We start from the raw sequence: 66555 nt of genomic DNA on the forward strand, positions 1-66555 counted from the left end.
CTTCATTTTTTGTTGGTGCATTTTTCAAACTGTTAGGTGCGTAATCCTAAACAGGATGGAAACGTGGGGCCTAAATTAGCCATAGCTCTGTGAGTGAGCAAGCATAATGGTGAACAAATCAACAGGATTTGAACTTCTCTATCAATATTGTAACATTTTGAAATGTGGTTAATTTTCGCTATAATTTTACACTAAATGAGAAGTGATATTTGTGGTTAATTTTCGCTATAATTTTACACTAAATGAGAAGTGATATTTGCTGGGACAGAAAAGGTTCCCATAATATTGGAATGAACCAGCTGGCTACACGCAGGCAGACAGACCGAGGCCCGCCTCCTCCACCCAATGCTCTCACCGGTCATTATCAACACAACGTCACAGTAAACTGCACTGCGGAGAATTCCGTCTGTCTGCTGGGGGTAAAGGCGACCCCAGGTCCGCTAAAAACAACTAGGTTTTGTTTTCAAATGATTGTTAAATGAATGTTACAACTTTTTGGGGAGGATTTGATATCATCACCTCTTGAAGAACTTCACATTTCCGATTATTCCACATTTAATCGGAGTCAAGCCATCTACATATAGAATTTGATGCATATGTTTGATTTATCCAACCTATGGACCACACAGAACGCACTGCAACTACCTCTGCAATGCAATGCTGCAAGGCAAACGTAGCTTTCCATTGGAAATTAATTTACTTCTGGTGTACCAAACCACAATTGTATTTTTTACATTTTATTTTACCTTTATTTAACTAGGCAAGTCAGTTAAGAACAAATTATTATTTTCAATGATGACGTAGGAACAGTGCCTTGTTCAGGTGCAGAAAGACAGATTTTTACCTTGTCAGTTTAGTGATTCAATCTTGCAACCTTTCGTTACTAGTCCAACGCTCTAACCACTAGGCTACCTGCCTCCTCTAACCACTAGGCTACCTGCCTCTTCTAACCACTAGGCTACCTGCCTCTTCTAACCACTAGGCGACCTGCCTCCTCTAACCACTAGGCTACCTGCCTCCTCTAACCACTAGGCTACCTGCCTCTTCTAACCACTAGGCGACCTGCCTCCTCTAACCACTAGGCTACCTGCCTCCTCTAACCACTAGGCGACCTGCCTCCTCTAACCACTAGGCTACCTGCCTCCTCTAACCACTAGGCTACCTGCCTCCCCCCTCTAACCACTAGGCTACCTGCCTCCTCTAACCACTAGGCGACCTGCCTCCTCTAACCACTAGGCTACCTGCCTCCTCTAACCACTAGGCTACCTGCCTCCTCTAACCACTAGGCTACCTGCCTCCTCTAACCACTAGGCAACCTGCATCCTCTAACCACTAGGCTACCTTCCTCCCTCCTCTAACCACTAGGCTACCTGCCTCCTCTAACCACTAGGCTACCTGCCTCCTCTAACCACTAGGCTACCTGCCTCCTCTAACCACTAGGCAACCTGCATCCTCTAACCACTAGGCTACCTGCCTCCTCTAACCACTAGGCTACCTGCCGCCCCAACGCTATTGGTGTGATCAAGGCGTTACGCCTCATGTCCACTAGATGCATCAAACTCCCTAGTGGCGCAGCGGCCTAAGGCACTGCATCTCAGTGTAAGAGGCATCACTACAGTCCCTGGTTTGATTCCAGGCTGTTTCACATCCGGCCGTGATTGGGAGTCCCATAGGGCTGCGCACACCCGCCCAGCATTGTCTGGGTTTGGGCCGGGGAAGGCCGTCATTGTAAATAAGAATTTAACTGACTTGCCTGGTTAAATTAAAAATGTGCATTCTGGCGGAAGTCATTCATTGTCAACGGAGCAGTCCACAACGCTACGTTGGGGGTACCTCACTAGGCTGAGGAGCGTTGAGTGTGCCGCGTGCCTTAAATATATTCAACCGCTGCTCTACCATGCGGTGGCACAAACACACACAGATACCAACCAGCTACCTTTTAAAAAGTGTGGAAAATGTGTTATAGACATCCGGCGAAACAAAACTAATGATCAGTAACATCGATTGTGAGGGTAGCCTATCCATTTGGCATCTAGCTAGCTAACTAAGCAAACACCTTGTCATTTAGCGTGCTTCATCAGAGATTAGGGTTTTTTTTTGGCAAGAGCTTGACATCAGCAAGTTGTCATCCTGGTAAAGTGGTCAGTCAGACTGTCATCTTCACTATCAAACAATATTTGCATATAGCTATCTAGTATCCCCAGCCAGTTAGCTGGTTAACCTCAAAAAGTATAAGCTTTTAACACATTCATAAATGGCAAAAAAAAAAAAAAAAAAAATACATTTATCATAAGGAATAATGTTTTGAAGTGTCTGTCCTATATTGAGGAGACATGAGAAAGATCAGTAAATATTTTAGTTGTTTTTGGACACATATTTAACCCCTTGTTCTTATTGGCACAAAACGATCTCCATACTTCCATTGGGTTACCTTCAGATGAGTCTCGGGACAATGGTGGGGGTCCTAGAGTGAAACGGAGAACACCATCGTGTTTGTGAGAGTCTCCCGTTTCCATAGAAGGGTCAGTGGATGCTACAGGTGCTTTAGTGAGAAGAACAATTTTCAAGATGTCTCCTGGTCTGACAAACACCTCTCTAGTTCTGTCACCTTTCACCTCAGATGGGATGTCTCCTGGTCTGACCAACACCTCTCTAGTTCTGTCACCTTTCACCTCAGATGGGATGTCTCCTGGTCTGACCAACACCTCTCTAGTTCTGTCACCTTTCACCTCAGATGGGATGTCTCCTGGTCTGACCAACACCTCTCTAGTTCTGTCACCTTTCACCTCAGATGGGATGTCTCCTGGTCTGACCAACACCTCTCTAGTTCTGTCACCTTTCACCTCAGATGGGATGTCTCCTGGTCTGACCAACACCTCTCTAGTTCTGTCACCTTTCACCTCAGATGGGGAAGGCCGACATCGACGGATAGGCAGGAGAAACTGAAATCTGTAGTTTAAACTGGAAAGATTTCAACATTATGAGTCAGAAACATTGATTCTCGTGTCAAAATGGACTTCAAAGTGTAAATAGGATAAATTTGGTCATAAAGTCAGTCTCGTCTAAAAAGGTGTTTAAACCTGAGTGTGTTACAATGAGTTGAGTTTGGATTACAATTATGTCAACAAATCATGCCCCATTTTGCCAAGCTCCACATTCAAATCGACCCTCCGCCCACTTTGCTTCCCTTCATTGAATGGGGCCACGCCTTCCGCCTACCTTGCTTCCTTCATTGAATGGGGCTCAGTTGTTTCATCGCCACCAAGCGTGGTCAAAGGATCACGGGCCCCTATATGGATTGACCTCCACAGTCAAAGTTCTGCCGAAGGACCGTATTAAGCGGTTGGAATAGTTTCTTGGAGTTCGTCAGTCCCCATGTCTGCACCAGTGTAACCAGTATAACCAGGGATACTGGACGATAATGACCTCTCTGGTATAACTTAGCTAATGACGTTAGATAACGTTATTGCTGGCTATATAGGTAGCTATCGTTGGATGAAACAAGGCAGTCTAGCTAACGAGGCAGGCTAGATAACGAGGCAGTCTAGCTAACGAGGAAGGCTAGATAACGAGGCGGGCTAGATAACATTACATTTAAGTCATTTAGCAGACGCTCTTATCCAGAGCGACTTACAAATTGGTGAATTCACCTTCTGACATCCAGTGGAACAGCCGACGAGGCGGGCTAGCTAACGAGGAAGGCTAGATAACGAGGTGGGCTAGATAACAAGGCAGTCTAGCTAACGAGGCGGGCTAGCTAACGAGGAAGGCTAGATAACAAGGCAGTTTAGCTAACGAGGCGGGCTAGATAACGAGGCAGTCTAGCTAACGAGGAAGGCTAGATAACGAGGCAGGCTAGATAACGAGGCAGGTTAGATAACGTTTCAACCTCGTTTCAATTAGGTTGTAGCTGAGAACAGTGTCTAGATACTGCTGGTTATGCATCATTATCATTAAATGTCTGCTTGTTTTAGTCAATTGCAAACTACAGTACAACATTTATGCAAAGTGAAACTTGTCTAAAGACATTGCCTGTTCTCACTATTTAGAAAACGTAATATTGTTGGGCTTCCCTCGTGCTCCTTTTCATGACAGTGCAGCCACATCAAATCTAATTTTATTAGTCACATGCGCAGAATAAAACAGGTGGTTAGTTGAGGTAGTATGTAGATGTAGGTAGAGTTAATTAAAGTGACTATGCATAGATGATAACAGAGAGTGGCAGTGGTGGGGAGAGGGGGCAATGCAAATAGTCTGGGTAGCCATTTGACTAGATGTTCAGGAGTCTTATGGCTTGGGGGTAGAAGCTGTTCAGAAACCTCTTGGACCTAGACTTGGAACTCCGGTTGCCGTGCGGTAACAGAGAGAACAGTCTGACTAGGGTGGCAGGGGTCTTTGAACATTTTTATGGCCTTCCTCTGACACCACATGGTATAGAGGTCCTGGATGTTGGGGATTTTAACAAGGCTAATCTGAAAACAAGACTCCCTAAATTTTATCAGCATATCGATTGCGCAACCAGGGGCGGAAAAACCTTGGATCACTGTTACTCTAACTTCCGCGACGCATATAAGGCCCTGCCCCGCCCCCTTTCGGAAAAGCTGACCACAACTCCATTTTGCTGATACCTGCCTACAGACAAAAGCTAAAAAAGAAGCTCCCACGCTGAGGTCTGTCCAACGCTGGTCCGACCAAGCTGACTCCACACTCCAAGACTGCTTCCATCACGTGGACTGGGACATGTTTCGTATTGCGTCTAATAACAACATTGACGAATACGCTGATTCGGTGTGCGAGTTCATTAGAACGTGCGTTAAAGATGTCGTTCCCATAGCAACGATTAAAACATTCCCTAACCAGAAACCTTGGATTGATGGCAGCATTCGTGTGAAACTGAAAGCACGAACCACTGCTTTCAATCAGGGCAAGGTGTCTGGTAACATGACTGAATACAAACAATGCAGCTATTCCCTCCGTAAGGCTATCAAACAAGCTAAGCGTCAGTACAGAGACAAAGTAGAATCCCAATTCAACGGCTCAGACACAAGAGGCATGTGGCAGGGTCTACAGTCAATCACGGACTACAGGAAGAAATCCAGCCCAGTCACGGACCAGGATGTCTTGCTCCCAGGCAGACTAAATAACTTTTTTGCCCACTTTGAGGACAATACAGTGCCACTGACACTGCCTGCAACGGAAAAATGCGGTCTCTCCTTCACTGCAGCCGAGGTGAGTAAAACATTTAAACGTGTTAACCCTCGCAAGGCTGCAGGCCCAGACGGCATCCCCAGCCGCACCCTCAGAGCATGCGCAGACCAGCTGGCTGGTGTGTTTACGGACATATTCAATCAATCCCTATACCAGTCTGCTGTTCCCACATGCTTCAAGAGGGCCACCATCGTTCCTGTTCCCAAGAAAGCTAAGGTAACTGAGCTAAACGACTACCGCCCCGTAGCACTCACTTCCGTCATCATGAAGTGCTTTGAGAGACTAGTCAAGGACCATATCACCTCCACCCTACCTGACTCCGTAGACCCACTCCAATTTGCTTACCGCTCAAATAGGTCCACAGACGATGCAATCTCAACCACACTGCACACTGCCCTAACCCATCTGGACAAGAGGAATACCTATGTGAGAATGCTGTTCATCGACTACAGCTCGGCATTCAACACCATAGTACCCTCCAAGCTCGTCATCAAGCTCGAGACCCTGGGTCTCGACCCCGCACCTGTGCAACTGGGTACTTGACTTCCTGACGGGCCGCCCCCAGGTGGTGAGGGTAGGTAACAACATCTCCTCCCTGCTGATCCTCAACACTGGGGCCCCACAAGGGTGCGTTCTGAGCCCTCTCCTGTACTCCCTGTTCACCCACGACTGCGTGGCCACGCACGCCTCCAACTCAATCATCAAGTTTGCGGACGACACAACAGTGGTAGGCTTGATTACCAACAACGACGAGACGGCCTACAGGGAGGAGGTGAGGGCCCTCGGAGTGTGGTGTCAGGAAAATAACCTCACACTCAACGTCAACAAAACTAAGGAGATGATTGTGGACTTCAGGAAACAGCAGAGGGAACACCCCCTATCCACATCGATGGAACAGTAGTGGAGAGAGTAGCAAGTTTTAAGTTCCTCGGCATACACATCACAGACAAACTGAATTGGTCCACTCACACAGACAGCATTGTGAAGAAGGCGCAGCAGCGCCTCTTCAACCTCAGGAGGCTGAAGAAATTCGGCTTGTCACCAAAAGCACTCACAAACTTCTACAGAGGCACAATCGAGAGCATCCTGGCGGGCTGTATCACCGCCTGGTACGGCAACTGCTCCGCCCTCAACCGTAAGGCTCTCCAGAGGGTAGTGAGGTCTGCACAACGCATCACCGGGGCAAACTACCTGCCCTCCAGGACACCTACACCACCCGATGTTACAGGAAGGCCATAAAGATCATCAAGGACATCTACCACCCGAGCCACTGCCTGTTCACCCCGCTATCATCCAGAAGGCGAGGTCAGTACAGGTGCATCAAAGCTGGGACCGAGAGACTGAAAAACAGCTTCTATCTCAAGGCCATCAGACTGTTAAACAGCCACCACTAACATTGAGTGGCTGCTGCCTACACACTGACACTGACTCAACTCCAGCCACTTTAATAATGGGAATTGATGGGAAATGTTGTAAATATATCACTAGCCACTTTAAACAATGCTACCTTATATAATGTTACTTACCCTACATTATTCATCTCATATGCATACCTATATACTGTACTCTATATCATCGACTGCATCCTTATGTAATACATGTATCACTAGCCACTTTAACTATGCCACTTTGTTTACATACTCATCTCACATGTATATACTGTACTCGATACCATCTACTGTATCTTGCCTATGCTGCTCTGTACCATCACTCACTCATATATCCTTATGTACATATTCTTTATCCCCTTACACTGTGTATAAGACAGTAGATTAGGAATTGTTAGTTAGATTACTTGTTGGTTATTACTGCATTGTCGGAACTAGAAGCACAAGCATTTCGCTACACTCGCATTAACATCTGCTAACCATGTGTATGTGACAAATAAAATTTGATTTGATTTGATTTGGATGGCATTCTGGATGCTCTCGATGGTGCAGCTGTAGAACCATTTGAGGATCTGAGGACCCGTGCCAAATCTTTTCAGGCTCCTGAGGGGGAATAGGTTTTGTCGTGCCCTCTTCATGACTGTCGTGGTGTGTTTGGACCAAGTTAGTTTGTTGGTGATGTGGACACCAAGGAACTTGAAGCTCTCAACCTGCTCCACTGCAGCCCCGTTAATGAGAATGGGGGTGTGATCGGTCCTCTTTTTCCTGTAGTCCACAATCATCTCCTTTGTCTTGATCACATTGAGGGAGAGGTTATTGTCCTGGCACCACATGGCCAGATCTCTGACCTCCTCCCTATTGGCTGTCTCGTTGTTGTCGGTGATCAGGCCTACCACTGTTGTGTCATCGAGAAATGTAATGGTGTTGGAGTCTTGCTTAGCCGTGCAGTCCAGTTGCAGAGGGAGGTGATGTTTCTGGGATAATGTTGTTGATGTGAGCCATGACCAGCCTTTCAACGCATTTTATGGCTACAGACATGAGTGCTACAGCTCGGAAGTCATTTAGGCAGGTTACCTTGGTGTTCTTGGGCACAGGGACTATGGTGGTCTGCTTAAACATGTTGGTTTTACAGACTGGGTCTGGGAGAGGTTGAAAATGTCAGTGAAGACACTTGCTAGTTGGTCAGTGCATGCTTGCAGTACACGTCCTGGTAATCCGTCTGGCCCTGCGGCCTTGTGAATGTTGACCTGTCTAAAGGTCTTACTCACATTGGCTGCGGAGAGCGTGATCACAGAGTCTTCTGGTACAGCTGGTGCTCTCATGCATGTTTCAGTGTTATTTGCCTCTAAGCGAGCATAGAAGAAGTTTGGCTCATCTGGTAGGCTCGTGTCACTGGGCAGCTCTTGGCTGTGCTTCCCTTTGTAGTCTGTAATGGTTTGCAAACCCTGCCACATCCAACGAGCGTCAGAGCCGGTGTAGTACGACTCGATCTTAGTCCTGTTTTGATGCTTTGCCTCTTTGATGGTTTGTTGGAGGGCTTAGTGGGATTTCTCATAAGCTTCCGGGTTAGAGTCCCGCTCTTGAAAGTGGCAGCCTTTAGCCTTTAGCTCAGTGCTGATGCTGCCTGTAATCCATGGCTTCTGGTTGGGGTACGTACGATCACTGTGGGCCAAAAAAACAAGGCCAACAAAACCCACTTAAAACACTTAAAAAACAATGTTGAAAAGGAGATGCTAGCTAACTTCGCTTTGTAGGCGTACGTTGGCTGGAATAAAAAATACATTAGGTCTAATTACCACTACATTCAGCCAACTACACAAAGTTTCTACCGATAGCTAGCATAGTCAACATCATCAGCTAACAGTAGGTTGGCAAATGGGTCTTTCTGCTGCTTGTCGAGCCTGATTGGAAATGAACCTACTTCTCAGGTATAGTTCACTTTTATTTTATATTGCTCCAGTTAATGGAGGCCAATGTTGAGAGATATCGCTACCCTTCGCGTTAGCCCAAAAATGTTGCAGCCGACAGGATTTTTTAGTGACAACATGTTTCTGGCTGCTTTCTTCTGTTACACACAGGTGTTCGTCGCATGATAATTAGCACAGGTGTTTGGAGCATGATAATTAGCACAGGTGTTAGGAGCATGATAATTAGCACAGGTGTTAGGAGCATGATAATTAGCACAGGTGTTAGGAGCATGATAATTAGCACAGGTGTTAGGAGCATGATAATTAACCCACAGGTGTTAGAAGCATGATAATTAGCACAGGTGTTCGTCGCATGATAATTAGCACAGGTGTTAGGAGCATGATAATTAGCACAGGTGTTAGAAGCATGATAATTAGCACAGGTGTTCATCGCATGATAATTAGCACAGGTGTTAGGAGCATGATAATTAACCCACAGGTGTTAGAAGCATGATAATTAGCACAGGTGTTAGGAGCATGATAATTAGCACAAGTGTTAGAAGCATGATAATTAGCACAAGTGTTCGTCGCATGATAATTAGCACAGGTGTTAGGAGCATGATAATTAGCACAGGTGTTAGGAGCATGATAATTAGCACAGGTGTTAGAAGCATGATAATTAGCACAGGAGTTCATCGCATGATAATTAGCACAGGTGTTAGGAGCATGATAATTAACCCACAGGTGTTAGAAGCATGATAATTAGCACAGGTGTTAGGAGCATGATAATTAACCCACAGGTGTTAGGAGCATGATAATTAGCACAGGTGTTAGAAGCATGATAATTAGCACAGGTGTTCGTCGCATGATAATTAGCACAGGTGTTAGGAGCATGATAATTAACCCACAGGTGTTAGGAGCATGATAATTAACCCACAGGTGTTAGGAGCATGATAATTAACCCACAGGTGTTAGGAGCATGATAATTAACCCACAGGTGTTAGGAGCATGATAATTAACCCACAGGTGTTAGGAGCATGATAATTAGCACAGGTGTTAGGAGCATGATAATTAGCACAGGTGTTAGGAGCATGATAATTAACCCACAGGTGTTAGGAGCATGATAATTAACCCACAGGTGTTAGGAGCATGATAATTAGCACAGGTGTTAGGAGCATGATAATTAGCCTACAGGAGGTTCCTTCTGTCTCCGTAAACAAGTGTTGTGACGTGTAAATATGGCTGTGTGGGAACATTAACCTAAAAAAAAAAATATTTCTTGCTTATGAGTGATAAGTTCCTATTGCTTTCAATCCCCTCTTCAAACTGACAGGTCTGACCCCTCTTCAAACTGACAGGTCTGACCCCTCTTCAAACGGACAGGTCTGACCCCTCTTCAAACGGACAGGTCTGACCCCTCTTCAAACGGACAGGTCTGACCCCTCTTCAAACTTCAGCCCTGAGACCTGCCTCCTCCCTACCTCCAGTCCTGAGACCTGCCTCCTCCCTACCTCTCTACCTCCAACCCTGAGAACTGCATCCTCCCTACCTCCAGCCCTGAGACCTGCCTCCTCACTACCTCTCTACCTCCAACCCTGAGACCTGCCTCCTCCCTACCTCCAGCCATGAGACCTGCCTCCTCCCTACCTCCAGCCCTGAGACCTGCCTCCTTCCTACCTCCAGTCCTGAGACCTGCCTCCTCCCTACCTCCAGCCCTGAGTCCTCTTCTCTCTACCTCCAGCCCTGAGACCTGTCTCCTCTCTACCTCCAGCCATGAGACCTACCTCCTCCATACCTCCAGCCCTGAGACCTGCCTCCTCCCTACCTCCAGTCCTGAGACCTGCCTCCTCCCTACCTCTCTACCTCCAGCCCTGAGACCTGCCTCCTCCCTACCTCCAGCCCTGAGTCCTCTTCTCTCTACCTCCAGCCCTGAGACCTGTCTCCTCTCTACCTCCAGCCATGAGACCTACCTCCTCCATACCTCCAGCCCTGAGACATGCCTCCTCCCTACCTCCAGTCCTGAGACCTGTCTCCTCCCTACCTCCAGTCCTGAGACCTGCCTCCTCCCTACCTCCCTACCTCTCTACCTCCAACCCTGAGACCTGCCTCCTCCCTACCTCCAGCCATGAGACCTGCCTCCTCCCTACCTCCAGCCCTGAGACCTGCCTCCTCCCTACCGCTCTACCTCCAGCCCTGAGACCTGCCTCCTCCCTACCTCCAGCCCTGAGTCCTCTTCTCTCTACCTCCAGCCCTGAGACCTGTCTCCTCTCTACCTCCAGCCATGAGACCTGCCTCCTCCCTACCTCCAGCCCTGAGTCCTCTCCTCTCTACCTCCAGCCCTGAGACCTGCCTCCTCCCTACCTCTCTACCTCCAGCCCTGAGACCTGCCTCCTCTCTACCTCCAGCCCTGAGACCTGTCTCCTCTCTACCTCCAGCCATGAGACCTGTCTCCTCTCTACCTCCAGCCCTGAGACCTTCCTCCTCCCTACCTCTCTACCTCCAGCCCTGAGACCTGCCTCCTCCCTACCTCCAGTCCTGAGACCTGCCTCCTCTCTACCTCTCTACCTCCAGCCCTGAGACCTGCCTCCTCTCTACCTCTCCAGCCCTGAGACCTGTCTCCTCTCTACCTCCAGCCATGAGACCTGTCTCCTCTCTACCTCCAGCCCTGAGACCTTCCTCCTCCCTACCTCTCTACCTCCAGCCCTGAGACCTGCCTCCTCTCTACCTCCAGCCCTGAGACTTGTCTCCTCCCTACCTCCAGCCCTGAGACCTGCCTCCTCTCTGCCTCCAGCCCTGAGACCTGTCTTCTCTATACCTCCAGCCCTGAGTCCTCTCCTCTCTACCTCCAGCCCTGAGGCCTGCCTCCTCCCTACCTCTCTACCTCCAGCCCTGAGACCTGCCTCCTCCCTACCTCCAGTCCTGAGACCTGCCTCCTCTCTACCTCTCTACCTCCAGCCCTGAGACCTGCCTCCTCTCTACCTCCAGCCCTGAGTCCTCTCCTCTCTACCTCCAGCCCTGAAGCCTGCCTCCTCTCTACCTCCAGCACTGAAGCCTGCTGGTGGACCTGCGTTGACTGTCACAGTCCTGGAGGGCAGGAGGCAGAGAGATCAACTCTTCATACATGTTGGCTTAGTGTATATGGTCAAGACAAATAACCAAACATGGGGTTTCTACAGAGCTGTGTAACATTTGGTTTGTGGATTAGAAGTAACGCAAACATTTTAGGATGTTAAAGGCAGTGTGCAGTTTAATCTGTTGATCCTATTTTCTGCATATTCAATTATTATACATTTATAAAACATGAAGTATTCAGTTAAGTTCCTGTATGTCTGTCTCCAGCTGGTCTCGCTCTCTCTCTCTCCAGTGAAAGGACCCTTCGGATTCTCTCTGAGGAGCTCTTTCTCTCTCTCCAGTGAAAGGACCCTTCGGATTCTCTCTGAGGAGCTCTTCTCTCTCTCTCCAGTGAAAGGACCCTTCGGATTCTCTCTGAGGAGCTCTTCTCTCTCTCTCCAGTGAAAGGACCCTTCGGATTCTCTCTGAGGAGCTCTTCTCTCTCTCCAGTGAAAGGACCCTTCGGATTCTCTCTGAGGAGCTCTTCTCTCTCTCCAGTGAAAGGACCCTTCGGATTCTCTCTGAGGAGCTCTTCCCACAGGCAGCTGGAGAGAGAATGCACAAGACACACAAGTCAATGTCAAAATTCAAATATCATCAACAACATAGCAGCATTACCCAACCAAATAGCAGCATTACCCAACCAAATAGCAGCATTACCCAACCAAATTTTTTATTTTACCTTTATTTAACCAGGCAAGTCAGTTAAGAACAAATTCTTATTTTCAATGACGGCCTGGGAACAGTGGGTTAACTGCCTGTTCAGGGGCAGAACGACAGATTTGTACCTTGTCAGATTGGGGGTTTGAACTCACAACCTTCCGGTTACTAGTCCAACGCTCTAACCACTAGGTTACCCTGCCGCCCCAAATAGCAGCATTACCCACCAAATAGCAGCATTACCCACCCAAATAGCAGCATTACCCACCATATAGCAGCATTACCCACCAAATAGCAGCATTACCCACCAAATAGCAGCATTACCCACCATATAGCAGCATTACCCACCATATAGCAGCATTACCCACCAAATAGCAGCATTACCCACCAAATAGCAGCATTACCCACCATATAGCAGCATTACCCACCAAATAGCAGCATTACCCACCAAATAGCAGCATTACCCAACCAAATAGCAGCATTACCCACCAAATAGCAGCATTACCCAACCAAATAGCAGCATTACCCACCAAATAGCAGCATTACCCACCATATAGCAGCATTACCCAACCAAATAGCAGCATTACCCAACCAAATAGCAGCATTACCCACCATATAGCAGCATTACCCACCAAATAGCAGCATTACCCACCAAATAGCAGCATTACCCACCAAATAGCAGCATTACCCAACCAAATAGCAGCATTACCCACCATATAGCAGCATTACCCACCAAATAGCAGCATTACCCACCATATAGCAGCATTACCCACCAAATAGCAGCATTACCCACCATATAGCAGCATTACCCAACCAAATAGCATTAGCAAATTACCCACCAAATAGCAGCATTACCCACCAAATAGCAGCATTACCCACCATTACCCACCAAATAGCAGCATTACCCACCATATAGCAGCATTACCCACCAAATAGCAGCATTACCCACCATATAGCAGCATTACCCACCAAATAGCAGCATTACCCACCAAATAGCAGCATTACCCAACCAAATAGCAGCATTACCCACCAAATAGCAGCATTACCCACCAAAGAGCAGCATTACCCACCATATAGCAGCATTACCCACCAAATAGCAGCATTACCCACCAAATAGCAGCATTACCCACCAAATAGCAGCATTACCCACCAAATAGCAGCATTACCCACCAAATAGCAGCATTACCCACCAAATAGCAGCATTACCCAACCAAATAGCAGCAGCATTACCCACCAAATAGCAGCATTACCCACCAAATAGCAGCATTACCCACCAAATAGCAGCATTACCCACCAAATAGCAGCATTACCCAACCAAATAGCAGCATTACCCACCATATAGCAGCATTACCCACCAAATAGCAGCATTACCCACCAAATAGCAGCATTACCCACCATATAGCAGCATTACCCACCAAATAGCAGCATTACCCACCATATAGCAGCATTACCCACCAAATAGCAGCATTACCCACCAAATAGCAGCATTACCCACCCATTACCAAATAGCAGCATTACCCACCAAATAGCAGCATTACCCACCAAATAGCAGCATTACCCACCAAATAGCAGCATTACCCACCATATAGCAGCATTACCCACCAAATAGCAGCATTACCCACCATATAGCAGCATTACCCACCAAATAGCAGCATTACCCACCAAATAGCAGCATTACCCAACCAAATAGCAGCATTACCCACCATATAGCAGCATTACCCACCAAATAGCAGCATTACCCACCAAATAGCAGCATTACCCACCAAATAGCAGCATTACCCACCAAATAGCAGCATTACCCACCATATAGCAGCATTACCCACCATATAGCAGCATTACCCACCAAATAGCAGCATTACCCAACCAAATAGCAGCATTACCAACCAAAGAAAGGCCACTGCTCCTTTTTTCTCTCTCCTCCATCAGAGCAGTGACTTCTGTCTCCTTCTCCTCTGGTAGGGTCTCCACATCTCTCTCCTCCATCAGAGCCCACTCAAGTGATGCACCCCTCCGAGGGACGGCTGGAAGAGCCCCAGTAAGCCAGTGACTCTGTAATAGGGTTAGAGGCAGAGAATCTCACTGGAGAGAGGGGATCCGGCCAGGCAGAGACCGCAAGGGCGGTTCGTTGCTCCAGAGCCTTTCCGTTCCCCCTCACATTCCTGGGCCAGACTACACTCAATCATATGGCCCACTGAAGAGATGAGTCTTCAGGAAAGACTTAAAGGTTGAGACCGAGTCTGCGTCTCTCACATGGGTAGGCAGACCGTTCCATAAAAATGGAGCTCTGTAGGAGAAAGCCCTGCCTCCTGCTGTTTACTTAGAAATACTAGGGACAATTAGGAGGCCTGCGTCTTGTGACCGTAGCGTAGGTGTAGGTATGTACGGCAGGACCAAATCAGAGAGGTAGGTAGGAGCAAGCCCATGTAATAGTTTGTAGGTTAGCAATAGAACCTTGAAATCAGCCCTTGCCAAGACAGGAAGCCAGTGTAGGGAGGCTTGCACTGGAGTAATATGATCAAATATTTTGATTCTAGTCAGGATTCTAGCAGCCGTATTTAGCACTAACTGGAGTTTATTTAGTGCTTTATCCGGGTAGCCGGAGAGTAGAGCATTGCAGTAGTCTGACCCAGAAGTAACAAAAGCATGGATACATTTTTCTACATCATTTTTGGACAACGATTTTTTAAATGTCACGAAGATGGAAAAAAGCTGTCCTTGAAACAGTCCTAATATGTTCGTCAAAAGAAAGATCAGGGTCCAGATGAACGTCGAGGACCTTCACAGTTTTATTTGAGACGACTGAACAACCATCAAGATGAATTGTCAGATCCAACAGAAGATCTCTTTGTTTAAAAGTAAATCATTTCCCGACATTCGCTTCATTCCAGTCTAATGTCGAGACCAGTTCAGACCTGTAGTGTCTGGGCGTTAAGCTCCCTCTTGTCCTTTGCCAGGGCCAATTAAGAGCAGCCATGTTCTCCAGGGCATCACGACTCTCTGACACCCCTCTCTTTAGGAGGGTCTGACTGGACCACTGGGGTAGGACTGACTCACGGCCCGGAAGGAGGGAGAATAATTAGAGGGAGGAGACAGAGAGGGGGAACAAGGGATGTGAGTAGCACGGCCACCAGTGGGAGACACTGAGTAAAATGTGTGTTCCTGCTACATTTACAGTAAATGCACAGCTCACAAAGGGGATGAGAGGAAGCAAAGATAGCAAGGACAGGTTAATTGACTAGAATGCAAGGACAGGCTAATTGACTAGAATGCAAGGACAGGTTAATTGACTAGAATGCAAGGACAGGTTAATTGACTAGAATTCAAGGACAGGCTAATTGACTAGAATGCAAGGACAGGCTAATTGACTAGAATTCAAGGGCAGGCTAATTGACTAGAATTCAAGGGCAGGCTAATTGACTAGAATGCAAGGACAGGTCAATTGACTAGAATGCAAGGACAGGTTAATTGACTAGAATGCAAGGACAGGTTAATTGACTAGAATGCAAGGACAGGCTAATTGACTAGAATGCAAGGACAGGCTAATTGACTAGAATTCAAGGACAGGCTAATTGACTAGAATTCAAGGACAGGTTATTTGACTAGAATGCAAGGACAGGTTAATTGACTAGAATGCAAGGACAGGTTAATTGACTAGAATGCAAGGACAGGCTAATTGACTAGAATGCAAGGACAGGCTAATTGACTAGAATGCAAGGACAGGTTAATTGACTAGAATTCAAGGACAGGCTAATTGACTAGAATGCAAGGATAGGCTAATTGACTAGAATGCAAGGACAGGTTAATTGACTAGAATGCAAGGACAGGCTAATTGACTAGAATGCAAGGACAGGCTAATTGACTAGAATGCAAGGACAGGTTAATTGACTAGAATTCAAGGACAGGCTAATTGACTAGAATGCAAGGACAGGCTAATTGACTAGAATTCAAGGACAGGTTAATTGACTAGAATGCAAGGACAGGCTAATTGACTAGAATGCAAGGACAGGCTAATTGACTAGAATGCAAGGACAGGTTAATTGACTAGAATGCAAGGACAGGCTAATTGACTAGAATGCAAGGATAGGCTAATTGACTAGAATGCAAGGACAGGTTAATTGACTAGAATGCAAGGACAGGCTAATTGACTAGAATGCAAGGACAGGCTAATTGACTAGAATGCAAGGACAGGTTAATTGACTAGAATTCAAGGACAGGCTAATTGACTAGAATGCAAGGACAGGCTAATTGACTAGAATTCAAGGACAGGCTAATTGACTAGAATGCAAGGACAGGTTAATCAAATCAAATTTTATTTGTCACATACACATGGTTAGCAGATGTTAATGTGAGTGTAGCGAAATGCTTGTGCTTCCAGTTCCGACAATGCAGTAATAACCAACAAGTAATCTAACTAACAATTCCAAAACTAATATCTTATACACAGTGTAATGGGATAAAGAATATGTACATAAAGATATGAATGAGTGATGGTGCAGAGCAGCATAGGCAAGATACAGTAGATTGCATCGAGTACAGTATATACATATGAGATGAGTATGTAAACAAAGTGGCATAGTTAAAGTGGCTGGTGATACATGTATTACATAAGGATGCAGTAGATGATAGAGTACAGTATATACGTATACATATGAGATGAATAATGTAGGGTATGTAAACATTATATTAGGTAGCATTGTTAAAGTGGCTAGTGATATATTTTACATCCTTTCCTATCAATTCCCATTATTAAAGTGGCTGGAGTTGAGTCAGTGTCAGTGTGTTGGCAGCAGCCACTCAATGTTAGTGGTTGCTGTTTAACAGTCTGATGGCCTTGAGATAGAAGCTGTTTTTCAGTCTCTCGGTCCCAGCTTTGATGCACCTGTACTGACCTCGCCTTCTGGATGATAGCGGGGTGAACAGGCAGTGGCTCGGGTGGGTGTTGTCCTTAATGATCTTTATGGCCTTCCTGTAACATCGGGTGGTGTAGGTGTCCTGGAGGGCAGGTAGTTTGCCCCCGGTGATACGTTGTGCAGACCTCACTACCCTCTGGAGAGCCTTACGGTTGTGGGCGGAGCAGTTGCCGTACCAGGCGGTGATACAGCCCGCCAGGATGCTCTCGATTGTGCATCTGTAGAAGTTTGTGAGTGTTTTTGGTGACAAGCCGAATTTCTTCAGCCTCCTGAGGTTGAAGAGGCGCTGCTGCGCCTTCTTCACGATGCTGTCTGTGTGAGTGGACCAATTTAGTTTGTCTGTGATGTGTATGCCGAGGAACTTAAAACTTACTACCCTCTCCACTACTGTTCGAACGATGTGGATAGGGGGTGTTCCCTCTGCTGTTTCCTGAAGTCCACAATCATCTCCTTAGTTTTGTTGACGTTGAGTGTGAGGTTATTGTCCTGACACCACACTCCGAGGGCCCTCACCTCCTCCCTGTAGGCCGTCTCGTCGTTGTTGGTAATCAAGCCTACCACTGTTGTGTCGTCCGCAAACTTGATGATTGAGTTGGAGGCGTGCGTTGCCGCGCAGTCGTGGGTGAACAGGGAGTACAGGAGAGGGCTCAGAACGCACCCTTGTGGGGTCCCAGTGTTGAGGATCAGCGGGGTGGAGATGTTGTTGCCTACCCTCACCACCTGGGGGCGGCCCGTCAGGAAGTCCAGTACCCAGTTGCACAGGGCGGGGTCGAGACCCAGGGTCTCGAGCTTGATGACGAGCTTGGAGGGTACTATGGTGTTGAATGCCGAGCTGTAGTCGATGAGCAGCATTCTCACATAGGTATTCCTCTTGTCCAGATGGGTTAGGGCAGTGTGCAGTGTGGTTGCGATTGTATCGTCTGTGGACCTATTGGGGCGGTAAGCAAATTGGAGTGGGTCTAGGGTGTCAGGTAGAGTGGATGTGATATGGTCCTTGACTAGTCTCTCAAAGCACTTCATGATGACGTTAGTGAGTGCTACGGGCGGTAGTCCTTTAGCTCAGTTACCTTAGCTTTCAAGGCCCTCTGTGTGAACATGTGGGAACAGCAGACTGGGATAAGGCTTGATTGAATATGACCGTAAACACACCAGCCAGCTGGTCTGCGCATGCTCTGAGGGCTGGGGATGCCGTCTGGGCCTGCAGCCTTGCGAGGGTTAACACGTTTAAATGTTTTACTCACCTCGGCTGCAGTGAAGGAGAGACCGCATGTTTCCGTTGCAGGCCGTGTCAGTGGCACTGTATTGTCCTCAAAGCGGGCAAAAAGGTTATTTAGTCTGCCTGGGAGCAAGACATCCTGGTCCATGACTAGAATGCAAGGACAGGCTAATTGACTAGAATGCAAGGACAGGCTAATTGACTAGAATGCATTTGCCCAAGGAGGTAAGGGAGTGTAAGCAAAAGGATACCATCATGATCTATTCTGTAGTATGACAGAACTCGAACGACAGAAACTACTATGTCCCAGGTGATAGGTGTACCTGTCATGTTCGTCACATACAAAACCAAAAACCCCTAGACATACAAAAACCCTCAACAAACAAAAAATTAATTTACCCACTCTAGTCACACCCTGACCTAAACAAAATATATAGAAAAACAGAGATATCTAAGGTCAGGGAGTGACAGCACCTTGCTCAGAAAATCCTTAGAATCAGCAGCTTCCTCTCCTGCCCCCTCCCTGTCCAGTACAGAGGGTCAGGGGCGAGATGGCAGATTGTTTATCTTGACAGTGTGACTTCTGTTCCTCAGCAGGTCCAGTATCCAGTGGCACATAGCTGGGTTGATGTTCATGTCCTGTCTCTTAGTCAATAGTTTGTGGGGATTGACGGTATTGAAGGCGGAGCTAAATGAACAAGATGCCTGCGTGGGTGTTCGGTGTCTCCAGGTGTTGCAGTGTGTGGTGGAGTGTCGGGTCAACGGAGGCTTCAACTGACCTATTAGCTCTGTAAGCAAACCTGTTGGTCCATCAATGGGGATGTGCGTGATTTTAAGTAGACCAGGATTAGGCCTTCAAATGCTTTCAGGGCCATGGCTCTGAGGTCATTGAGACAGGTTGTTTTGGGACAGGGATGATGGTGGATACTTCAAAGCACTGTGGTACTAAACACTGGCATCAGGAAGTGTTAAACATGTCAGTGAACACTGGAGCCAGTGGTTCTTCACAGTGGTGGATTACAGCTGGGGCAGGTTGGATTACAGTTGGGGCAGGTTGGATTACAGTTGGGGCAGGTTGGATTACAGTTGGGGCAGGTTGGATTACAGTTGGAGCAGGTTGGATTACAGTTGGGGCAGGTTGGATTACAGTTGGGGCAGGTTGGATTACAGCTGGGGCAGGTTGGATTACAGCTGGGGCAGGTTGGATTACAGCTCTGGCAAGTTGGTTTACAGCTGGGCAGGTTGGATTTTAACTGGGATTACAGCTGGGGCAGGTTGGATTACAGCTGGGATTACAGCTGGGGATTACAGCTGGGGCAGGTTGGATTACAGCTGGGATTACAGCTGGGGCAGGTTGGATTACAGCTGGGACAGGTTGGATTATAACTGGGATTACAGCTGGGGCAGGTTGGATTACAGCCGGGGCAGGTTGGATTATAACTGGGATTACAGCTGGGGCAGGTTGGATTACAGCTGGGGCAGGTTGGATTACAGCTGGGATTACAACTGGGATAGGTTGGATTACAGCTGGGGCAGGTTGGATTACAGCTGTGATTACAGCTGGGGCAGGTTGGAGTACAGCTGGAATTACATCTGGGGCAGGTTGGAGTACAGCTGGAATTACATCTGGGGCAGGTTGGATTACAGCTGGGATTACTGCAGAGGCAGGTTGGAGTACAGCTGGGGCAGGTTGGATTACAGCTGGGACAGGTTGGATTACAGCTGTGGCAGGTTGGATTATAACTGGTATTACAGTTGGGGCAGGTTTGATTACAGCTGGGGCAGGTTGGATTACAGCCGTGATTACAACTGGGACAGGTTGGATTATAGCTGGGATTACAGCTGGGGCATGTTGGATTACAGCTGGGGCAGGTTGGATTATAACTGGGATTACAGTTGGGGCAGGTTGGATTACAGCTGGGGCAGGTTGGATTATAACTGGGATTACAGTTGGGGCAGGTTGGATTACAGCTGGGATTACAGCCGGGATTACAGCTGGGGCATGTTGGAGTACAGCTGGGATTACAGCTGGGGCAGGTTGGATTATAGCTGGGATTACAGCTGGGGCAGTTGGATTACAGCTGGGGCAGGTTGGATTATAACTGGGATTACAGTTGGGGCAGGTTGGATTACAGCTGGGGCAGGTTGGATTACAGCTGGGGCAGGTTGGATTATAACTGGGATTACAGCTGGGGCAGGTTGGATTACAGCTGGGGCATGTTGGATTACAGCTGGGGCAGGTTGGATTATAACTGGGATTACAACTGGGACAGGTTGGATTACAGCTGGGGCAGGTTGGAGTACAGCTGGGATTACAGCTGGGGCAGGTTGGATTACAGCTGGGATTACAGCTGGGGCAGGTTGGATTACAGCTGGGATTACAGCTGGGGCAGGTTGGAGTACAGCTGGGATTACAGCTGGGGCAGGTTGGATTACAGCTGGGACAGGTTGGATTATAACTGGGATTACAGCTGGGGCAGGTTGGATTACAGCTGGGGCAGGTTGGATTATAACTGGGATTACAGCTGGGGCAGGTTGGATTACAGCTGGGGCAGGTTGGATTACAGCTGGGATTACAACTGGGATAGGTTGGATTACAGCTGGGGCAGGTTGGATTACAGCTGTGATTACAGCTGGGGCAGGTTGGAGTACAGCTGGAATTACATCTGGGGCAGGTTGGAGTACAGCTGGAATTACATCTGGGGCAGGTTGGATTACAGCTGGGATTACTGCAGAGGCAGGTTGGAGTACAGCTGGGGCAGGTTGGATTACAGCTGGGACAGGTTGGATTATAACTGGGATTACAGCTGGGGCAGGTTGGATTACAGCTGTGGCAGGTTGGATTATAACTGGGATTACAGTTGGGGCAGGTTTGATTACAGCTGGGGCAGGTTGGATTACAGCCGTGATTACAACTGGGACAGGTTGGATTACAGCTGGGGCATGTTGGAGTACAGCTGGGATTACAGCTGGGGCAGGTTGGATTATAGCTGGGATTACAGCTGGGGCAGGTTGGATTACAGCTGGGGCAGGTTGGAGTACAGCTGGGATTACAGCTGGGGCAGGTTGGATTACAGCTGGGGCAGGTTGGATTACAGCTGGGATTACAGCCGGGGCAGGTTGGATTACACCTGGGGCAGGTTGGATTACAGCTGGGATTACAGCTGGGGCAGGTTGGAGTACAGCTGGGATTACAGCTGGGCCAGGTTGGATTACAGCTGGGATTACAGCTGGGGCATGTTGGATTACAGCTGGGATTACAGCTGGGGCAGGTTGGAGTACAGATGGGATTACAGCTGGGGCAGGTTGGAGTACAGATGGGATTACAGCTGGGGCAGGTTGGATTACAGCTGGGATTACAGCTGGGGCAGGTTGGATTACAGCTGGGTCAGGTTGGATTACAGCTGGGATTACAGCTGGGGCAGGTTGGATTACAGATGGGATTACAGCTGGGGCAGGTTGGAGTAGAGCTGGGATTACAGTTTGGGCCGGTTGGATTACAGTTGGGGCAGGTTGGATTACAGCTGGGGCAGGTTGGATTACAGCTGGGATTTACACCTGGGGCAGGTAGGATTACAGCTGGGATTACAGCTGGGGCAGGTAGGTTTACAGCCGGGATTACAGCTGGGGCAGGTTGGAGTACAGCTGGGATTACAGCTGGGCCAGGTTGGATTGCAGCTGGGATTACAACTGGGGCTGTGCACTGTGTTCAAAACTAATATCTGTTATGAACACAGAACACAACATTTTATAGATTTGACGCTTTGCCAAAGTCTTTAAAAATTGCATTGTTTAGAAGCAGTGCAAGGTCTAATTGCACTGCAACGTAAATATGCAAATCCATGCTAGAACGCGCCAATAGGATCTCGCTAGCTCGTGCTTGGCTCTGCCCACCTCGTTCTACCCACTATGATTCATTTGCTCCCACTGTAAACGACACAGATGAACTATCTTGAGTTAGTTATAAATATCTTTGATCAAGATAGCATGTAGATGGCTTTCCTACCTTCAAATGAAGGGTCCTTCGATACATACTGTGAATAGAGACAAGTTAAATATGTACCCTTTAATAGGGATATTGAAACATATCCATTATATTTTACATTCATTTCGTTTTTCCTGAAATAACATCTTCACGGCAGGATTCAGAAGTGTAAACTTTACCTCTGACCCGAAAACAGAGGAACGATGCAGGACCCGTTGTGCAGAAAATGTCACTTGATAGATAGTCATGTCTCCTTGTCTTTGATAGCGTATGTATGAGTGTATGTATCCTATCCAATGATCTATCCTGGATTGCTGATGCAATGCACTAGCCAATGAGAGGATTTAAGTAGGAATGAATGGAATTCCACAGTATTTCAATGAAAAGGACACAATTACATGTATTTTGGTATTTTGTTGTTGTCATTAGTAACATTAGAACTTTAAAAACAATTATACTTTAAGAAAAATGTTTTTATATATTTTATGTTTAGCTCACATAATATAATGTAAAAATATGCATTAAGGTGTCTGTAATATAATAAATATGGAAAAAAACACATTTAGACATTAATACATGCATTTCTAAAACTTCCAAAATATATTTTACACTGGTAGGAGACAGCCAAGATGGAGGCACGGTGGCATCAAAACACTGGTGTGGGAGAGCCAAGATGGAGGCACGGTGGCATCAACACACTGGTGGGGGAGAGGCAAGATGGAGGCACGGTGGCATTAAAACACTGGCGGGGGAGAGCCAAGATGGAGGCACGGTGGCATCAACACACTGGTGGGGGAGAGGCAAGATGGAGGCACGGTGGCATCAACACACTGGCGGGGAGAGCCAAGATGGAGGCACGGTGGCATCAACACACTGGTGGGGGAGAGGCAAGATGGAGGCACGGTGGCATTAAAACACTGGTGGGGGAGAGCCAAGATGGAGGCACGGTGGCATTAAAACACTGGTGGGGGAGAGCCAAGATGGAGGCACGGTGGCATTAAAACACTGGTGGGGGAGAGCCAAGATGGAGGCACGGTGGCATCAACACACTGGTGGGGAGAGCCAAGATGGAGGCACGGTGGCATCAAAACACTGGTGGGGGAGGGGCAAGATGGAGGCGCAGTGGCATCAACACACCACCACCATATAAGTCATCTAGTGTATATATAAATCACTGATCATATGTCCAGCAGGTGGCACAGCTCTACAGTAACAGAAACACAAGACGACCAGAGCAGCTGTATGTGGGCCAAAGTCACAAAATTGTATTTAAATCATTGTAAGACAACAAAGAGTATAAATATTTGATTTAAAACAACATTTTGAACTCCGGGAACAAACATTATAGCTAGACCACTCATGGGTGGTGAATGCAGGAGCTAATCCTCAGTAGCTTATCTTTCAGGATGTACAGTATAGCATTAGTAGGCAGTACAGATAATGCACAGAACAAAGTATACACGTTCATGTTTAACATACACTGCACCATAGACATAAACACCTGATTTGCTTGTGATATTCCTATCTCGACAGGACAAATGAAAGACTCATTTCCTTGACAATATCTTATTATTTCTTCATTTTACATTGAATGAATGTCAGATCCCCGTATAACATACAAGTATATTTAGATGCAGGGCATTATGTTCTCCTTTAACATAAGATGGGAAACCCATCAATGTTTCTATTGAAGCTAATAAATTACTGTAAATAACCACATATAAAGAGAGATTATTTTTGAATTATGATATTGTAATTATTTACGAGCTCTATTATTACGATGGCAAGACAGCAGCTGAAAAATCATGGCACGGCATAAAACTCACGTTTATTCTAGAGGCAATCAAAAATTCAAGCCTTCAATTTGAATGCAATGCAAAGCAACAAAAATGATGACTAAGTATTATAAATACAAGGTTGTTTTAAGACTTTGAAGTCTAATCTTGGAAGGCTGTCGTCTCGGAACCTAGAAGGCTGTCGTCTCGGAACCTAGAAGGCTGTCGTCTCGGAACCTAGAAGCCTGTCGTCTCGGAACCTAGAAGTCTGTCGTCTCGGAACCTAGAAGTCTGTCGTCTCGGAACCTAGAAGTCTGTCATCTCGGAACCTAGAAGTCTGTCGTCTCGGAACCTAGAAGTCTGTCGTCTCGGAACCTAGAAGTCTGTCATCTCGGAACCTAGAAGTCTGTCGTCTCGGAACCTAGAAGTCTGTCGTCTCGGAACCTAGAAGTCTGTCATCTCGGAACCTAGAAGTCTGTCATCTCGGAACCTAGAAGTCTGTCGTCTCGGAACCTAGAAGTCTGTCATCTCGGAACCTAGAAGTCTGTCGTCTCGGAACCTAGAAGCCTGTCGTCTCGGAACCTAGAAGCCTGTCGTCTCGGAACCTAGAAGTCTGTCATCTCGGAAACTAGAAGTCTGTCGTCTCGGAACCTAGAAGTGTCGTCTCGGAACCTAGAAGTCTGTCATCTCGGAACCTAGAAGTCTGTCATCTCGGAACCTAGAAGTCTGTCATCTCGGAACCTACAAGTCTGTCATGACACGAGAGACTAGCTGTTAGGTAATTGTCCAGCTTGGATTCCTTTGCTATAGCAGTTCAGTTTCATAGTAGATCATATCCAGTTTAAAACCTTTGGTAGCGCAGGGCCACTGACACAACCTGCATTTGAATTTCATTCTCAACCTTTCTAATCAGCTGTTATTTCCAGACCTACACACTCCTCCTTTCTGCTTTCCCATGAGTCTTTGCTGAAGCAGTTCAGATTAACTCTCAAGCTTTATATGAAGTTGTAAATTACAACAAACAAACAGTACACATTCCCATCTCCTCTTTCTTCCCCTGTTGGAGCCAGTTTCTATCTTTCTTTGGTTATGCAAATATCTGTTTATTAGGTCATATTGCACCACTTATAATCATTTCGATTCTATATAAGGTGTATACATTCATTTGGTTATGTGGTCTTATGATTTAAATGAGAGAAACAGTTACAAATACTGGCGGGCCCGCCCAGATATGTAAATTGGGTATTTAGAGACAGGAAGTGAGGCTTGCTGGTTATGGCAAATGTTTGAGATACTGTGAAGGCATACATGTTTTGAACCACGTGTCTTACCTTGCTTTTTTTAGTTTAAATTGAATATTGGAACCTTTGTTATTATCCGAATTTATTATTTTGAATTTTACGAATAGAAACTTCTAGTTTTAATAAATCAAGCCACTGGATTCTTGACTTTTGATGGGATTTTGGATATGCATCTCCTGTAACAGTGTCCATGTTTTCCATAAGATGGCGCCGTACCTGCAATGCTGTCGTCTTCAGAGCTTCGACCCAACTTTGCTATACAGTAACATGCTATACAGTAACATGCTATACAGTAACATGCTATACAGTAACATGCTATACAGTAACATGCTATACAGTAACATGCTATAGAGTAACATGCTATACAGTAACATGCTATACGTGACATCAAAGCTCTGGCTCTGTGCTCCACAGATCGGGGTTTCGACTGACAGACGTCATAGACTTGAGCACTGTGTGCAACCAAGACCTTTCCCCCAGCCCTCCCGCTAATTGGGCAACTTTAGCAAATGTTTTGTTGACTGAGCGATGCTGTAAATTACAAGGACTCTGTGTATTTTAGAAGTTGAAATGATGCAGATTATAATAAATATCGCTATGTTACCATTAATATATTATCATAAATATGTATATATTCCTGCCACCAACCAGTCACCTTTCAGCCATGTTTATGTGCATCCTTCGACCATCACTTTGTGTGACTTTTACGCCCTCAACCACTGCGCCACCGGGAGGCCCCGACCAATCACTTTTTATGTAGAAACCCACCTCCACCCCTCCAGGACCCTGGACATTGAATAAGGTACTGACCTGTATATACAACCACTCCAGAACCCTGGACATTGAATAAGGTTCTGACCTGTATATATAACCACTCCAGAACCCTGGACATTGAATAAGGTACTGACCTGTATATACAACCACTCCAGGACCCTGGACATTGAATAAGGTTCTGACCTGTATATACAACCACTCCAGAACCCTGGACATTGAATAAGGTTCTGACCTGTATATATAACCACTCCAGAACCCTGGACATTGAATAAGGTTCTGACCTGTATATACAACCACTCCAGAACCCTGGACATTGAATAAGGTACTGACCTGTATATACAACCACTCCAGGACCCTGGACATTGAATAAGGTTCTGACCTGTATATACAACCACTCCAGAACCCTGGACATTGAATAAGGTTCTGACCTGTATATATAACCACTCCAGAACCCTGGACATTGAATAAGGTTCTGACCTGTATATACAACCACTCCAGAACCCTGGACATTGAATAAGGTACTGACCTGTATATACAACCACTCCAGGACCCTGGACATTGAATAAGGTTCTGACCTGTATATACAACCACTCCAGAACCCTGGGCATTGAATAAGGTTCTGGTACTGACCTGTCTATACAACCACTCCAGGACCCTGGACATTGAATAAGGTTCTGGTACTGACCTGTATATACAACCACTCCAGGACCCTGGACATTGAATAAGGTACTGACCTGTATATATAACCACTCCAGGACCCTGGACATTGAATAAGGTTCTGACCTGTATATACAACCACTCCAGGACCCTGGACATTGAATAAGGTTCTGACCTGTATATACAACCACTCCAGGACCCTGGACATTGAATAAGGTTCTGACCTGTATATACAACCACTCCAGGACCCTGGACATTGAATAAGGTTCTGACCTGTATATACAACCACTCCAGGACCCTGGACATTGAATAAGGTTCTGACCTGTATATACAACCACTCCAGAACCCTGGACATTGAATAAGGTACTGACCTGTATATACAACCACTCCAGAACCCTGGACATTGAATAAGGTTCTGACCTGTCTATACAACCACTCCAGGACCCTGGACATTGAATAAGGTTCTGACCTGTCTATACAACCACTCCAGGACCCTGGACATTGAATAAGGTTCTGGTACTGACCTGTCTATACAACCACTCCAGGACCCTGGACATTGAATAAGGTTCTGACCTGTATATACAACCACTCCAGGACCCTGGACATTGAATAAGGTTCTGGTACTGACCTGTCTATACAACCACTCCAGGACCCTGGACATTGAATAAGGTTCTGACCTGTATATACAACCACTCCAGGACCCTGGACATTGAATAAGGTTCTGACCTGTATATATAACCACTCCAGAACCCTGGACATTGAATAAGGTTCTGGTACTGACCTGTCTATACAACCACTCCAGGACCCTGGACATTGAATAAGGTTCTGACCTGTATATACAACCACTCCAGAACCCTGGACATTGAATAAGGTTCTGACCTGTATATACAACCACTCCAGAACCCTGGACATTGAATAAGGTTCTGACCTGTATATACAACCACTCCAGGACCCTGGACATTGAATAAGGTTCTGGTTCTGACCTGTATATACAACCACTCCAGAACCCCTGGACATTGAATAAGATTCTGACCTGTATATACTTGCGTTCTTGTGTTTCTTTTACTCACATCATTGTTTTTATGGATGAATTCTTACTTTAATGTTTTATTCTATATTTCATCTATATTGTTATTATCATCATCGTCACTGAATTGTGGGTTAGAGCTCTCAATGAATTCCGCTGTACTGTTTTGTTGTTTACAAACCAACGTCACACATTCCTTCCCTCATTTTCCACAATCTCATGATGCTGCTGCAACATCATCTCTCTCGTCGTTTTAAAAGCACGATTCTCCCACAGCCTGGATCTCCGACACAACTGGGAGACAATTGCAGTTCTGTCTGCCTTTCTATCTGTCGGCCATTCTGTCTGTCGGGCTGTCTGCCGGTCTGTCTGCCTTTGTCTGTCTGCTTTTCGGTTGGTCTGTCTGGCTGTCTGCCTTTCTGTTAGTCTGTCTGCCTTTCTGTCGGTCTGTCTGCCTTTGTCTGTCTGGCTGTCTGCCTTTCTGTTGGTCTGTCTGGCTGCCTGCCTTTCTGTTGGTCTGTCTCTCTTTCTGTTGGTCTGTCTGCCTTTCTGTTGGTCTGTCTGCCTTTCTGTTGGTCTGTCTGCCTTTCGGTTGATCTGTCTGCCTTTCGGTTGGTCTGTCTGCCTTTCTGTTGGTCTGTCTGCCTTTCTGTTGGTCTGTCTGCCTTTCTGTTGGTCTGTCTGCCTTTCTGTTGGTCTGTCTGCCTTTCTGTTGGTCTGCCTGCCTGCCTGCCTGTCTGCCTTTCTGTTGGTCTGTCTGCCTGCCTGCCTTTCTGTTGGTCTGTCTTTCTGTCTGTCTGCCTTTCTGTTGGTCTGTCTGTCTGCCTGCCTGCCTTTCTGTTGGTCTGTCTGCCTTTCTGTTGGTCTGCCTGCCTGCCTGCCTGCCTTTCTGTTGGTCTGTCTGTCTGCCTGCCTGCCTGCCTGCCTTTCTGTTGGTCTGTCTGCCTTTCTGTTGGTCTGCCTGCCTGCCTGTCTGCCTTTCTGTTGGTCTGTCTGCCTGCCTGCCTTTCTGTTGGTCTGTCTGTCTGCCTGCCTGCCTTTCTGTTGGTCTGTTGGTCTGTCTGCCTGTCTGCCTTTCTGTTGGTCTGTCTGTCTGCCTGTCTGCCTTTCTGTTGGTCTGTCTGTCTGCCTGCCTGCCTGCCTGCCTGCCTGCCTGCCTTTCTGTTGGTCTGTCTGCCTGCCTGCCTGTCTGTCCAGCAACACTAGAAAAGCTGTAATTCATTCCCCTTCCATTGCTCCACCACACCATGTGTCTCTAACCGGCTCAGATAGTGGAGCGTCAGGAACAGGGAGGAATCAGTGTGTCTTCAGTCTGAAGACTTTAGACAGGGGAGAGGTGGCACTGGAATAGACGAGAAAGGACCCTGCTGTGGTATTGAAATATTCCCAGTCCGTACAGCCGATGGTTGGGAGCCGGTGGATAGGGACAAATCCCTCATATCCCTGCCACCTGGAGGGACAAGCACAGCAGGATATAGGTCAAACTATTTATGTTTTCACGTCATATTAATTAAAGTAATTTACCACACTGTAAGGACTTTTAACACAACAAAATGCCAGTGTTTAACACTGTTTAAAAGAGTACCTGACCTGTCTATAACACTGTCTATAACACTGTTTAAAAGAGTACCTCACCTGTCTATAACACTGTTTAAAAGAGTACCTCACCTGTCTATAACACTGTTTAAAAGAGTAACTCACCTGTCTATAACACTGTTTAAAAGAGTACCTCACCTGTCTATAACACTGTTTAAAAGAGTACCTCACCTGTCTATAACACTGTTTAAAAGAGTACCTCACCTGTATATAACACTGTTTAAAAGAGTAACTCACCTGTATATAACACTGTTTAAAAGAGTACCTCACCTGTCTATAACACTGTTTAAAAGAGTAACTCACCTGTCTATAACACTGTTTAAAAGAGTAACTCACCTGTATATAACACTGTTTAAAAGAGTACCTCACCTGTCTATAACACTGTTTAAAAGAGTAACTCACCTGTATATAACACTGTTTAAAAGAGTGCCTCACCTGTCTATAACACTGTTTAAAAGAGTACCTCACCTGTCTATAACACTGTTTAAAAGAGTACCTCACCTGTATATAACACTGTTTAAAAGAGTACCTCACCTGTCTATAACACTGTTTAAAAGAGTACCTCACCTGTATATAACACTGTTTAAAAGAGTAACTCACCTGTCTATAACACTGTTTAAAAGAGTAACTCACCTGTCTATAACACTGTTTAAAAGAGTACCTCACCTGTCTATAACACTGTCTATAACACTGTTTAAAAGAGTACCTCACCTGTCTATAACACTGTTTAAAAGAGTACCTCACCTGTCTATAACACTGTCTATAACACTGTTTAAAAGAGTAACTCACCTGTATATAACACTGTTTAAAAGAGTATCTCACCTGTATATAACACTGTTTAAAAGAGTACCTCACCTGTCTATAACACTGTTTAAAAGAGTAACTCACCTGTATATAACACTGTTTAAAAGAGTATCTCACCTGTATATAACACTGTTTAAAAGAGTACCTCACCTGTCTATAACACTGTTTAAAAAGAGTAACTCACCTGTATATAACACTGTTTAAAAGAGTATCTCACCTGTATATAACACTGTTTAAAAGAGTACCTCACCTGTCTATAACACTGTTTAAAAGAGTAACTCACCTGTCTATAACACTGTCTATAACACTGTTTAAAAGAGTAACTCACCTGTCTATAACACTGTTTAAAAGAGTACCTCACCTGTATATAACACTGTTTAAAAGAGTAACTCACCTGTCTATAACACTGTTTAAAAGAGTACCTCACCTGTCTATAACACTGTTTAAAAGAGTACCTCACCTGTATATAACACTGTTTAAAGAATACGAGGATCCATCGTGAGAATTGGCCACAACAAGGAACTTCTCTTCACCCACCGAGAAGAATTCCCAGTCCACCGCACTGCAAAGATCAAACCACAGTGGAGTGTTTAGGCACCAGGTGTGTACCAGGTGTGTACCGGTGTGTACCAGGTGTGTACCAGGAGTGTACCAGGAGTGTACCAGGAGTGTACCGGGTGTGTACCAGGTGTGTACCAGGTGTGTACCGGGTGTGTACCAGGTGTGTACCAGGAGTGTACCAGGAGTGTACCAGGAGTGTACCGAGTGTGTACCAGGTGTGTACCAGGAGTGTACCGGGTGTGTACCGGGTGTGTACCGGGTGTGTACCAGGTGTGTACCAGGAGTGTACCGGGTGTGTACCAGGTGTGTACCGGGTGTTTAACAGGAGTGTACTGGGTGTGTACCAGGAGTGTACCGGGTGTGTACCAGGTGTGTACCAGGTGTGTTGTTCATGTGTCTGACGCATCGCTCCAAAGGGATTAAGTTGTTGAAATTGAATTGGAGAGAGGACAAAGAGGTAAAGAATACGTTGAAAAGGACTTTTATAGAGAACTGAATGCCCTCTGGTGTGGCTCAGTGGACTAACCTGTTTGTGACAATGTCCTGGAACTTAACGAAGGTCTGTGTGATCACGTTCAGTTCGTAGATGGTTGAGTTGATGTTGTAGTGACTAGGGCCTCTCTCGTTCAGTTTCTGGCCGTTAGCCACCGCCAGGAAGTACCGATCCTTGACCTGGAACATCTCCCAGTCCGTCGCTCCCACCGTCTGCAGGGGTCAGAGGTTAGGGGTCAAGGAGAAGGTTCAAGGTCAGTAAAAAAACATCCTAGAAATGTTCCATACACACAAAAGCTTATTTCTCTCACATGTTGTGTATACATGTGTTTACATCCCTGTTAGTGAACATTCCTTCTTTGCAAAGATCATCCATCCATCTGACAGGTGTGGCAGATCAAGAAGCTGATGAAACAGCATGATCATTACACAGGTGCACCTTGTGTTGGGGACAATAAAAGGCCACTTTAAAATGTGCAATGCAATGCCACAGATGTGTAAAGTTGAGGGAGCGAGCAACCACAGACCATGTGTAGGGCGTTGTGTGGGCAAGCGGCTTGCTGATGTCAACGTTGTGAACAGAGTGCCCCATAGTGGGGTTATGGTATGGGCAGGCATAAGCTACACACAATGAACACAATTGCATTTAATCGATGGCAATTTGAATGCACAGAGATACCATGATGAGATCCTGAGGCCCATTGTTGTGCCATTCATCCTCCTCCATCACCTCATGTTTCAGCATGGTAATACACGGCCCCGTGTTGCAAGGATCTGGACACAATTCCTGGAAGCTGAAAATATCCCAGTTCTTTCATGGCCTGTATACTCACCAGACATGTCACCTCATTGAGCATGTTTGGGATGCTCTGGATCGACATGTACGACAGCGTGTTCCAGTTCCCACCAATATCCAGCAACTTCACACAGCCATTGAAGAGGAGTGGGACAACATTCCACAGGCCACAAGATCAATCAACAGCCTGATCAATCAACAGCCTGATCAATCAACAACCTGATCAATCAACAGTCTGATCAACTCCATGTGAAGGAGATCATGAGGCGCTGGTGGTCACACCAGATACTGCCTGGTTTTCTGTGAATGTCACGTCTTCTCCCGCTCCTCCCCTCCGGCGTTGCCAGGATACTAACCACCAGTCCTGGGATCCACCATTACGCACACCTGGCATCAAACATTACGTCATCATTACGCACACCCGGCATCAAACATTACATCATCATTACGCACACCTGGCATCAAACATTACGTCATCATTACGCACACCTGGCATCAAACATTACGTCATCATTACGCACACCTGGACTCCATTACCTCACGTATTACCTCCCCTGTACCTGGCCCTCCGTTCGGTTCTTTACCCAGTCAGCATTGTGTTTCATGTCTATACACTACTGGTGTTTGTTCTATTGTTCCGTTTATTACTAAACTCACCACCTGCACTTGTTTTCTGACTCCCAGCGTGTACGTGACAGAGAAGGAGACAAATCCTTTTAATACCAGATACTGACTGGTTTTCTGATCCACACCAGATACTGACTGGTTTTCTGATCCACACCAGATACTGACTGGTTTTCTGATCCACACCAGATACTGACTGGTTTTCTGATCCACACCAGATACTGACTGGTTTTCTGATCCACACCAGATACTGACTGGTTTTCTGATCACACCAGATACTGACTGGTTTTCTGATCACACCAGATACTGACTGGTGTTCTGATCCACACCAGATACTGACTGGTGTTCTGATCCACACCAGATACTGACTGGTTTTCTGATCCACACCAGATACTGACTGGTTTTCCGATCACACCAGATACTGACTGGTTTTCCGATCACACCAGATACTGACTGGTTTTCTGATCCACACCAGATACTGACTGGTTTTCTGATCACACCAGATACTGACTGGTTTTCTGATCACACCAGATACTGACTGGTTTTCTGATCACACCAGATACTGACTGGTTTTCTGATCACACCAGATACTGACTGGTTTTCTGATCACACCAGATACTGACTGGTTTTCTGATCACACCAGATACTGACTGGTTTTCTGATCCACACCAGATACTGACTGGTTTTCTGATCACACCAGATACTGACTGGTTTTCTGATCACACCAGATACTGACTGGTTTTCTGATCACACCAGATACTGACTGGTTTTCTGATCACACCAGATACTGACTGGTTTTCTGATCACACCAGATACTGACTGGTTTTCTGATCACACCAGATACTGACTGGTTTTCTGATCCACACCAGATACTGACTGGTTTTCTGATCCACACCAGATACTGACTGGTTTTCTGATCCACAACAGATACTGACTGGTTTTCTGATCACACCAGATACTGACTGGTTTTCTGATCCACACCCCTACTTTTAAAAAAGTAAGAAAGTAATCTGTGACCAACACATGCATATCTGTATTCCCAGTCATGTCAAGTCCATAGATTAGGGCCGAATTAATTCATTTAAATTGACTGATTTCCTCATATGAACTGTAACTCAGTAAAATCATTGAAATTGTTGCATGTTTCGTTTATATCTTTGTTCAGTACAGGTCGGGGTTAACTGTCGCTCAGATTCAGACAACGATAGAGATCGGGGCATATCCTGGAGAAGAAACAGCTTGAGTAATGATTGGTGGTTTCATCATGTGGTGTTATATACAGGACATCTAGTCTGTCTGCCAGGAGAACTAGAGCAACAGTCTGATGCCATGAAGCTGTGAAGTCTCTGTCTGCCAGGAGAACTAGAGCAACAGTCTGAAGCTGTGAAGTCTCTGTCTGCCAGGAGAACTAGAGCAACAGTCTGATGCCATTAAGCTGTGAAGTCTCTGTCTGCCAGGAGAACTAGAGCAACAGTCTGATGCCATAAGCTGTGAAGTCTCTGTCTGCCAGGAGAACTAGAGCAACAGTCTGATGCCATTAAGCTGTGAAGTCTCTGTCTGCCAGGAGAACTAGAGCAACAGTCTGATGCCATTAAGCTGTGAAGTCTCTGTCTGCCAGGAGAACTAGAGCAACAGTCTGATGCCATGAAGCTGTGAAGTCTCTGTCTGCCAGGAGAACTAGAGCAACAGTCTGATGCCATGAAGCTGTGATGCCAGGAGAACTAGAGCAACAGTCTGATGCCATGAAGCTGTGAAGTCTCTGTCTGCCAGGAGAACTAGAGCAACAGTCTGATGCTGTGAAGTCTCTGTCTGCCAGGAGAACTAGAGCAACAGTCTGATGTCATGAAGCTGTGAAGTCTCTGTCTGCCAGGAGAACTAGAGCAACAGTCTGATGCCATGAAGCTGTGAAGTCTCTGTCTGCCAGGAGAACTAGAGCAACAGTCTGATGCCATGAAGCTGTGAAGTCTCTGTCTGCCAGGAGAACTAGAGCAACAGTCTGAAGCTGTGAAGTCTCTGTCTGCCAGGAGAACTAGAGCAACAGTCTGATGCCATTAAGCTGTGAAGTCTCTGTCTGCCAGGAGAACTAGAGCAACAGTCTGATGCCATGAAGCTGTGAAGTCTCTGTCTGCCAGGAGAACTAGAGCAACAGTCTGATGCCATGAAGCTGTGAAGTCTCTGTCTGCCAGGAGAACTAGTGCAACAGTCTGATGCCATTAAGCTGTGAAGTCTCTGTCTGTATACCAAATGGCACCCTAATCCATATTTAGTGCACTAGTTTTGACCAGGGCTCGTGGGGAATGTAGGGGTTTAAAAGTGCTATTTGGGATGTACCTTCTTTGACCCGCCCAAAAGAACTTGTCAAAACAGCCATGATGGCGCAAGCGTAACTAACCGGGCTGGAATTTCCCCCGAGCTCAGAGACCAAACGTCTTTCTGATGTCTAACATGTGGCGGAGGGGCTACCAACTACAGTCTACTGTTGATATGTACACAGGATGATAAGTGATTTAACTTGTACTTCACTCGTTAATTATACCCTGCTTGCTTTCAAACCGTACAGCAGAGTAGAGCTCTATTGATACATCCTTCTACAGTCAGCTTTAAGGCTCTGTCCCAGGTGGCACCCTAGTCCCTATGAGCCCTGGTCAAACGTAATGCACTCTATAGGGAATAGGGTGTGTTTGGGACACAGACCTAGAACCACAACAGCCTCTTGTTCAGGATTGATCTTCTGTTGGGCAGCAGTCAAGGAAACGATTTTCTCCTATTAAACGGTCACAACAGACTGAAACCATCGAAGAACAACCCCACAGAGCCATAAACACAGAGCTGTGATGTTTTAGAGAGTGATAACTTCGAGAGTGGTTGTGATTGCACTGAGTCAACAGGTATAGAGCAGGAGGTGAAACACTATCTATACTTTTGTCATGTATACTAAATGCCATCTATCATATCTGTATTCAAAGGATCAGCGCTAGGTCGGGGCAGCTAGCCTAGCTAGGTCGGGGGTAGCTAGGTGGGGGGGGCAGCTAGGTCGGGGGTAGCTAGGTCGGGGGGCAGCTAGGTCGGGGGGCAGCTAGGTCGGGGGGCAGCTAGGTCAGGGGGCAGCTAGGTCGGGGGGTAGCTAGGTGGGGGGCAGCTAGGTCGGGGGCAGCTAGCCTAGCTAGGTGGGGGGCAGCTAGGTGGGGGGGCAGCTAGGTCGGGGGCAGCTAGGCCGGGGGCAGCTAGGCCGGGGGCAGCTAGGTCGGGGGCAGCTAGGTCGGGGGCAGCTAGGCCGCATATTCCATTTGAGTTAACATTAATAAACCCGCTCAGAGATCAGGTTCATACCTGTTTGTCTATGGCCGGATAAGATCAATTTCCTAAGAGCGATTCAACTTAATTTATTCCTTTTGAGTTTGCAATCAATTATATCTTCTATGACTAACAATGTGGGGAGCTCCACACAGCTGATGATTCTATCATAAAGAGAGAGAGTATCGACTGAGTCTAGCCTTGATTTATCCAGGCTTCTTATCGTGATGAGCAAGACTAAGAAGTAAACCTCTGAGTCTGCATGATGTTATTTCTGTGTGGTGAAGTCAGTCTGCCCTCTAATGCCCTGCAGCGTGTCTGACTGACTGAGGTTACAGCTGGAGACGAGGTTCACAGCCAGAGGAGCTGAGTATCTTCCCACCTCCCAGATTATTCCTTCTCCTTTCATCTCTCTTCCTCTCTCCTCCTCTTCCTCTCTTCTCTCTCCTCTCTCCACCTCCGCTCTCCTCTTTCCACTCTCCTCCTCTCTTCCTCTCTCCTCCTCCATCCTCTCCTCTCTCCTCCTCTCTTCTCTCCCTTCTCTCTCCTCTCTCCACCTCTGCTCTCCTCTTTCCACTCTCCTCCTCTCTTCCTCTCTCCTCCTCCATCCTCTCCTCTCCTCCTCTCTCCTCTCTCCTCCTCCATCCTCTCGTCTCTCCTCCTCTCTTCTCTCTCTCTCTCTCCTCTTTCCACTCTCCTCCTCTGTTCCTCTCTCCTCCTCCATCCTCTCCCTCTCCTCCTCTCTTCTCTCTCCACCTCCGCTCTCCTCTTTCCACTCTCCTCCTCTGTTCCTCTCTCCTCCTCCATCCTCTCCTCTCCTCCTCTCTTCTCTCTTCTCCTCCTCCTCTTTCCTCTCTCCTCTTCCTCCTCTCCACCTCTCTTCTTTCTCCTTCTCTCTCCACCTCCTCCTCTTTCCTCTCCTCTTCCTCCTCTCCACCTCTCTTCTTTCTCCTTCTCTCTCCACCTCCTCCTCTTTCCTCTCTCCTCTTCCTCCTCTCCACCTCTCTCCACCTCCGCTCTTCTCTTTCCACTCTCCTCCTCTCTCCTTCTCTCTCCTCCAGCCACAAGAGGTAACTCATCTCCCATAAATAGTGCTGAGGATTTACTGTTTTCTGAGGTTGGTTCGGTTACAGTTTTTGAAAAAGAATCAAGTTTTTTCACTTTCGGTTTCGATGTATTCATTCACAATAAATGCGTTATTTGGGTTCGATGCTGCAACAACACAGAATAAAACAATTGATGGTAGTGACTGCCCATCACTGTCACTTCATAAGTCTCCAATCATCATTTATTCACAACACTTTACTTCACAGAATGATGATTATTTCATTAATAAAACCCCAATGATGCTCGTGACTGCCCATTTCTGCATATCACTTATTATAAAACCATTGTTTATTCACAATACACTACTTTAATAAAGTAATGTATTGTGTATTGTCTTGTGTCAGTCCATTGAAACGTCAATTATTTAAACTTGTCTAATAAAACTATATATTTTGAACGTTGAGCCTTTTCCTGTCCAAAGCTGTTGTGTATATTACATTGTTTAATTTCATGCCTTTTTATTTTATTCAAAGTTATCATCTATCTCTTCTCTGCTCAGGAAGTAGCAGCCAGCCATCTACCGTTGTGCTCCCCAAAGACTCCTGCTTCAGGCTGGCTACTGGCCAGCTGACTGGCTAGCTGGCTGGCTGCATAGCTGACAGGCTAGCTGGCTAGCTGCCTGGCTGGCTACTGGCTAGCTGGCTACTGGCTAGCTGGCTGCTTCGCTGGCTGGCTCGCTGGCTGGATGGATGGCTAGCTGACTGGCTACTGGCTAGCTGGCTGGCTACTGGCTAGCTGGCTGGCTGGCTGGCTGGCTGGCTAGCTAGCTGGCTGGCTGGCTGGCTGGCTAGCTGCCTGCCGTCCTACCAAATCCAAAGCAGTTCTTCACAATAGATAAGGAATACTTTTAACACTGTCAAATAACAACTATCAATCAATTAGATGTATTGTCATGTAGAGATACCTAATCAACCGCTCTCTATCCCTTTCATGTCTCTCTTCCTCTCTGTGTCTGCCGGCCTCCCGGCAAGAACCAGTGAGGCCAGGCAGCTGTAGACACAATGGTTTCAGGTCATTGTAGTTAATTACCACTTTTATTGCACTTAAAGCTTCAATATGTACGTTTTTGGGCGACCTGACCAAATTCACATAGAAATGTGATTTATAGATCTTTGCATGCAGTTGAAAGCATGTCTAATAACAGTAGATCTATTCTGTGTGTGCTATTTATATACTTCCTGTTCTGAAGTTAAGTTTTTGTGGCTTTCACTTTTAAATAGCTGAATATACAATTTTTGGTTAGGGAAAATACATTTTGCTGCGGTTTAGATGGTACAATGATTCTCCACAAAATGACTGCTAACTGAAATTAGGCGAACTATTACAATTTTAGCAAACAGGAAATGACGGAGCGATTTCTACATAGTGAATCTTTAACTATAAGGAGTTGGACAACAGAGAAAAAAATATCTCTAGAGAAACGGCACAAACTGTGAATTGAGCAGTAAAATAAAGAACTAAAAGGAATTTAAAAAATTATCTGGTAACTTTCCCCAAATCCCCCAGGATTTTCCAGAAATCCCAATTGGACTATTCTCTTGATTTATTATGATTTTATTTTATTGCTTATTTCTTCTAAATTCCAGGGGAAACTTCCAACCGGGATTTTGCAGCCCTAGCTATGCCTCGTAGCTACTAACTGGACCATCTCACCTTGATGTATTGAAATGGCTGGAACATTCCTCCCAGCCAGATGTATATGGTGGAGTTGATGTTGGTGGATATTCCATCGAAAGTGTTGGCCACCACCAGGAAGTGGTATGGGCCCACGGAAAAGAACTCCCAGTCGTAGGCCCCAGAAGTCTCGAGGGTCTGATTCACCTCAAACACCTTGGTCCCTGGGTTCCACCGGTAAATCACACTGTCGATGTTGTGATTATTGTCACCTATAAAATACATGGACGGGATTGTATACCACAGCACAAACTACACCTTTCAACCTTTCATCAAGACAAAAAATATGGCCAATAGTGTCATGGGCGGTTAGCATTTTATATCATACCCCAAGACATGCTAACCTCTCACCATTACAATAACAGGGGAGGTTAGCATTTTATATCATACCTCCAAGACATGCTAACCTCTCACCATTACAATAACAGGGGAGGTTAGCATTTTATATCATACCCCAAGACATGCTAACCTCTCACCATTACAATAACAGGGGAGGTTAGCATTTTAAATACTACCCCAAGACATGCTAACCTCTCACCATTACAATAACAGGGGAGGTTAGCATTTTATATCATACCCCCAAGACATGCTAACCTCTCACCATTAACAGGGAGGTTAGCATTTTATATCATACCCCCAAGACATGCTAACCTCTCACCATTACAATAACAGGGGAGGTTAGCATTTTATATCATACCCCCAAGACATGCTAACCTCTCACCATTACAATAACAGGGGAGGTTAGCACTTTATATCATACCCCCAAGACATGCTAACCTCTCACCATTACAATAACAGGGGAGGTTAGCACTTTATATCATACCCCCAAGACATGCTAACCTCTCACCATTACAATAACAGGGGAGGTTAGCATTTTAAATACTACCCCAAGACATGCTAACCACTCACCATTACAATAACAGGGGAGGTTAGCATTTTATATCATACCCCCAAGACATGCTAACCTCTCACCATTACAATAACAGGGGAGGTTAGCATTTTATATCATACCCCCAAGACATGCTAACCTCTCACCATTACAATAACAGGGGAGGTTAGCATTTTATATCATACCCCCAAGACATGCTAACCTCTCACCATTACAATAACAGGGGAGGTTAGCATTTTATATCATACCCCCAAGACATGCTAAACTCTCACCATTACAATAACAGGGGAGGTTAGCATTTTATATCATACCCCCAAGACATGCTAACCACTAACCTCTCACCATTACAATAACAGGGGAGGTTAGCATTTTAATGTCACTGGTCGACCAACAACACCTCCTCACTTCCAGTGACATTTTAGGATGTTTAGCTGAAGCTGAATTTAAGCATTTATTTTCTTGTGTGACCAAAACTCAACAGCGTGAGCCAATAGGCAGGATTTATGCTATGAGCCAATAGGCAGGATATATGCTTTGAGCCAATAGGCAGGATTTATGCTTTGAGCCAATAGGCAGGGTATATGCTTTGAGCCAATAGGCAAGATTTATGCTTTGAGCCAATAGGCAGGATTTATGCTTTGAGCCAATAGGCAAGATTTATGCTTTGAGCCAATAGGCAGGGTATATGCTTTGAGCCAATAGGCAAGATTTATGCTTTGAGCCAATAGGCAGGATATATGCTTTGAGCCAATAGGCAAGATTTATGCTTTGAGCCAATAGGCAGGGTATATGCTTTGAGCCAATAGGCAGGGTATATGCTTTGAGCCAATAGGCAGGGTATATGCTTTGAGCCAATAGGCAGGGTATATGCTTTGAGCTAATAGGCAGGGTATATGCTTTGAGCCAATAGGCAGGGTATATGCTTTGAGCCAATAGGCAGGGTATATGCTTTGAGCCAATAGGCAGGGTATATGCTTTGAGCCAATAGGCAGGGTATATGCTTTGAGCCAATAGGCAGGGTATATGCTTTGAGCCAATAGGCAGGATATATGCTTTGAGCCAATAGGCAGGATATATGCTTTGAGCCAATAGGCAGGATATATGCTTTGATTGAAACCAAATACAAGATAGTCAACGAGTTAACACCATGTGCTCTAATTCGATCAGCAACAGTCAGTCAAGAAGATTTAACTGGATATTCCCTTTAAACAGATTGAGATCAATTGATTGGCATGTAGATGCAGTTTGACTATTTCTCCGGTAAAACGTGAAGAATTATCATTCACAACTGACAGTGATTCTCTTTATAAAATGTATTAGGTATGCCTAACTTGGTGTTTGAGGCTATTAAAAATCAACGTTGCGATTGGAGGACGGCAGGGTAGCCTAGTGGTTAGAGCGTTGGACTAGTAACCGGAAGGTTGTGAGTTCAAACCCCGAGCCGACAAGGTACAAATCTGTCGTTCTGCCCCTGAACAGGCAGTTAACCCACTGTTCCCAGGCCGTCATTGAAAATAAGAATGTGTTCTTAACTGACTTGCCTGGTTAAATAAAGGTAAAAATTAACTTGTAAGTCGGTCTGGATAAGAGCGTCTGCTAAATGACTTAAATGTAAATGTAATGTTAAATGAGGATGCATGTTATGCATATTCTGTAATAATATTCAGTAGATTTACATCTGTTGTTACAAACTTTGATTGGGAAATGATGACGTAGATTGAGATACATAGGATATACTAAACCACATACTGCAACGGTCCAATGTTACAGTAAAACAACTGACTACCTACCTTCATACACAGGCTGGAGGCTTCCAGCTTTGTTGTTTAATTTTTGTGTGTATTTGGATCAGATTATCTTGGATATTGTCATTCCTGTGGCTCTTTGCATCCCGTATCTGTGTGCACACCCTTCCCTCCCCCTCAAGACCCCTCCCCTCTAGACCCCTCCACCCCTACCCCTCTAGACCCCTCCACCCCTCCTTCCCTCCCCCTCTAGACCCCTCCCCCTCTAGACCCCTCCACCCCTCCCCTCTAGATCCTCCACCCCTCCTTCCCTCTCCCTCTAGACCCCTCCTCCTCTAGACCCCTCCACCCCTCCTTCCCTCCCCCTCTCGACCCCTCCCCTCTAGACCCCTCCACCCCCTCCCCCTCTAGACCCCTCCACCCTCCACCTCTCCCCCTCTAGATCCTCCACCCCTCCTTCCCTCTCCCTCTAGACCCCTCCACCCCTCCTTCCCTCCCCCTCTCGACCCCTCCCCCCTCTAGACCCCTCCACCCCTACTTCCCTCCCCTCTAGACCCCCTCCACCTCTAGAACTCTCCACCCCTCCTTCCCTCCCCCTCTCGACCCCTCCCCCTCTAGACCCCTCCACCCCTCCTTCCCTCCCCCTCTCGACCCCTCCCCCTCTAGACCCCTCCACCCCTAGACCCCTCCACCTCTAGAACTCTCCACCCCTCCTTCCCTCCACCTCTAAACCCCTCCTTCCCTCCACCTGTAGACATCTACTTCCTCCACCCCTCCTTCCCTCCACCCCTCCTTCCCTCCACCCCCTCCGTCCCTCCCCATCTAGACCTCTCCACCCCTCCTTCCCTCCCCATCTAGACCTCTCCCCCTCCTTCCCTCCCCCTAGACCTCTCCCTCTCCTTCCCTCCCCCTCTCCTCTCCTTCCTCCCCCTCTCCCTTCCCTCCACCTCTCCTTCCCTCTTCTCAACCTCTCCATTCCCTCCACCTCTCCCTTCCCTCCACCTCTCCCTTCCCTCCCCTTCCCTCCACCTCTTCCTTCCCTCCCCCTCCCCTCTCCTTCCCTCCAACTCTCTCCCTTCTCCTTCCCTCCACCTCTCCCCCTTCTCCTCCCCTCCACCTCTCCCTTCCCATCCTGTGAAGTTATAGTGTTCCCTGTCTTTCATTGATCAAAGCTCAAAAGACCCATAAAGGAGCCATAAAGGAGCGCTTTTCATGGATCTAACAAGACATCTAACAGTTAAATCAGAGCAACCCACATCAGCACAGCCTGTACACCTGCAGCAGTCGGCACTCTGCCAGCACTCTGCCAGCACTCTGCCAGCACTCTGCCAGCACTCTGCCAGCACTCTGCCAGCACTCTGCCAGCACTCTGCCAGCACTCTGCCAGCACTCTGCCAGCACGTAGAAGCCCGCAGCCCCTTGTTAGAGCAGTGATGCCAGCAGAGAGACTGTGGACTGAGAGAAGTCAGGGAGGTATTCTTGGTTGGGCAAATCTTACTGGTCTTTAAACATTGTATTGTAATTGGCTGAGCACAATCTTAGCCTGGGATTATTGGTGGAATTGAAATCCTTTTCTCCCATAATCCTTCCAAAGTTTACAACACAGTCTTAAATGGCAGACAGACTGCATTGTACCCTCGCCTGTTATGTCTTAGCTGGCCATCACATACAAGATTTAGTTCTGAGATTACCTGTTCTGTGATTTGCCATTGGGGTACCTTACCTCGTCTGTGATTGGCCACAGCCAGGAAATGTTGTTCCTGTATGCTGAAGGCCTCCCAGTCCAGAGCACTGTGTGTCTCTATGGTCTGATAAGGTAGAAACATTAACTTCCTGCTGCTCCACTTGTAGATCACTGACTCCTCCCACTCCTCGCCAGGCTGGCCCTTGGAGTTAGCCACTGCTAGGAAAATCTGTGACAGGAGGACAATCAAATCATATCAAATTTTATTTGTCACATGCGCCGAATACAACAGGTGTAGTAGACCTTACAGTGAAATGCTGAATACAACAGGTGTAGTAGACCTGACAGTGAAATGCTGAATACAACAGATGTAGTAGACCTCACAGTGAAATGCTGAATACAACAGGTGTAGTAGACCTCACAGTGAAATGCTGAATACAACAGGTGTAGTAGACCTGACAGTGAAATGCTGAATACAACAGGTGTAGTAGACCTTACAGTGAAATGCTGAATACAACAGGTGTAGTAGACCTTGCAGTGAAATGCTGAATACAACAGGTGTAGTAGACCTGACAGTGAAATGCTGAATACAACAGGTGTAGTAGACCTTACTGTGAAATGCTGAATACAACAGGTGTAGTAGACCTGACAGTGAAATGCTGAATACAACAGGTGTAGTAGACCTTACAGTGAAATGCTGAATACAACAGGTGTAGTAGACCTGACAGTGAAATGCTGAATACAACAGGTGTAGTAGACCTGACAGTGAAATGCTGAATACAACAGGTGTAGTAGACCTCACAGTGAAATGCTGAATACAACAGGTGTAGTAGACCTCACAGTGAAATGCTGAATACAACAGGTGTAGTAGACCTCACAGTGAAATGCTGAATACAACAGGTGTAGTAGACCTCACAGTGAAATGCTGAATACAACAGGTGTAGTAGACCTCACAGTGAAATGCTGAATACAACAGGTGTAGTAGACCTCACAGTGAAATGCTGAATACAACAGGTGTAGTAGACCTCACAGTGAAATGCTGAATACAACAGGTGTAGTAGACCTCACAGTGAAATGCTGAATACAACAGGTGTAGTAGACCTCACAGTGAAATGCTGAATACAACAGGTGTAGTAGACCTCACAATGAAATGATGAATACAACAGGTGTAGTAGACCTCACAGTGAAATGCTGAATACAACAGGTGTAGTAGACCTCACAATGAAATGATGAATACAACAGGTGTAGTAGACCTTACAGTGAAATGCTGAATACAACAGGTGTAGACCTTACAGTGAAATGCTGAATACAACAGGTGTAGTAGACCTCACAGTGAAATGCTGAATACAACAGGTGTAGTAGACCTGACAGGTGTAGTAGACCTCACAGTGAAATGCTGAATACAACAGGTGTAGTAGACCTCACAGTGAAATGCTGAATACAACAGGTGTAGTAGACCTTACAGTGAAATGCTGAATACAACAGGTGTAGTAGACCTTACAGTGAAATGCTGAATACAACAGGTGTAGTAGACCTTACAGTGAAATGCTGAATACAACAGGTGTAGTAGACCTGACAGTGAAATGCTGAATACAACAGGTGTAGTAGACCTTACAGTGAAATGCTGACTACAACAGGTGTAGTAGACCTGACAGTGAAATGCTGAATACAACAGGTGTAGTAGACCTGACAGTGAAATGCTGAATACAACAGGTGTAGTAGACCTCACAGTGAAATGCTGAATACAACAGGTGTAGTAGACCTCACAGTGAAATGCTGAATACAACAGGTTTAGTAGACCTGACAGTGAAATGCTGAATACAAGAGGTGTAGTAGACCTTACAGTGAAATGCTGAATACAACAGGTGTAGTAGACCTGACAGTGAAATGCTGAATACAACAGGTTTAGTAGACCTGACAGTGAAATGCTGAATACAACAGGTGTAGTAGACCTCACAGTGAAATGCTGAATACAACAGGTGTAGTAGACCTGACAGTGAAATGCTGAATACAACAGGTATAGTAGACCTCACAGTGAAATGCTGAATACAACAGGTATAGTAGACCTCACAGTGAAATGCTGAATACAACAGGTGTAGACCTCACAGTGAAATGCTGAATACAACAGGTGTAGTAGACCTTACAGTGAAATGCTGAATACAACAGGTGTAGTAGACCTCACAGTGAAATGCTGAATACAACAGGTGTAGTAGACCTTACAGTGAAATGCTGAATACAACAGGTGTAGTAGACCTTACAGTGAAATGCTGAATACAACAGGTGTAGTAGACCTCACAGTGAAATGCTGAATACAACAGGTGTAGTAGACCTTACAGTGAAATGCTTACTTACAAGCCCTGAACCAACAATGAAGTTTTAAGAAAATACATCAAAAAAAGATAAATAAAGTAACAAATAATTAAAGAGCAAATAACAATAGCGAGGCTATATACAGGGTATTACGGTACAGAGTCAATGTGGAGGCTATATAAAGGGGGTACCGTACAGAGTCACAGTGGAGGCTATATACAGGGGGTACCGTACAGAGTCACAGTGGAGGCTATATACAGGGGGTACCGGTACAGAGTCAATGTGGAGGCTATATACAGGGTATTACGGTACAGAGTCAATGTGGAGGCTATATAAAGGGGGTACCGTACAGAGTCACAGTGGAGGCTATATACAGGGGGTACCGGGTACAGAGTCAATGTGGAGGCTATATACATGGGGTACCGGTACAGAGTCAATGTGGAGGCTATATACAGGGTGTACCACTACAGAGTCAATGTGGAGGCTATATACAGGGGGTACCGGTACAGAGTCAATGTGGAGGCTATATACAGGGGGTACCGGTACAGAGTCAATGTGGAGGCTATAAACAGGGGGTACCGGTACAGAGTCAATGTGGAGGCTATATACAGGGGGTACCGGTACAGAGTCACTGTGGAGGCTATATACAGGTGGTATCGGTACAGAGTCAATATGGAGGCTATATACAGGGGGTACCGGTATAGAGTCAATATGGAGGCTATATACAGGGGGTACCGGTATAGAGTCAATGTGGAGGCTATATACAGGGAGCACCGGTACAAAGTCAATGTGGAGGCTATATACAGGGTGTACCGGTACAGAGTCAATGTGGAGGTTATATACAGGGGGTACCGGTACAGAGTCACAGTGGAGGCTATATACAGGGTATTAGAGTGAATGTGGAGGCAATATACAGGGGGTATCGGTACAGACTCAATGTGGAGGCTATATACAGGGTGTATATATAGGGGGTATCGGTACAGAGTCAATGTGGAGGCTATATACAGGGGGCACCGGTACAGAGTCAATGTGGAGGCTATATACAGGGGGTACTGGTACAAAGTCAATGTGGAGGCTATATACAGGGGGTACCAGTACAGAGTCAATGTGGAGGCTATATACAGGGGGCACCGGTACAGAGTCAATGTGGAGGCTATATACAGGGGGTACCAGTACAGAGTCAGAGTGGAGGCTATATACAGGGTATTAGAGTCAATGTGGAGGCAATATACAGGGGGTATCGGTACAGACTCAATGTGGAGGCTATATACAGGGGGTACCGGTACAGAGTCAATGTGGAGGCTATATACAGGGGGTACCGGTACAGAGTCAATGTGGAGGCTATATACAGGGGGCACCGGTACAGAGTCAATGTGGAGGCTATATACAGGGGGTACCGGTACAGAGTCAATGTGGAGGCTATATACAGGGGGTACCGGTACAGAGTCAATGTGGAGGCTATATACAGGGGGTACCGGTACAGAGTCAATGTGGAGGCTATATACAGGGGGTACCAGTACAGAGTCAATGTGGAGGCTATATACAGGGGGTACCAGTACAGAGTCAATGTGGAGGCTATATACAGGGGTACCGGTTCGTTGAGGTAATTGAGGTAATATGTACATGTAGTTAGAGTTATTAAAGTGACTATGCACAGATAATAACAGAGACTGGGAGTACAGGAGGGGACTGAGCACGCACCCCTGAGGGGCCCCCGTGTTGAGGATCAGCGTGGCGGATGTGTTGTTCCTACCCTTTCCACCTGGGGGAGGCCTGTCAGGAAGTCCAGGATCCAGTTGCAGAGTAAGGTGTTAAGTCCCAGGGTCCTTAGCTTAGTGATGAGCTTTGAGGGCACTATGGTGTTGAACGCTGAGCTGTAGTCAATGAATAGCATTCTCACATAGGTGTTCCTTTTGTCCATGTGGGAAAGGGCAGTGTGGAGTGTGATAGAGATTGCATCATCTGTGGATCTGTTGGGCGGTGTGCAAATTGGAGTAGGTCTAGGGTTTCTGGGATAATTGTGTTGATGTGAGCCATGACCAGCCTTTCAAATCACTTCATGGCTACAGACATTAGTGCTACGGGTCGGTAGTCATTTAGTCAGGTTACTTTAGTGTTCTTGGGCACAGAGACTATGGTGGTCTGCTTGAAACATGTTGATATTCCAGACTCAGACAAGGAGGGGTTGAAAATATCAGTGAAGACACTTGTCAGCTCGGAATGCACGTCCTGGTAATCCGTCTAGCCCTGCGGCCTTGTGAATGTTGGCCTGTCTTACCCATACCGGTTGCGGAGAGCGTGATCACACAGTCGTCCGGAACAGCTGGTGCTCTCATGCATGTTTCAGTGTTACTTGCCTCGAAGTGAGCAAAGAAGGCATTTAGCTCGCCTGGTAGGCTCGTGTCACTGGGCAGCTCTCGGCTGTGCTTCCCCTTGTAGTCTATAGTAGTTTGAAAGCCCTACCACATCCGATGAGCGTCAGAACCATTGTAGTAGGATTTGATCTTGTTCCTGTATTGACGCTTTGCCTGTTTGATGGTTCGTCGGAGAGCTTAGCTGGCGTCCGGGTTAGTCCTTGAAAGCGGCAGCTCTAGCCCTTAGCTCAGTGTAGATGTTATCTACAATTCATGGCTTCTGGTTGGGGTATGTACGTACGGTCACTGTGGGGACGATGTCGTTGATGCACTTATTAATGAAGCCGGTGACTGATGTGGAGAACTCCTCAATGCCGTTGGATGAGTCCCGGAAACATATTTGTGCTAGCGAACGTTCCTGTAGCTTAGCATCTGACCACTTCCGTATTAAGCGCATCACTTCCTGTTTGAGATTTTGCTTGTAAGCAGGAATCAGGAAGATAGATTTATGGTCCGACTTGCCAAATGGAGTGCGAGGAGAGCATGCGTATGTATGCGTCTGTATGTGGAGTAAAGGTGATCTAGAGTTTTTTTCACCTCCAGTCGAACAGGTGTCATGCTGGTAGAAATGAAAACAGACAGATTTCAGCTTTTACCACCATCCCTTTGACCCGACGTTCTTTCCTGCTGATGCTCAGCCAAGTTTTTGAGAAATATATTACAGTTCTTCAGGTCTCGCTGATAGGATAGTCTCGATAGGAGCTCGTCCAGTTTGTTTTCCTGTGATGGTAAATTCGCCAGTAGAACAGAGGGATTATTTTATGTGGCGCTGACTCATTGAAGTAGAAATCTTAATACAAATCGAGGTTAATGAACTGATGTCCAGAGGCTCTTTCTGGTCATGGGACACGATGTACAAAAAAGTTAAGATCAGCGGAAAAACCCCTCGACAAATAGCAGAATTGGTCCCGTAAAACGTCCGCTATACATTCCAGTGTCCTTTATAGTGAGCATCTTCTGATGTAAAATGTCAGTTCATTCACAGTCAAGTTTACTACAATCTTTCTGCACATCAAATATAACGTAACACATGATCAAGATGAACACGGTGAGTGAGAAAACACCTAATGTCCGTCCAAAATGGCACCTATTCCCTACATAGTGCACTACTTTTGACCGTGACCCATAGGTCTCTGGTCTAAAGTAGTGCACTATATAGGGAATAAGGTGCCATTTCAGACACACCCCAGTGATAAGTACACTGCAGCAGGTATTGACAGAACAGAGAACCAAACGGCTTCTGACTCCTAGCTGTAATTAACTGTGAGATGACACTAAAGGGGAAGTGGGGAGGTGGTGGTCATAAATCATCATTATAAACATCAGACAAAATACATTTCTGTGATTATACATGTGTGATTTACGACAGCAGCCTTCAGCTCCCTCTTCCTCGGTTCATGACCACATCAAAGACCTCTCTGTGCTGGGACTGGGAGCAGCTGTGGACAATACACAGGGTTTGTGTTGTGTTTGCTCTAGGGGTGCAGTCTCTGTTGTTGAGAGCAGAAAGACTCGACCGGTAACATGTTCCACCATTACCCTCATAGACAGCGGTCTGATGAGTGTTCATATAGCAGGCTAAACTGGCTGAGATGATGTCATCCACCATTACCCTCATAGACAGCGGTCTGATGAGTGTTCATCCAGCAGGCTAAACTGGTTGAGATGATGTCATCCAACATTACCCTCATAGACAGCGGTCTGACGAGTGTTCATCCAGCAGGCTAAACTGGTTGAGATGATGTCATCCAACATTACCCTCATAGACAGCGGTCTGATGAGTGTTCATCCAGCAGGCTAAACTGGTTGAGATGATGTCATCCAACATTACCCTCATAGACAGCGGTCTGATGAGTGTTCATATAGCAGGCTAAACTGGTTGAGATGATGTCATCCAACATTACCCTCATAGACAGCGGTCTGACGAGTGTTCATCCAGCAGGCTAAACTGGTTGAGATGATGTCATCCAACATTACCCTCATAGACAGCGGTCTGACGAGTGTTCATCCAGCAGGCTAAACTGGTTGAGATGATGTAATCCAACATTACCCTCATAGACAGCGGTCTGATGAGTGTTCATCCAGCAGGCTAAACTGGTTGAGATGATGTCATCCAACATTACCCTCATAGACAGCGGTCTGATGAGTGTTCATCCAGCAGGCTAAACTGGTTGAGATGATGTCATCCAACCAGCCATGGCCACTGGGAAAGTTTAGCAAGTCAAACTAGTCACTAGGCATATTAAGATGACTTTAAATCTTGGACTTTGTCCCAAATGGCACCCTACTCTGTTTTGTAGTGCACTACTTTTGATCATAGACCATACCTAGACAGGTACTCACCTTGTTGCCCACAGTGAAGTACTTCCATGCCCGTGCTTCATAGGTGATGATGTTCTGATACACTTGAAACTTCCCATCCACCCACTTGTAGATTCCAGAGCCCGGCTTGGTCTGGCGATTGGCTGTGGCAGCGAACAGTCCTTGGGAGGGGATGTGGAACACCTCGATGTCGAACGTCTCCGAGTTGGTGTAAAGGTCTTGGTAGTCTTCAACATAGTCCAGACGCTCTTTCTCTGTGCATTAGAGACGAACGTTATTCAGTTGGTCGGTTGTCACTGATGCATCAAGGCTATAGAATAAGTGATTATTCCTGAACACAAGACAACAATTCGACCAGGAAGAGGTTACCCTGGACCTGGAGTACCAGAGCCAAACTACCAACCTCTGGTTCCACCAATCACCTCACCAAACATAGTTGGCTAAATTCTTCACACCTGGTCTCCCATTAAAATCCAAACCATGACAATGCCTGTGGCACTGCAGAACCAGGGATGTTAACTCCTGGTCTGAAATCTATTACTTCAGTCAGACACAAAAATCTGACCTTGCAGCAGAGGCAGCCACAGCCGTCCATCACACAGGAGCAGGCCTTTCTTCAGTGTGTTAAACCACAGCTGGCCCTCCTCTGCCTTGGCACAGGGAGGCTGGGTCCCCGGGGTTATGAACACTTCTGCCTCTGTTATGGAGGAGAGAGAGCATTGAGTCGAATTTCATTTCAATTGAAGTGAATGGAATTGAATTGATCCTGATGATCCTATTCAATTGTCGTACATGTCTGGTGACTAGATGCATGGGGAAACAACATTGATGTGTATTGACAGCTCCTAGCCAATATTGAGATGTATAGACAGCTCCTAACCAACATTGAGATGTATTGACAGCTCCTAACCAACATTGAGATGTATAGACAGCTCCTAACCAACATTGATGTGTATAGACAGCTCCTAACCAACATTGATGTGTATTGACAGCTCCTAACCAACATTGAGATGTATTGACAGCTCCTAACCAACATTGATGTGTATTGACAGCTCCTAACCAATATTGAGATGTATTGACAGCTCCTAACCAACATTGATGTGTATTGACAGCTCCTAACCAACATTGATGTGCATTGACAGCTCCTAACCAACATTGAGATGTATAGACAGCTCCTAACCAATATTGAGATGTATTGACAGCTCCTAACCAATATTGAGATGTATTGACAGCTCCTAACCAACATTGAGATGTATTGACAGCTCCTAACCAACATTGATGTGTATTGACAGCTCCTAACCAACATTGAGATGTATAGACAGCTCCTAACCAACATTGATGTGTATAGACAGCTCCTAACCAACATTGATGTGTATTGACAGCTCCTAACCAACATTGATGTGTATAGACAGCTCCTAACCAACATTGAGATGTATTGACAGCTCCTAGCCAATATTGAGATGTATAGACAGCTCCTAGCCAATATTGAGATGTATTGACAGCTCCTAACCAACATTGATGTGTATTGACAGCTCCTAACCAACATTGAGATGTATTGACAGCTCCTAACCAACATTGAGATTTATTGACAGCTCCTAACCAATATTGAGATGTATAGACAGCTCCTAACCAATATTGAGATGTATAGACAGCTCCTAACCAATATTGAGATGTATTGACAGCTCCTAACCAATATTGAGATGTATAGACAGCTCCTAACCAATATTGAGATGTATAGACAGCTCCTAGCCAATATTGAGATGTATAGACAGCTCCTAGCCAATATTGAGATGTATAGACAGCTCCTAACCAATATTGAGATGTATAGACAGCTCCTAACCAATATTGAGATGTATTGACAGCTCCTAACCAATATTGAGATGTATAGACAGCTCCTAACCAATATTGAGATGTATAGACAGCTCCTAGCCAATATTGAGATGTATAGACAGCTCCTAGCCAATATTGAGATGTATAGACAGCTCCTAGCCAATATTGAGATGTATAGACAGCTCCTAACCAACATTGAGATGTATTGACAGCTCCTAACCAACATTGATGTGTATTGGCAGCTCCTAACCAACATTGATGTGTATTGACAGCTCCTAACCAATATTGATGTGTATTGACAGCTCCTAGCCAATATTGAGATGTATAGACAGCTCCTAACCAACATTGATGTGTATAGACAGCTCCTAACCAACATTGATGTGTATTGACAGCTCCTAGCCAATATTGATGTGTATTGACAGCTCCTAACCAACATTGATGTGTATAGACAGCTCCTAACCAACATTGATGTGTATAGACAGCTCCTAACCAACATTGATGTGTATAGACAGCTCCTAACCAACATTGATGTGTATAGACAGCTCCTAACCAACATTGATGTGTATAGACAGCTCCTAACCAACATTGATGTGTATTGACAGCTCCTAACCAACATTGATATGTATTGACAGCTCCTAACCAACATTGATGTGTATAGACAGCTCCTAACCAACATTGATGTGTATAGACAGCTCCTAACCAACATTGATGTGTATAGACAGCTCCTAACCAACATTGATGTGTATAGACAGCTCCTAACCAACATTGATGTGTATTGACAGCTCCTAACCAACATTGATGTGTATAGACAGCTCCTAACCAACATTGATGTGTATAGACAGCTCCTAACCAACATTGATGTGTATTGACAGCTCCTAACCAACATTGATATGTATAGACAGCTCCTAACCAATGAGGTTATATTTCTATTAATTCAAGTTTATCCAACCTGAGAGGTGTAAAAACATTGATTGGTTTAATTTACAAAGTAACAGCGGTAGAATGCTCCACATGGAGACATTACATACATAAACAATGATGGAATATAAAAACGCCATCAAGCCTGGAGTTTTCTTTCCACAGTGGTCCTGCTGCTGACTGTTCTACGTTGACGTCGTGATTTGCTTGCAGCAGTTGAGCCGAGGAGCTTCCAAAATCAAAATCTACGCCCTTTCACAAAGACGATTCATTGTTCTGCCAAGGCAGTGAGAGGTGCCAAAACCCACACTGAATCACTAATGATGAATGTTTGTCAGCAGTAAAACGATAAGTACGTATTCAATGACAGATTTCACACTCAGAGGACGACCAGACACATCCGTCAAGCTGTCTGAATGCAGTGTTTAGCTTGGGATCCTATTCACAGTATCAAAACGTGTGAAGCAAACAAATGAGATCTTAAATAAACAATTAGTGATGGATCCATGTATCGTTTAGTTTTGGATCCGATACCTGACGTCACGTAGAGTAACTGATAGTCTTCATTCTGTTAAGCTGGGTCCCAAACGACACAATATTCAATAAATAGTGCCCTACTTTTTTTACCCTATAGTTACTGCCCAAATACAGAGCATTCGTAAAGTATTCAGACCCTTTGACACCCCCCAAGACAATTGCGTTACAGCCTTTTTCCTCATCAATCTCCACACAAAAACCCACAATGACAAAGTGAAAACAGATTGTTAGAAATGTTTGGAAATGTATAAAATGAAAAACAGAAATAACTTATTTACATAAGTATTCAGACCCTTTGCTATGAGACTTGACATTGATCTCATGTGCATCCTGTTTCCATTGATCATCCTTGAGATGTTTCTGCAACTTGATTGGAGTCCACCTGTGCTAAATTCTATTGATTGGACATGATTTGTAAAGGCACACACCTGTCTATATAAGGTCCCACAGTTTACAGTGCATGTCAGAGCAAAAACCAAGCCATGAGGTCGAAGGAATTGTTCGAAGAGCTGAGACAGGATTGTGTCGAGGCACAGATCTGGGGAAAAGTAACAAAACATTTCTGCAGCATTGAAGGTCCCCAAGAGCACAGTGGCCTCAGCGGCAGAGACTGTGAGACTTGTCAGGATCGAGGGAAAAATAAACGGAGCAAAGTACAGAGAGATCATTGATGGAAACGTGCTACAGAGCGCTCCGGTACTCGGACGGTGAACCTTCTCCCCAATCTAACAGGACAACGACCTTAAGCACACAGCCAAGACAAGTGGATTCTGGACAAGTCTCTAAATGTCCTTGAGTGGCTCAGCCAGAGCTCGGACTTGAACCCGATTGAACATCTCTGGAGAGACCTGAAAATATCTGTGCAGCAACGCTCCCCATCCAACCTGACAGAGCTTGAGAGGATCTGCAGAGAAGAGAGGGAAACTCCCCAAATACAGGTGTGCCAAGCTTGTAGCATCATACCCAAGAAGACTCGAGGCTGGAATCGCTGCCAAAGGTGCTTCAACAAAGTACTGAGTAAAGGGTCTGAATACTTAGGTAATGTGATATTTCGTTTTTTATTTTGAATAATTTTACTAAAATGTTATTTTTTTTTTAAATGTTGCTATGTCATGATGAAATACAATTCAATCCGTTTTAGAATAAGGCTGTAACGTAACAAAATGCGTTAAAAGTCACGGGGTCTGAATACTTTCTGAATGCCCTGTATCTATGGAATAGGTCATTTGAGCCTCTCTATCAGGAGAACAGCAGTATACACAACAACATCCCTGTGTTTTCACAGAGATACATGAAACACCCGACCCTACATCACTGTCACAACCACTGACTCAACTCACAGATACAGTTACCCTGTTCATCATACCATCACAACACAACTATTTACAGCTTTAAAACAAATCCAAACCCAGCCACTCATGGAGGGACAGAGATAATCATCCACCAGGAAGATTGTGATTGTTTTGGAGAGATCAACGCAAAACCGTCCACAGGTCTACTCACCATAATGATACAGAGGATAGAGGGTAGTGTATCATCTCTACTCACCATAAGGAGACAGAGGATAGAGGGTAGTATATAATCTCTACTCACCATAAGGAGACAGAGGATATAGGGTAGTGTATCATCTCTACTCACCATAAGGAGGCAGAGGATAGAGGGTAGTATATCATCTCTACTCACCATAAGGAGAAAGAGTATAGAGGGTAGTGTATCATCTCTACTCACCATAAGGAGACAGAGGATAGAGGGTAGTATATCATCTCTACTCACCATAAGGAGACAGAGGATAGAGGGTAGTGTATAATCTCTACTCACCATAATGATATAAAGGGTAGAGGGTAGTGTATCATCTCTACTCACCATAACGATACAGAGGGTAGTATATAATCTCTACTCACCATAAGGAGACAGAGGATAGAGTGTAGTATATCATCTCTACTCACCATAAGGAGACAGAGGATAGAAGGTAGTATATCATCTCTACTCACCATAAGGAGACAGAGGATAGAGGGTAGTGTATCATCTCTACTCACCATAAGGAGACAGAGGATAGAGGGTAGTATATCATCTCTACTCACCATAACGATACAGAGGATAGAGGGAAGTATATAATCTCTACTCACCGTAAGGAGACAGAGGATAGAGGGTAGTATATCATCTCTACTCACCATAAGGAGACAGAGGATAGAGGGTAGTATAACATCTCTACTCACCATAAGGAGACAGAGGATAGAGGGTAGTGTATCATCTCTATTCACCATAACGATACAGAGGGTAGTATATCATCTCTACTCACCATAACGATACAGAGGATAGAGGGTAGTATATCATTTCTACTCACCATAAGGAGACAGAGGATAGAGGGTAGTAGATCATCTCTACTCACCATAAGGAGACAGAGGATAGAGGGTAGTATATCATCTCTACTCACCATAAGGAGACAGAGGATAGAGGGTAGTGTATCATCTCTACTCACCATAACGATACAGAGGATAGAGGGTAGTATATCATCTCTACTCACCATAACGATACAGAGGATAGAGGGAAGTATATAATCTCTACTCACCGTAAGGAGACAGAGGATAGAGGGTAGTATATCATCTCTACTCACCATAAGGAGACAGAGGATAGAGGGTAGTATATCATCTCTACTCACCATAAGGAGACAGAGGATAGAGGGTAGTGTATCATCTCTACTCACCATAACGATACAGAGGGTAGTATATAATCTCTACTCACCATAAGGAGACAGAGGATAGAGGATAGAGGACAGAGGATAGAGGGTAGTATATCATCTCTACTCACCATAAGGAGACAGAGGATAGAGAGAAGTATATAATCTCTACTCACCATAAGGAGACAGAGGATAGAGGGTAGTATATCATCTCTACTCACCATAATGATATAAAGGGTAGAGGGTAGTATATCATCTCTACTCACCATAAGGAGACAGAGGATAGAGGGAAGTATATAATCTCTACTCACCATAAGGAGACAGAGGATAGAGGGAAGTATATAATCTCTACTCACCGTAAGGAGACAGAGGATAGAGGGTAGTGTATCATCTCTACTCACCATAACGATACAGAGGGTAGTATATAATTTCTACTCACCATAAGGAGACAGAGGATAGAGGGTAGTATATCATCTCTACTCACCATAAGGAGACAGAGGATAGAGGGTAGTATATCATTTCTACTCACCATAAGGAGACAGAGGATAGAGGGTAGTATATAATTTCTACTCACCATAAGGAGACAGAGGATAGAGGGTAGTATATCATCTCTACTCATCATAATGATATAAAGGGTAGAGGGTAGTATATCATTTCTACTCACCATAAGGAGACAGAGGATAGAGGGTAGTATATCATCTCTACTCACCATAAGGAGACAGAGGATAGAGGGTAGTATACCATCTCTACTCACCATAAGGAGACAGAGGATAGAGGGAAGTATATAATCTCTACTCACCGTAAGGAGACAGAGGATAGAGGGTAGTATATCATCTCTACTCACCAAAAGGAGACAGAGGATAGAGGGTAGTGTATAATCTCTACTCACCATAATGGTATAAAGGGTAGAGGGTAGTATATCATCTCTACTCGCCATAAGGAGACAGAGGATAGAGGGTAGTATATAATCTCTACTCACCATAAGGAGACAGAGGATAGAGGGTAGTGTATCATCTCTACTCACCATAAGGAGACAGAGGATAGAGGGAAGTATATAATCTCTACTCACCATAAGGAGACAGAGGATAGAGGGTAGTGTATCATCTCTACTCACCATAATGATATAAAGGGTAGTATATAATCTCTACTCACCATAAGGAGACAGAGGATAGAGGGTAGTATATCATCTCTACTCACCATAAGGAGACAGAGGATAGAGAGTAGTGTATCATCTCTACTCACCATAACGATACAGAGGGTAGTATATAATCTCTACTCACCATAAGGAGACAGAGGATAGAGGGTAGTGTATAATCTCTACTCACCATAAGGAGGCAGAGGATAGAGGGTAGTGTATCATCTCTACTCACCATAAGGAGACAGAGGATAGAGGGTAGTATATAATCTCTACTCACCATAAGGAGACAGAGGATAGAGGGTAGTGTATCATCTCTACTCACCATAAGGAGTCAGAGGATAGAGGGTAGTGTATCATCTCTACTCACCAAAAGGAGACAGAGGATAGAGGGTAGTGTATCATCTCTACTCACCATAATGATACAGAGGGTAGTATATCATCTCTACTCACCATAAGGAGACAGAGGATAGAGGGTAGTATATAATCTCTACTCACCATAAGGAGACAGAGGATAGAGGGTAGGGTATCATCTCTACTCACCATAAGGAGACAGAGGATAGAGGGAAGTATATAATCTCTACTCACCATAAGGAGACAGAGGATAGAGGGTAGTGTATCATCTCTATTCACCATAATGATATAAAGGGTAGAGGGTAGTATATCATCTCTACTCACCATAAGGAGACAGAGGATAGAGAGTAGTGTATCATCTCTACTCACCATAAGGAGACAGAGGATAGAGGGTAGTGTATCATCTCTACTCACCATAATGATACAGAGGGTAGTATATCATCTCTACTCACCATAAGGAGACAGAGGATAGAGGGTAGTGTATCATCTCTATTCACCATAATGATATAAAGGGTAGAGGGTAGTATATCATCTCTACTCACCATAAGGAGACAGAGGATAGAGAGTAGTGTATCATCTCTACTCACCATAACGATACAGAGGGTAGTATATAATCTCTACTCACCATAAGGAGACAGAGGATAGAGGGTAGTGTATAATCTCTACTCACCGTAAGGAGACAGAGGATAGAGGGTAGTATATCATCTCTACTCACCATAAGGAGACAGAGGATAGAGGGTAGTATATCATTTCTACTCACCATAAGGAGACAGAGGATAGAGGGTAGTATATCATCTCTACTCACCATAAGGAGACAGAGGATAGAGAGTAGTGTATCATCTCTACTCACCATAACGATACAGAGGGTAGTATATAATCTCTACTCACCATAAGGAGACAGAGGATAGAGGGTAGTGTATAATCTCTATTCACCATAATGACACAGAGGATAGAGGGTAGTATATCATCTCTACTCACCATAAGGAGCCAGAGGATAGAGGGTAGTGTATCATCTCTACTCACCATAAGGAGACAGAGGATAGAGGGTAGTGTATAATCTCTACTCACCATAAGGAGACAGAGGATAGAGGGTAGTGTATCATCTCTACTCACCATAATGATACAGAGGATAGAGGGTAGTATATCATCTCTACTCACCATAAGGAGACAGAGGATAGAGGGTAGTGTATAATCTCTATTCACCATAAGGAGACAGAGGATAGAGGGTAGTATATCATCTCTACTCACCATAACGATACAGAGGGTAGTGTATCATCTCTACTCACCATAAGGAGACAGAGGATAGAGGGTAGTGTATAATCTCTATTCACCATAAGGAGACAGAGGATAGAGGGTAGTATATCATCTCTACTCACCATAATGATACAGAGGATAGAGGGTAGTGTATCATCTCTATTCACCATAAGGAGACAGAGGATAGAGGGTAGTATATCATCTCTACTCACCATAACGATACAGAGGGTAGTGTATCATCTCTACTCACCATAAGGAGACAGAGGATAGAGGGTAGTGTATAATCTCTACTCACCATAAGGAGACAGAGGATAGAGGGTAGTGTATCATCTCTACTCACCATAATGATACAGAGGATAGAGGGTAGTATATCATCTCTACTCACCATAAGGAGACAGAGGATAGAGGGTAGTATATCATCTCTACTCACCATAATGATACAGAGGATAGAGGGTAGTATATCATCTCTACTCACCATAAGGAGACAGAGGATAGAGGGTAGTGTATAATCTCTATTCACCATAAGGAGACAGAGGATAGAGGGTAGTATATCATCTCTACTCACCATAACGATACAGAGGGTAGTGTATCATCTCTACTCACCATAAGGAGACAGAGGATAGAGGGTAGTATATCATCTCTACTCACCATAATGATACAGAGGATAGATGGTAGTGTATCATCTCTACTCACCGTAAGGATACAGGGGGACTATGTCGTTCCCAGTGGGTGTGATGGGCATGGTGAGCAGGGCCTGAGGGACAGAGAGGACTGCCAGTCTGGGGTCTGAAGAGGGACACACTCGGGAGGTAGCATCTGACCCAGGCAACAGAACCAGCTGTCGCAGCAGACCCTGAGAAAGAGAGAGAGTTAGTAACAGACCATGTGTAGCATACCCTATTATAGAGAGAGAGTTAGTAACAGACCATGTGTAGCATACCCTATTATAGAGAGAGAGTTAGTAACAGACCATGTGTAGCATACCCTATTATAGAGAGAGAGTTAGTAACAGACCATGTGTAGCATACCCTATTATAGAGAGAGAGAGAGAGTTAGTAACAGACCATGTGTAGCATACCCTAGTTAGTAACAGACCATGTGAGAGAGGAGTTAGTAACAGACCATGTGTAGCATACCCTATTATAGAGAGAGAGTTAGTAACAGACCATGTGTAGCATACCCTATTATAGAGAGAGAGTTAGTAACAGACCATGTGTAGCATACCCTATTATAGAGAGAGAGTTAGTAACAGACCATGTGTAGCATACCCTATTATAGAGAGAGAGTTAGTAACAGACCATGTGTAGCATACCCTATTATAGAGAGAGAGTTAGTAACAGACCATGTGTAGCATACCCTATTATAGAGAGAGTTAGTAACAGACCATGTAGCATACCCTATTATAGAGTTATAACAGACCCTATTATAGAGAGAGAGTTAGTAACAGACCATGTGTAGCATACAGACCTATACCCTATAGAGAGAGAGTTAGTAACAGACCATGTGTAGCATACCCTATTATAGAGAGAGAGTTAGTAACAGACCATGTGTAGCATACCCTATTATAGAGAGAGAGTTAGTAACAGACCATGTGTAGCATACCCTATTATAGAGAGAGAGTTAGTAACAGACCATGTGTAGCATACCCTATTATAGAGAGAGAGTTAGTAACAGACCATGTGTAGCATACCCTATTATAGAGAGAGAGTTAGTAACAGACCATGTGTAGCATACCCTATTATAGAGAGAGAGTTAGTAACAGACCATGTGTAGCATACCCTATTATAGAGAGAGTTAGTAACAGACCATGTGTAGCATACCCTATAACAGACCATAGCATACCCTATTATAGAGAGAGAGTTAGTAACAGACCATGTGTAGCATACCCTATTATAGAGAGAGAGTTAGTAACAGACCATGTGTAGCATACCCTATTATAGAGAGAGTTAGTAACAGACCATGTGTAGCATACCCTATTATAGAGAGAGAGTTAGTAACAGACCATGTGTAGCATACCCTATTATAGAGAGAGAGTTAGTAACAGACCATGTGTAGCATACCCTATTATAGAGAGAGTTAGTAACAGACCATGTGTAGCATACCCTATTATAGAGAGAGAGTTAGTAACAGACCATGTGTAGCATACCCTATTATAGAGAGTTAGTAACAGACCATGTGTAGCATACCCTATTATAGAGAGAGTTAGTAACAGACCATGTGTAGCATACCCTATTATAGAGAGAGAGTTATGTGTAGCATACCCTATTATAGAGAGAGAGTTAGTAACAGACCATGTGTAGCATACCCTATTATAGAGAGAGAGTTAGTAACAGACCATGTGTAGCATACCCTATTATAGAGAGAGAGTTAGTAACAGACCATGTGTAGCATACCCTATTATAGAGAGAGAGTTAGTAACAGACCATGTGTAGCATACCCTATTATAGAGAGAGTTAGTAACAGACCATGTGTAGCATACCCTATTATAGAGAGAGAGTTAGTAACAGACCATGTGTAGCATACCCTATTATAGAGAGAGAGTTAGTAACAGACCATGTGTAGCATACCCTATTATAGAGAGAGAGTTAGTAACAGACCATGTGTAGCATACCCTATTATAGAGAGAGAGTTAGTAACAGACCATGTGTAGCATACCCTATTATAGAGAGAGAGTTAGTAACAGACCATGTGTAGCATACCCTATTATAGAGAGAGAGTTAGTAACAGACCATGTGTAGCATACCCTATTATAGAGAGAGAGTTAGTAACAGACCATGTGTAGCATACCCTATTATAGAGAGAGTTAGTAACAGACCATGTGTAGCATACCCTATTATAGAGAGAGTTAGTAACAGACCATGTGTAGCATACCCTATTATAGAGAGAGTTAGTAACAGACCATGTGTAGCATACCCTATTATAGAGAGAGAGTTAGTAACAGACCATGTGTAGCATACCCTATTATATTAGTAGCATACCCTATTATAGAGAGAGAGTTAGTAACAGACCATGTGTAGCATACCCTATTATAGAGAGAGAGTTAGTAACAGACCATGTGTAGCATACCCTATTATATTATAACAGACCAGAGAGAGTTAGTAACAGACCATGTGTAGCATACCCTATTATAGAGAGAGAGTTAGTAACAGACCATGTGTAGCATACCCTATTATAGTTAGTAACAGACCAGTAGCATACCCTATTATAGAGAGAGAGTTAGTAACAGACCATGTGTAGCATACCCTATTATAGAGAGAGAGTTAGTAACAGACCATGTGTAGCATACCCTATTATAGAGAGAGAGTTAGTAACAGACCATGTGTAGCATACCCTATTATAGAGAGAGAGTTAGTAACAGACCATGTGTAGCATACCCTATTATAGAGAGAGAGTTAGTAACAGACCATGTGTAGCATACCCTATTATAGAGAGAGAGTTAGTAACAGACCATGTGTAGCATACCCTATTATAGCATACCCTATTATAGAGAGAGAGTTAGTAACAGACCATGTGTAGCATACCCTATTATAGAGAGAGAGTTAGTAACAGACCATGTGTAGCATACCCTATTATAGAGAGAGAGTTAGTAACAGACCATGTGTAGCATACCCTATTATAGAGAGAGAGTTAGTAACAGACCATGTGTAGCATACCCTATTATAGAGAGAGAGTTAGTAACAGACCATGTGTAGCATACCCTATTATAGAGAGAGAGTTAGTAACAGACCATGTGTAGCATACCCTATTATAGAGAGAGAGTTAGTAACAGACCATGTGTAGCATACCCTATTATAGAGAGAGAGTTAGTAACAGACCATGTGTAGCATACCCTATTATAGAGAGAGAGTTAGTAACAGACCATGTGTAACAGACCATAGCCCTATTATAGAGAGAGTTAGTAACAGACCATGTGTAGCATACCCTATTATAGAGAGAGAGTTAGTAACAGACCATGTGTAGCATACCCTATTATAGAGAGAGTTAGTAACAGACCATGTGTAGCATACCCTATTATAGAGAGAGTTAGTAACAGACCATGTGTAGCATACCCTATTATGTTAGTAACAGACCATGTGTAGCATACCCTATTATAGAGAGAGAGTTAGTAACAGACCATGTGTAGCATACCCTATTATAGAGAGAGAGTTAGTAACAGACCATGTGTAGCATACCCTATTATAGAGAGAGTTAGTAACAGACCATGTGTAGCATACCCTATTATAGAGAGAGAGTTAGTAACAGACCATGTGTAGCATACCCTATTATAGAGAGAGAGTTAGTAACAGACCATGTGTAGCATACCCTATTATAGAGAGAGAGTTAGTAACAGACCATGTGTAGCATACCCTATTATAGAGAGAGAGTTAGTAACAGACCATGTATTATAGAGAGAGAGCATACAGACCTATTATTATAGAGAGAGAGTTAGTAACAGACCATGTGTAGCATACCCTATTATAGAGAGAGAGTTAGTAACAGACCATGTGTAGCATACCCTATTATAGAGAGAGAGTTAGTAACAACCATGTGTAGCATACCCTATTATAGAGAGAGTTGTAACAGACCATGTGTACCCTATTATAGAGAGAGAGTTAGTAACAGACCATGTGTAGCATACCCTATTATAGAGAGAGAGTTAGTAACAGACCATGTGTAGCATACCCTATTATAGAGAGAGAGTTAGTAACAGACCATGTGTAGCATACCCCCTATTATAGAGAGAGAGTTAGTAACAGACCATGTGTAGCATACCCTATTATAGAGAGAGAGTTAGTAACAGACCATGTGTAGCATACCCTATTATAGAGAGAGTTAGTAACAGAGCATACCCTATTTAGTAACAGACCATGTGTAGCATACCCTATTATAGAGAGAGAGTTAGTAACAGACCATGTGTAGCATACCCTATTATAGAGAGAGAGTTAGTAACAGACCATGTGTAGCATACCCTATTATAGAGAGAGAGTTAGTAACAGACCATGTGTAGCATACCCTATTATAGAGAGAGTTAGTAACAGACCATGTGTAGCATACCCTATTATAGAGAGAGTTAGTAACAGACCATGTGTAGCATACCCTATTATAGAGAGAGAGTTAGTAACAGACCATGTGTAGCATACCCTATTATAGAGAGAGTTAGTAACAGACCATGTGTAGCATACCCTATTATAGAGAGAGAGTTAGTAACAGACCATGTGTAGCATACCCTATTATAGAGAGAGTTAGTAACAGACCATGTGTAGCATACCCTATTATAGAGAGAGAGTTAGTAACAGACCATGTGTAGCATACCCTATTATAGAGAGAGAGTTAGTAACAGACCATGTGTAGCATACCCTATTATAGAGAGAGAGTTAGTAACAGACCATAGCATACCCTATTATAGAGAGAGAGTTAGTAACATACCCTATTATAGAGAGAGTTAGTAACAGACCATGTGTAGCATACCCTATTATAGAGAGAGAGTTAGTAACAGACCATGTGTAGCATACCCTATTATAGAGAGAGAGTTAGTAACAGACCATGTGTAGCATACCCTATTATAGAGAGAGAGTTAGTAACAGACCATGTGTAGCATACCCTATTATAGAGAGAGAGTTAGTAACAGACCATGTGTAGCATACCCTATTATATTAGTAACAGACCATGTGTAGCATACCCTATTATAGAGAGAGAGTTAGTAACAGACCATGTGTAGCATACCCTATTATAGAGAGAGAGTTAGTAACAGACCATGTGTAGCATACCCTATTATAGAGAGAGAGTTAGTAACAGACCATGTGTAGCATACCCTATTATAGAGAGAGTTAGTAACAGACCATGTGTAGCATACCCTATTATAGTTTAACAGACCATAGAGAGAGTTAGTAACAGACCATGTGTAGCATACCCTATTATAGAGAGAGAGTTAGTAACAGACCATGTGTAGCATACCCTATTATAGAGAGAGCGTTAGTAACAGACCATGTGTAGCATACCCTATTATAGAGAGAGAGTTAGTAACAGACCATGTGTAGCATACCCTATTATAGAGAGTTAGTAACAGACCATGTGTAGCATACCCTATTATAGAGCATACCCTATTATAGAGAGTTAGTAACAGACCATGTGTAGCATACCCTATTATAGAGAGAGAGTTAGTAACAGACCATGTGTAGCATACCCTATTATAGAGAGAGTTAGTAACAGACCATGTAGTAACAGACCATACCCTATTATAGAGAGAGAGTTAGTAACAGACCATGTGTAGCATACCCTATTAGAGAGAGTTAGTAACAGACCATGTGTAGCATACCCTATTATAGAGAGAGAGTTAGTAACAGACCATGTGTAGCATACCCTATTATAGAGAGAGAGTTAGTAACAGACCATGTGTAGCATACCCTATTATAGAGAGAGAGTTAGTAACAGACCATGTGTAGCATACCCTATTATAGAGAGAGAGTTAGTAACAGACCATGTGTAGCATACCCTATTATAGAGAGAGAGTTAGTAACAGACCATGTGTAGCATACCCTATTATAGAGAGAGCGTTAGTAACAGACCATGTGTAGCATTACCCTATTATAGAGAAATTAGTAACAGACCATGTATAAGCATACCCTATTATTATAGAAGTTAGCCAACAGACCATATGTAGCATACCCTATTATAGAGAAGTTAGCGCGAACCATGTGTAGCATACCCTATTATAGAAATAGAGTGGTAACAGACCATATGTAGCATACCCTATTATAGAGGAAGCGTTAGTAACGAACCATATGTAGCATACCCTATTATAGAGAGAATTTAGCAGACCATATATGCCTATTATAGAAAGTTAGCCATAGGGGCCATATGCTTTTACCTAATATTATAGAAGTTAGCGTGAGCCATGTATAGCATACCCTATAGAGAAATTGTGTAGACCATGTAGCATACCCTATTATAGAAATTAGTAACAGACCATGTATAGCATACCCTATTATAGAAGGAAGTTAGTAACGAACCATGTATATACTATTATAGAGAGGAAGTTAATAACAGACCATGTAGCATACCCTATTATAGAAGTTAGCCAACAGACCATGTGGCATACCCTATTATAGAAGGGAAGTTAGTAACAGACCATGTGTAGCATACCCTATTATAGAGAGAGAGTTAGTAACAGACCATGTGTAGCATACCCTATTATAGAGAGAGAGTTAGTAACAGACCATGTGTAGCATACCCTATTATAGAGGAGAGTTAGTAACAGACCATGTGTAGCATACCCTATTATAGAGAGAGAGTTAGTAACAGACCATGTGTAGCATACCCTATTATAGAGGAGAGTTAGTAACAGACCATGTGTAGCATACCCTATTATAGAGAGAGAGTTAGTAACAGACCATGTGTAGCATACCCTATTATAGAGAGAGAGTTAGTAACAGACCATGTGTAGCATACCCTATTATAGAGAGAGCGTTAGTAACAGACCATGTGTAGCATAAATTCCCTATATAGAGAGAGAGTTAGTAACAGACCATGTGTAGCATAACCCTATTATAGAGAGAGCGTTAGCTAACAGACCATGTGTAGCATACCCCATTATAGAGAAGACGTTAGTAACAGACCATGTGTAAAGCATACCCTATTAT

General features: G+C 44.8%; 1 protein-coding gene and 1 long non-coding RNA gene across 2 annotated transcripts; both read right to left on the reverse strand.

Moving 5' to 3' along the window:
* Positions 1-11955: 11955 nt before the first annotated feature.
* On the reverse strand, positions 11956-15292 carry LOC135537375 (uncharacterized). Its single transcript, XR_010455203.1, has 3 exons — positions 15187-15292; positions 14159-14323; positions 11956-12159 (listed from the first exon to the last, which is right to left on the reverse strand). It is a non-coding gene; the product is annotated as an uncharacterized LOC135537375 (long non-coding RNA).
* A 13923-nt stretch (positions 15293-29215) lies between these two features.
* On the reverse strand, positions 29216-59789 carry LOC135537371 (thrombospondin-type laminin G domain and EAR repeat-containing protein-like; the record flags this gene model as incomplete). The annotated part of the gene is made up of 8 exons (XM_064963555.1): positions 29216-29369; positions 30780-30881; positions 31407-31585; positions 38847-39079; positions 43225-43414; positions 50253-50485; positions 50797-50928; positions 59630-59789. Coding segments are annotated over 8 exons (1383 nt in total), but the record flags the coding sequence as incomplete, so codon positions are not given.
* Between the last annotated feature and the right edge of the window lie 6766 nt (positions 59790-66555).

This window comes from Oncorhynchus masou, unplaced genomic scaffold, assembly GCF_036934945.1.
Source record: "Oncorhynchus masou masou isolate Uvic2021 unplaced genomic scaffold, UVic_Omas_1.1 unplaced_scaffold_758, whole genome shotgun sequence".
NCBI lineage: Eukaryota > Metazoa > Chordata > Actinopteri > Salmoniformes > Salmonidae > Oncorhynchus > Oncorhynchus masou.